General features: G+C 36.0%; 2 protein-coding genes and 1 long non-coding RNA gene across 15 annotated transcripts; 2 read left to right on the plus strand and 1 right to left on the minus strand.

The window, feature by feature from the left end:
* Positions 1-4,644: 4,644 nt before the first annotated feature.
* PSF2 lies at positions 4,645-20,120 on the plus strand. 13 transcript variants are annotated; one of them, XM_090307229.1, is made up of 12 exons: positions 4,680-5,075; positions 6,739-6,807; positions 6,902-7,000; positions 11,286-11,335; positions 11,418-11,492; positions 11,627-11,741; positions 18,922-19,021; positions 19,105-19,135; positions 19,218-19,310; positions 19,488-19,640; positions 19,824-19,865; positions 19,980-20,120. In XM_090307229.1, the coding sequence occupies exons 4-11, from the start codon at positions 11,288-11,290 to the stop codon at positions 19,842-19,844; spliced, it is 636 nt and encodes a 211-aa protein (XP_090163355.1). In that variant the 5' UTR covers positions 4,680-5,075; positions 6,739-6,807; positions 6,902-7,000; positions 11,286-11,287; the 3' UTR covers positions 19,845-19,865; positions 19,980-20,120. The 13 variants fall into 13 exon arrangements, with proteins under 13 accessions (XP_090163354.1, XP_038905117.1, XP_038905119.1 ...); XM_090307228.1 differs by lacking the exon at positions 6,739-6,807 and having other exon boundaries at positions 4,645-5,075; XM_090307226.1 differs by having other exon boundaries at positions 19,824-20,120.
* A 7,190-nt stretch (positions 20,121-27,310) lies between these two features.
* LOC120090403 (transcription factor bHLH143-like) lies at positions 27,311-30,523 on the plus strand. The gene is made up of 3 exons (XM_039048037.2): positions 27,311-28,306; positions 28,450-28,601; positions 28,690-30,523. The coding sequence occupies exon 3, from the start codon at positions 28,706-28,708 to the stop codon at positions 29,786-29,788; it is 1,083 nt and encodes a 360-aa protein (XP_038903965.1). The 5' UTR covers positions 27,311-28,306; positions 28,450-28,601; positions 28,690-28,705; the 3' UTR covers positions 29,789-30,523.
* A 62-nt stretch (positions 30,524-30,585) lies between these two features.
* Positions 30,586-34,682, minus strand: LOC120090404 (uncharacterized). Its single transcript, XR_005485535.2, has 2 exons — positions 34,550-34,682; positions 30,586-30,976 (listed from the first exon to the last, which is right to left on the minus strand). It is a non-coding gene; the product is annotated as an uncharacterized LOC120090404 (long non-coding RNA).
* Positions 34,683-72,089: the final 37,407 nt, after the last annotated feature.

Consider the following 72,089-nt stretch of genomic DNA (forward strand, 5'->3'; position numbering starts at 1 on the left):
ATTGTGTTACAGTGAAAGATTTTGAAATTTAAACAAATTTAGGGAGAATTTGAGATATATTTCAATTTTGATTTTTCAAATTAAATCAAAATGGGGAGATTTAGTTTTTGGAGAAGTAAATAAATTAAAATAAATTTTGTGGATAATTGATTTAAATTTGTTTTAATAAGGTTTGGGAATTTAATTTAAAAAAGATTTGGGATTTTGAATTAGAGAAGGAAAAGGAAATGATTTTGGGATATATATGTGGGGAAAATTAAAAGGATATTGTCCTTTTAGAAACTATTTAGGAAAATATTGTTGTTTTCAAACTATTTGTAAAAAGATCGTTGTTGTTGTTTTTTTTTTTAAAAAAAAATAAGTTGAGGGTTGAAAATTCGACCTACATAGGTCGAATTTTGAACCCTCAACCTTCCCCTTTTGTATTTTTTGTACATCGAACTTTGAACCCTCGACCTTGCCCTAACATTATTATTGAGTCTGTTTAATTATCATTCTGGAGACCTTTCTCATAATTATTTGATGTGGAGAGAACGAAAGACATTCCTCATAACAATCATAATTATTTTATGTGTTAAAAATAATTTTGTATTGGGAGAGAACGAAAGAGGGAAGAGTAAGGGAGAGAGCGAGATATTGAGAGAGAGCGAGATATTGAGAGAGTGTGAGATTTTGAGAGAGAGTGAGAGTTTCCAGTTTTTTTTTTTTTTTAACTTGGGAGTTTCCAGCTTGATATGTTATGAATGGTACATATCTAGCACGAAGCTTCTTAACTTGGGAGTTTCCAGTCTTTTTCTTTTTTGGTCTGTTTTTTTTGAAAACTTTATGAAGGGTAATTTTTTCATCTTAAGTCATTTGATGTGGAGAGAATGAAAGACCTTCCTCATAATACTCATAATTATTTAATATGTTATAAATAATTTTGTATTGGTAGAGAATGAAAAAGGGAAGAGTAAGAGAGAGCGAGATTATGAGAGGGAGCGAGATTTTGAGAGAGAGCGAGAGTTTGAGAGAGCGAGATCCTGAGAACAAGAGTGACATCTTGAGAGCGAGAGAGAGATCCTGAGAACGAGAGCGAGATGTTAGTGAGAGTGAGATATCCGTACAAATTTCCTTTTTTTTTTTTTATTTAATTCCCCATTCCACCTTCTTCTTTCCTTTTTTTTTAAATTTTCCATTTTATAAAAACAAGTTCTAAAAATATTTTATTATTATTTATAATTATATATATATATATATATATAAACTCCATCAAAATCTTGGTACCAAATGTACAAAAGGAATCCAATATCATTATTGTAAAATCTTTTAAACTATTGACCTTACTACTGTGATTAAAATTTATGTTCTTTTATATCAATTAGTCTTATTTATAGACTTGCATGTGAAGGTTTTGAGTGTTGATTTGATTTATTATGTCCCCAAATTATTATCTAAAATATGTAAATTTGAATATTGAAGTTTTTTTTACCAACTTTTTAGATTTAGACTATCTGATGTTATTATTTATATCAGTGACATTTAAAAGCCTCTATACCAAAATAATTACTATTCATAATATATAAAAAGAATAAATTAAAAAAATAATATCTCATAAAAATTAAAAAAAAATGTAAATTAAATATCTCATTTATATAAAAATAATTACAAAAATCAATAGTCCCACAAGGCGGATGTTGTCGATTTCGAGCTGGTTGTCGTCGTCGACTTCGAACTTGAGATTGCTCGGGTTCTTCTTGATGTTGCTCTGGTACCTCTGCAAGCGCTTCATAATATAAATATTCATCATGCTCTCTACGACCCCGACCATGTCCATGCACGTATGAAGACGAAGGACCAGCCTCTGAGTCATGATGTCCTGAACCAAATGTTGGCATCATCATCATCGGACTAACATAATCAGTTTGACTCTGTGTCTGCATCATAGGGGGCAACTCTTCCACATTATGTGCAAGCTCATCAAACTCATCATCTTCCCGAATAGGTCCTCTACATCTAGGAGCTAGTGGAGGAACAATAGGTATATCGTACATATAATGAATTTTCTCCATATAGCTTTGGTTGTCACTACATATAGCAAGAACCTGGTTCGGATCATTCGCAACCTCACGGAGTCTACGGTTGTTCGATCTCTGTGATTTATAAAAAAATTAGACAATATTTAAAATAAATTTAAATTAAAAATAATTAGATAATATTCATTTACTAGATGACCCGCAGCTGCTCCCAGACGAGCGCCTTGTGATATTATTATACCAATGAATATATTCTGGAGTGACATCTGTGTCAAACTGTTCAAGAGAAACCCCCACTACAATAAACCTTGCACGATAGTGCCATCGCACTACCAAATGTGCAACTTTTTCGTAGTATATACAACCATGCCAAGCATGCTCCACCCCACGAATACCGCCCCGCATCATGGAGGTTAGCTAACAGTGGCAGGAACATCAAGTGAACAAAATGACTTGATTTATCTGAAAACAGACTTCCACCTATCATTTGTAGTATATATGCTCACACATATCTTATGACGGTTTCCTCGTCTACATCATCTGTGAGCTGACGAAATTGTGTTCCTAACCATATTAAACTTAACCTCGATCCTTTATCTTGTCGGCGGGTGGGGTCGCACGGAGGTACAGTTGACAAACTTCTAACCAGTCATCGTACATCACTCCAGTGACCGGCTCACTATCAATAGGTAACCTCAACAACACTTCTATGTCTTAGAGTGATAGTGCACTCTCCAACAGACATATGGAATGTATGCGTCTCGGGCCTCCATTTTTCAACCAAGGCTGTGATCAGATACCAGTCCAACTGAATAAATACTAATCTAGTAGCCTCATAGAATCCAGATGTATGCAGTAGCGGTAGTATTCGAGGGTGGAGCGGGATAGTGTGCTGGAGAACTGCCTTTCGATGCTTGCAAGATATTTCTCTAGCAGTACGATCTCGCCATACAACAGATTACCGATGAATGGACTGGTCGTACAAAACATCAGGATCAATAGGTCCTGGGTTTAAAGCCATGATCTGAAAAAAATTATATTTATTTCTCAATTAAAAAAATATTTGTTTCTCAATTAGAAGAATAATGTACAACTTAATTAAAATAATAATGTACAACTTAATTAGAAAAATAATGTACAACTTAATTAAAAGAATAATGTACAACTTAATTAAAAGATTAATGTACAACTTAATTAGAAGAATAATGTACAACTTAATTATAAGAATAATGTATAAGACAGGTTAATTAAAAGTTATGTACAAATTAATTAAAAGAATAATGTACAAGTTAATTAAAAGAATAATGTACAAGTTAATTAAAAGAATAATGTACAAGTTAATAAAAAGAATAATGTATAAGTTAATTAAAAGAATAATGTACAACTTAATTAAAATAATAATTTACAATTTAATTAAAAGAATAATGTACAACTTTATAATATAAAAAAATTGAATATACAATAAGAGAGCGAGATGTTCAGCGAGATTGTAGGAGAGAGTGAGATGTTCAGAGAGAGCGAGATGTTCAGCGAGATACTCTTAGTCTCGCTCTCTTCTTCAATCTCGTTTTCTCAATCTCGCTCTCTTCTACAATCTTGCTCTCTCAATCTCGCTCTCTCCTACAATCTCTGGGAATGAAAGCTCCAATGGAAGAAATATACAAACCCATCTCTGAGAATCAATCTTTCGCCATTTTATTCGATCATTGAATTTATCTCAGCCGTTGCCTACTGAGAGAATTTATCATTATTTTCTCAGAATTTTGGTTATTTTGTTTGTATGTAAATCATGTTAAATGAAAGTCCATTCTCGAGCGTTGTAACTTGCTTAACTAAACCTTTGTTTTTAGTTTAATTATATAAAAGATGGAAGTTTGAACATTTTACCTTACAGATATGTAACATCTTGAGTTAATTCAAAGTGTACTAATTAATGATAACATAGCATCCATTAATGATAGTTCTTATGGTTAAATTAATTAAAACCTTTTAACAATGTATGCATGAGAAATGTTGAGGATATGGGATGATTGCATAGGATTAATTAGACTAAGCTTATCCTGATTGTGTAAAGAGCATTAGTCATGACCGCTCTCTCCTACAATCTCGCTTTCAATCTCGCTCTCTCCTTCAATCTCGCTCTATAAATCTCACTCTCTCCTACAATCTCGCTTTCTCAAACTCGCTCTCTCTTACAATCTGCTTCACTCACTTATCTTCCTTGTCGAGGGTTGAAGTTTCGACTTATGTATGTCAAGAACTATACAAAATTAGCGAGATTCCCTTCTAGAGCAAGATCATCATCACAAAATTAGCGAGATTTCCATGTGTGTCAAAACTTCAACCCTCGAAAACCCTAAAGTGTTTCTTTGTTTGTCGAAACTTCAACCCTCGACAACCCTAATTTACGTATTGTTTCCAAGTTTTTGTTTGTTTATCGAGTTTTCAACGTTCGACCTCTACATTAGTCGAATCCTCAACCTTCGACTTCTAGCCCCGAACTCCCAAAACAATAATATTTCTCTAATAAGTTTTAAAACAACAATATTTCTCTAATAAATTTTGAAAACAATAATATTAATATTAAAGGTCTTATATATGTGTTAGAGTAAAAAGGACAAAAAAAAATAAATAAAAATAAACAAAAATCTCTCCCTCACGCGCAAGCACGCTTGAGTTTTTTTCTTCACGCGTCTGCCCTAACACCGCCGCCCACGTCTGCCAGATCTGAAGCCGCCAGCTTTCGTCTCGCCATCGAATCAGCCGCCGCAGCCGTTCACGTAAGCTCTAGACGACGTCGCGCCGCCACGCCTGAAGGTTTCGGTCGCCGGCCGGTCGTGTCGCACGCCACAGGTCTGCCGAGCCGCGCGCCGATCTCCCTTCTCCGTTCGCCGCGTCGTTGCCGAGCCAGTCGCCTTCTGTCAGTTTCGTCCGCGCCACTCTTCTCCAACAAGCGGACGCCGCCGGATCTCTTCAGCCCAGACCACTCACCGCACTCGGACGTCTTCGGCTCCTTCTCGTCAGATTTTGTTTTGATTTCGCCGGAATCCTTGATTTTGGGTAAGGTTTCGGTGATTTCTTGAATTTACTTTGGTTACCCATTGGGTATGAGTTCAAATTATTTGTTTTATGATAATTTTGGAGGTTGGTTTTGGTGTATTTTACGGAGATTTTGGAGTCAAAGTTTGGAAGTGACCGATGATCAAGTTTACTTTGGGTAACTTATTTGAAGATTAATTGCATAAAATTGGTGGATGGAATTCGGTTCTAAAGGATAAATTAAATTTAGGTTTTTGTGTTGTAGGTTCTAGTTCACACTCTTTACTTTATCATCAATTGCTTGCTTGGGGAACGATATATTTAGATTTAATTTTGAGGTAAGTAATTTTACTACTAGAATCATCTTTGTGTCGGGCGATAGGATTAGGAATAATTTTATTGGTTCTGGGACATATATGACTTATGAGCATGTGATAAATATGTTTGAAGTATGTTATATGTATGAGCATAACTTAGAATTTTATGAGATACATTAAGAGGATGATTGAGCATGGGCCTAAATTCGGAGGCTACTGGAATGCCTTAGCGTCAGACAAAAATTGGATATATGTTGATGTACATGACTTCTTGTGATTAATAAAACTATGAATGTATGCCATGTGATTTACCGTGAAATTATGAATGATCCATTATGTAAATGTTTTCAAGGAGTCTAATGTCTGAAAGAGATGCACTATGGTCGATTCATTATTACAAGATTACGCGTGCTTGTCTAGACTGATTTGCATGACATTATTTATAAGATTTTATGGGACTCATGAATAGGTGAATGTTACATGTAATATGAATTTGGATGTGATCTCTTTTCCTTTCCACTCTATTTGACTGTGTGAAAGTGGTGCTTGTTCAAGGACACTAGTGCATGAAAGAGATGTATTAGAGCTAGTATGTGTGAAAATGATACATACCTAGAGGGAACTGGGGGGTGTATGAAAGAGGTGTATACATAACCACGTGTGCAAAAGAGGTACATATCCCAACATAACTAAAGAGGCCTGAGGTGTACGAAAGAGGTGCATGCTTAGTGGGTTATGTATATACGAAAGTACATAACCATGGGTACGAAAGAGGTGCACATCCCGACATAGCTAAAGAGGCCTAAGGTGTACGAAAGAGGTATGCACTCAGTAGGTTATGTGTATACGAAAGAGGTGTATACATAAATATGTGTACGAAAGAGGTGTACATCCCCACATTCATATAGAAGATCTGGGGTGTTTGAAAGTGATGCATTCTCAGAGTGTTTAATGTTTTACCCGAGTCAAGTAAGAGAAATCTTTAGGTCCCACTAGTTTAGAGTTTCAATTCAAATTGCATTTATTGGACATAAATGCTTAGCCTGACTTCAGTAGTGGGGTTACATACTAAGCATTTTATACTCATTCTTTCTCATGTTTCTTTTTTCGGGTAAAGGTAAGAGTACATTGATGAATGACAGGTGAGATCCGTGATTGAGACACTGGGACCAGTCATATGCTTCCGCTCATGTTTTCAGGAATTTATGTTTTAAAATTTTGAGTCTTGACGTTTGAATTTGAAGTTTTGATATTTGTGCTTTTAAACTTTTTAACAGAATTTTTTAATTTTGTTTTAGGGGTTTAAGGGTAGCTTGTTAAACGAATTTCAATTATTTATTTTTAATAAAGATAATTATTTTCTATAGAATACTTAAAGGGTGAAGGAACTCAACTGGTTGGATTTTTATAACTATTAGATTGTCCGAGCCGATCAGGTTGGTATCAGTTATCGGTTTAAGTAGACCGACCAAATGGAGTTTCCAATTTACGAATGAGCTTTGAGTCTCAACATCATTCTCTCTCTTCTAGGTTCACACTGTCTCGCATTTGGCGTCCCACTCAGCCATCGTCGACTACTCAGCCATTGTCGCCATCAATTCCTTAAACTATAGTTGAAGCTTTTGTTGGGTAATTTTTCATATTTGTATTGTTTACTTTTTCCCTTTTGGAAATCCACAAGGCCTCATAATTGTAACAATTATGAATTTATACGCTTATCGCCGCATTCTACTTCCTCTCCACCTTTTTCCTTTTGTATACTTGTGATTTTCTCATGTATCCATCCATTTCTCTATAAGAAATTTGCCATTCGCTCTAGCTTCTTCAAGTAGACAATTTAGTATTAGAATGTAGTTATTTGATTTCTAATAATATCACTTCCTAGCTAAGAAATGATAAATCGGATAATTTTTCTTCTAGCTGGGAAATGCTCTATTAGATAATTTAATGGCTAGGTAGGGTATCTGATGAATTGGATGATTTTTCATTGCATGGTTGGTAATTTTTGAAGGAGGTAAGATTTAGGAATTTAATTATATAGGGGTACTAGAGTGTTGGTGCGATATTTATGTACAAATATGTTAAGCATATAGGTTTAAGTGGAGAGTTCGAAAACATGAGTTCAAGAACCTGTGTTTGGGTGCAGAATTTGGAAGCTTAGGTTTAGAAAAATGAAGAACGTTGGGAAGAGGTTTTTTTTTTTTTAATTTTTTTTTTTTTTTTACCAACAACTTTCATTGAGAAAAAATGAAAGAATACAAGGGCATACAAAAAACAAGCCCACAAAAGAGAAAACCCTCTACAGGAAGGTTTCTAGCCAAGAGAGATGTTACTTATAGAATAGTTACAAAAAAGCTTCAAAATCGAACCCAATGCGAGACATAAAACTTCACTAAGGACCAAAACACTCTCGAGTTCCTCTCACCCCAAATATCCCACAATAAAGCACACACTCTAACAAACCACAAAAAAACGACATTTCTTTCTAAAAGGTGGATTGAGGAGGAACTGGATCATCGCTCGCATGCTCCTTTGACCTGCCATCTGCATATCAAACTCCTTTAAAAAAAAAAAGTCCACACAGACCTCGTGAACTGGTGACCCCAAACAGGTGATTCAAGTCTTCCTCCACCTTTTGATAGAGAATACAACATAAAGGACCCATTAACATGGGTAACTTCCTAGCAAGCTTATCCAAAGTATTCACACGACCTAACAAAACCTGCCAGGTAAAAAACTTAATTTTCTTTGGAATCTTTATCCTCCGAACCACATCGAAGACAGACTCACTACCAGGAGAGGGGTTCAGAAGCAACTTGTAAAAAGACTTACAAGAGAAGCCCTTAGGAGGATTGGGGCCCCAAACATGAACATCCCTCCTCCCTTCCTAAAAACACACTCATCCAACAAGGAAAGAAGGGAAGTAACCTTCATCGTCTCCCTATTGGTTAAGCGACGACGAAAGCCAAAAGAAAAGGACATAGAGCTTCTTGACCAAACAACGAAATCATATATCGGACAATTTTTATGGGAAGACAAAAGATAGAGAAGAGGAAAAGCGGATCAGAGGGGGCTATCCCCCACCCATATATCTTCCTAGAAGAACGTATCTTTATCATCCCCCACAAAGCACCTGAAACAAGGAGAAAAAAAGGGAAGCTCAAGCAAGATATTTTTCCACAGATTTGGGAATGTGCCTTTAACACCCTTAGCCACCCACTTAAAGGGGGAGGAGCCATGTTTACTCACAACAATCACGTGCCCCAAGGATTTGGGCTCAAGGGCAAAACGTCAAGGCCACTTAACCAATAGGGCTTTGTTACGCAACCTTAAGCTACCAATCTCCAACCCTCCTTGATTCACAAGGTGCCCCACAACCTCTCAACTGACCAAATGAGACCCCTTACCTTCATCCATTCCTTCCCAAAGAAGATCTCTCATGAACTTCTCGAAGTTTTTGCAAATAGCATCGGGAGCTTTGAATAAGAAGTAATAAACAAGAATGCCACTAAGCACAATGTCTAATTAGATCGGAGAATCATTCAAATTAAGAACATAAGGATTTTAACAGAGTTAACCTACCAGCCTTGGAGAAAAAACTTTTCTTCCAAGAGGCTCACTTTTTACGAATCTTCTCAAAAATGGGATCCCAAAAAGACATAGCCCTTGGGAAGATTTAGGAATTTAATTCCAAAGGGACCACTTTCTTTAGGTGATTAGCATGAACCTTAGCCAAAATCTTATAGGTACTCGTTATACGACTAATGGGTCTGAACTCCTTAACCCCTATGGCATTCTCCTTTTTGGGGATAAGGCACACAAAAAGTTCCACCATCAAAAGGTTCAAAATGCCTCTCTCGAAGAACTCTCTAAAGACACTGACTAACTCACCTTTGAGTAGATCCCAATTATCTTGGAAGAAAGCCATTGAGAAGCCATCTGGACCAGGGGATTTATTCCTGTCGCAACCAAAAACCACCCTCCCAATTTCCTCCAATGTGAATGGGGCCACAAGATCGTCGTCTTCCCTAGACAAAATGGGACACCAATCAATGCCACTCACAAACGGTTTAGCCTTGATAACTGGTTTGTAAAGAGTGGAAAAAGTTGAAATGACCTCTTCCTCAACCTCTTTATCATCCTTAGTACAATCCTTGTTCTCCAAAATCAAAAGGCCTATAGTATTCTTATTCCTTCTCCCACTCGCCACTCTATGGAGATAAGCAGTGTTACAATTCTCTTCCTTAGCCCATTTGAGTTTAGCCTTTTGGCCCCAATTGATGGTCTCTTTTTGGAGCAAGTCCACGAGCTCCCCTTTTAAGGCATCCCTCTCCCCTTTCAAGGAACTAACCAACTGACCCTCCAATTTGTCCAACAAACCCACAAACCCTAGGCTTGAAAAATTCTCATGTCTCTAGCGTCTTCCATTAAACACACCCAAAACCAAACCCTCAAAATTTTGCCATTGTATGGGAATCAAGCTCAAAATTTTGGCTCTCTATTCTCTTGTGTGGTGGGGGGCGCTTTTAAGTTTTCGGTGATTGGAAATGAGAATCAGATTGCAAAGTTTTTACCTCCAATTCATTTTCCATGAATTTGGTCCAATATACCAATCCAAAAGGCCGTTCGGGATGGTAGCATTGGAGTGGGCAATTTAAAAGACAGAAATACAATGCTTCTTTTCAAATGGAATTGGAGATTCATCAAAGAGCAAGATTTGCTTTGGTGTAGGGTGGTTAAAAGCATTCATGGTTCAGATTCTCACAATTGGCATATGATCGATAAGCATGGTTGAGTTTGAGAAGTCCTTGGATTGGCGTCTCGAAGCTTTGGGACAAGTTTGGCTTCTTAGCACATTTTAAACTTGGAGAAGGCAGGAAGATTTATTTCTGGACTGACGCTTGGTGGTCAGATACCTCTTTTCAAGAGAGTTTTCCAAGAAATTTTCGTGTGGCCAAGCTTCCTAAAGGTAGTATATATGATCACTGGGATTTCAATACAAATTCTTGGAGTTTATTACTCAGAAGGCAGCTCAAAGATGATGAGTTCAATGAATTCCAGCTTCTGTCTCAAATTGACAGCAGAAGGGTCAACCAAAATAATAGATTCTCGGTCTGGGCTTTAGAGTCATCTGGTAGGTATTCGATTAAATTGACAGCAGAAGGGTCAACCAAAATAATAGATTCTTGGGTTTGGGCATCTTCCCCTTTTGACAAGGAAATTTACAAAGGCAGAACCCCAAAAGAATTAGTGTTGATATGGATTTTATTTTTTGGGACACTAAACTGCTCAAACACTTTGTAGTACAAGCTTCGGAACCAATGTTTATCTCCTTCCATATCTCCCTTGTGTCTAGTAGATGGAGAAGACCTTCAACATCTTTTGTTTGAGTGTTCTTACTCGAGCAAATGTTGGTGGAAGTTTTTTTCTTTCTTCAATTTATCTTGGGTTTTTGGGAAATCAACTAGAGAAAACATGTAGCAAGTCTTGGTTGCCCTAGCCTCTCACCTAAAGCTCAGATTGTTTGCTTGAATGCGGTTAAAGCGTTAATTTTAGAAATTTGGTTTGAACGTAATTAGAGAGTTTTTCATGATAAGCCTTTGGATTGGATGAAACGTATTGAATATGATGAGGGTGCTATGATTGTGTCAACCTAATTGAGATAATTGGGTGCATCGACTGATCCTAGGATTTTGTGATTTAATATTCGTCATATCATTGTTCTTTATTACTTAATGTCTCTATGTATTTTGAGCATTAAACTCTTTTCATTACATCAATCAAAAGTGTCGTTTCCATTTAAAAGACAAAAATCCAAAATTTGTAAGAAGCAAAATTTGATCTTTATGTCTATAGTTATATATCAAGACTGAAACTGGTCTCTTATATATGAATAGTTATTTCCTTTTAACAGAAATGGCTGGTCAATCAGATCCTCACCTGAACCTATTTTCTGCCGAAGAGGTATCTCCTTCTTACTCTGTCTAAATGATTAAAGCATCGCTAAATGACATTGATCAAAATTGTTTTGGAAATTCTTGTCCAGGTTGAGTTTGTAGCTGAAGATGAAATGGTGGAGATTGTTCCTAATATGAGAATGGATTCTCTGCATTTGATCTGTGTATGTCTTCTGTTCATGTTGAACATATGGTATCTGCTCTATTGCAACCGGTTTAGTTTTTCATTGTTGTGTGTTTTATCTTTTGTTCCTGCTAACATGCTGAGTGTTCTTAATTTCCTTGTTATTTCCAATAGGGGGATTATGGTCCATTCTATCCCCAAATAGCAACTGAAGTTCCATTGTGGCTAGCGATTGCTCTGAAAAAAAGAGGGAAATGTGCAATTAGGCCTCCAGAGTGGATGTCAGTGGGTGAGTTTTATTATTATTATTTTTTTTGTTATTTGTTTTTTCCCCGGGAAAAAAGAATAATAATAATGATAATGATAACAAGTAAATAAATAAAAAAAACCTTAATCTAATGCCATTACTAGTCTGCATACCCACTTGAAGGATGTAAGATCTCTAGATGTAGAATTTGTGTTGGTTTTGCTGATTAATATCTGAGAGATCTTAATGTTTTAACTCCAAGCATGTAGGAATTTGTGGTGTTGAGCAATCCTCCTATCAAGGACCATGGTTTCAAATTTGAACATAGGCTCCCTCTTCGATGTGAATGGAAATAAAATCCTTGCTTTACACAATAGATATCTTTCTATCGACCTTGCAAACCGTAATATTGATTCAGTGAACGAAAGCAGAAATGTTTTAGGGGTTGGGTTGGGGTTTTACCTTTGATTTTAGGTTTTTTGGATATATGGGAAGGAGTCTGTTAGGATACCACCTAACAGAAAAACACTCTTGGACTCTCAAAAAATTCAAGAACACTCAAATAAGGAATTATATGGAAGTATAGAGGAATTTTGGTTACCTATGATTAAGATTTTTCAAGATTTTGCAAGAATGGACTATTACCAATCAAAGATGTCCAAAAAAAAACTCAGTAGTTAGTATAGGCAAAAAAATCAAATTTACTTCAAAAAACAATGCTGGAATTCTAACTCAAGTGATTCAGAAGAAAAATTCTAACCTATTAATTTGGGCTATGCTCGATTATCTCAAAAAACTTATCATTGTCCACATTGGAAATTTGATTCTAGTGAATTTACCTTCCAAACCTTCTCTGTGTGCTTGCCTAGCGTCAATGGTTGGCAGCAAGTGCTTCGACAATTTTCGAAGCTTCACTTAGCAATTGTGCGAGACTTGTTCCCACTCACGAACAAGTCAGCCAATTTGAATACAAAACGTCGATGGCACACCGGGTGCCTTTCACAACCTCCACCCCTGCTTTAGAGAAAACGGTTTTAGAAAACAGTTTGATTGTAAGAATAGAGAAGAGAGATTGTAGTAGGCTAGAAAGTAATAAGCAACAACAATAACTTTATAACATACTACTCCGGGTATGGTAAAGTGATGGTTAGTCTTATCCCCATATAGTGCATTTTGAACAAAGACACATACGCTACCCTTGCATATGGAAATGGGCGAGCGGTCATTCACTAAGAAAAGTACATATAAGCCTAACTACCTAGCAAAAGGAAATACATAGGATGAAAGCATAGTAAAAAGAGGTGGGGGCGGTCATGTGGCCATGGGCAACACGCTCTGGACAAGCACGACCATGACATTCTCCCCCACTCAATTGGTTGACGTCCTCGTCAACTGACTCTGCTCGAACTCGGTATATTATTGAGCAGCCGCCCTTGAGGCCTTCCATGCGCTCCCAATGAACTTCTCTATCTTGGAGGCTTCTCCACTTCTCCAGGAACTCTTCCCAGCTTGGTTCTGGTCTTTCCACTCTGTCGCTCCTTCCCGTAAGTCTCTCGTTGGCTTCTTCTCCTACCATTCTCTTCGTTGTGGTCTGCGGATGGGTCACCACCCTACATCTCTCCTCGACATAGTTGGGATGGTAGGGTTTCAGTCTACTTATGTGGATGACAAGATGAATTTCCATCCATGATGGTAACTGCACCCGATAAGAGGTTTTCCCAACCCTTTTGATGACTTCCACTGGTCCTCTAAAGTTGCTCACGAGGTGATGTTCTCTTTGCCCTCGACTTCGAAACCGTCCCAGGCACAAATTTACTCGAACCCAGTCTCCTGGTAGGAACTCCCGGTGTCTAGGCTTCCTTCCTCTCCTTCCCCTCCTCTTTGGAGTCAGGGACTTGTGTAAACTGTCCGGCTCAACAATACGACACTGTTCCAAGTCATGCAGAATGTCTTGGGGGGCCTTCTCTTTCGTGGTTTCGAATGACTCGTGGGTAAAGTCCTTCTCCAACTGAAGGGCCGAGATCATCCTTCTCCCCTTCGGTCGTCTGATCTCAGCATGCACAACAGTGGGCGTAGACTCGGTGATCACTAAACACTTGGTGAGGGGTATTGGTATTACCTTGTGCTCAAGCGAGAACTCCATTCCCAACACCACATCAAAGCCATCCATCTTGACAATCACAAAATCGGCAAGGCCACTCCAGTCCTCCAATTTTACGACTGTCCTTTTTACCATTCCTGTAATCGGCAAGGCCTCAGAGTTCACTGCTTTCATTTTACTTGCGCCTCCTTCCCAACGGAGATTCAGCCGTCTGGCTTCTGTTTTGGACATAAAATTATGGGCCTCCGAATCGACCATGGTACTTTTGGCCGATCTATGGTTGACCCAAGCATTCACATACATTAGTCCGCCTCCGTGGGATTCGTTTTCTTCTTCTACATCCTTTTGGAGGGCAACTAAATATCTCAGGGCCCCAACTCGTAGGGTTATCTTCCTCTGCTTGCACATTCTCGTCTTCTACCTGAACAGCTTTGCCTTTCCAGTCCGAAGCTAATGAGGCTTGGAAAACATTAAAGGCTGCTCGTTCCGGACATTCACTCGCCTTGTGGTCCCTTGAATGTATAACAGGATAAGGGCCGATAAAAATGCTTCTGATTCTTCCCCTACCACGTATTTTCAGTCATCTGCTGAGGGGGTCTACTATCCCCATTGTTGTCTTTATCTCCCCCACTGTTTCTCGATGGGCTTGAACCGTTGCTCTTTCTCCCCCTATTTAGGGGATCTCGAGTGTTGCCTCATCTCTTGCGATTCATCAATCAAGTCAAATAACCGTTCGGCCGCTGCGTATGTGGCTGAGAGATCCTGTATTCTTTACTCATACAATTTTGTTTTTGCCCACGGTTTCAGGCTTTCGATAAAACAGAAAACTGTCTTTTTCAGACATATCTCTTATGTCCAATGTCAATCTGGCAAATTGTTTCACGTAGTCCCTAATAGTATCAGTATGTTTCAATTCTCGTAGCTTGCGTCTTGCCAAAATCTCAACATTTTCGGGGAAGAACTGAGAACGCAACTCTTGTTTCAGTCTCTCCCACGTGTCGATGGTACACCATCCCTCTTGGACATCCATGAAATGGGACCTCCACCATAACTTGGCATCTTTTGCTAGGTGCATCGTCGCTAGGGTGATCTTCGACTCTTTAGTCGCCGTGTTCGTAGCTCTGAAGTACCGTTCCATGTCAAAGATAAAATTTTCTAGCGCCTTTGCGTTGCGAGCCCCATAAAAGGGCTTAGGCTCGGGTACTTTTACCTTGTTGAATTGGGTTGCACCCCCGACTGGGGCTTGATATCCCACCGCTCTCATGGTGAGGTTAATTCTTGCACTAATGTTTGCAATCTCTGCCCGGATGACATCGATGGTGGCTTAAAAGTCCTCAGACATTTCAGTCACCATCTGAATGATCGCTCTCTGTGAGCTGTCTAGTTCTTTAACACGCTCTTCTATCGGGGCAACAAAGGCCGACGAACCATCCCCATGCTCAAGAGGCCCACCCATCGTAGTTTTTGCCTCTAGGGTCTCAACCTTTGTCAAAAATTCCTTGACAGGCATTCCGTCTAAGCGGCCAGCCACTGCATCAATTTCATCGACCTTGTCAACGAATTCCTGTAACTGAGTCTCTAGGAACCGAACCTGATCAGGGACTAATATTAAATAGAGTATTTTCTCCTCAATCTCGACCAACCGATCAACATGGGACTTGCCCAACTACTTCGTAGCAGACATGATCGCAGCTTCTCAACTCTACAAGCCGACTTGGCTCTGATACCAACTGTCACAATCACACTTTCCGAAGCTTCACTTAGCGATTGTGCAACACTTATTCCCGCTCACGAACAAGTCAGCCAATTCGAATATGGAACGTCGATGACACACCAGGTGCCTCTTGCAACCTCCACCCCCGCTTTAGAGAAAACGGTTTTAGAAAACGGATTTGGAGAAAAGATTTTCACAAATAGTTTGATTGTAAGAATAGAGAAGAGAAAGATTGTAGTAGGCTAGAAAGCAATAAGCAGCAACAACAACTTTATAACATACTACTCCGGGTATGGGGAAGTGATGATTAGTCTTATCCCCATATAGTGCATTCTGAACAAAAAAACATACGCTACCCTTGCATATGGAAATGGACGAGCGGTCATTCAATAAGAAAAGTACATATAAGCCTAACTACCTAGCAAAAGGAAATACATAGGATGAAAGCATAGTAAAAAGAGGTGGAGGCGGTCATGCGGCCATGGGTAACATGCACTGGACAAGCATGACTGTGACACCTAGTGTCAATGGTTGGCAGCGAGTGCTTCAACATTGATGACGATCGGCAACATGTGTGTAGAGCACAATGTATTACGGCTAGGGCTAGTTCCTCCATGTGGGCATGATGTTGCCATGGTGGGTCAGGTTCTAGGTTTAAAACCAACTAACACCCAGTTGGAAATCCATCTTCAAATATTACCACATTTTCTGACTTAGCAATGGTCTCGGCACATCCAATTAGTTTACAAACAGGCCATTAGCATTCTGACTTAACAAGACCCTATCCAACAAGTCCATAGCCCTACCCAACCGGTATTATCCTTCTTCATCTTCTTGCATCTTGCTTTTCTTGTCAGATGCTGGAGAATCTCTTGTGACGCTCTCATGGCCCCTTAATTTTCCCTATTTCCCATTGGCATTTTCTTTGTTAACGTCATCCTTGTCTTCCCTTTGACTATGGAACAGTCTACATATTTTGTCCTCCAATTCGAGCTTTGAAATCTTCAAGACCTAGTTGCTTCTCCTAATTGGCCCAATTCGTTCCCTCTTGCTATTTCTTTCTACTAATAAGTTCATGTTTTCTTTGATTCCCTTACTGTCATCTCCCGTATCTTCCTTTTTCTGTGGCAACTTATCTTCATCGGAGCCTTTTGAAAAACTTCCTTCCCCTTCTTCGTCAATGTCTTTCAATGTCTGTGAAGATCCTTCCACAAATGATGATTTGCTTTTGATCTCGTCATGGGAAGTTCTTCCAGTCCGTCAGTACTCACTAGTTTTAGCTGTCATATCTTTGATCTCAAGCTTGATTATGTTGATAACATCCAATTGGGATTTTACAGATTCAGAATGAGAAACTGTCATCCCATTCAATCGAAGGTGAATATTTTATTGATCCAGGTCATGCATTACAGTTAGCAAAAATCCTGTGTCTTGAACCATTTTCTTCAACCGTCCCAGGGAAAGAACGAACTCTAATGCCAATTTGTTAGGATATCACCTAACAAGGAAACACTCAAGAACACATAGAAAACTCAAGAACACTCAAATATGGAAATATGCTGTAATTTCATAAGAAAAGTAACAAGATAACCTAGTCTTTTGAGAGGGCTAGTCTCTCCCAAATTTCTCAAAGAAAATCCCACAAAATTCTCCACACCTCAAGCCTCATTCTCACCTACTATTTATAACTCAAAAGACCTAACAAACTCAAAAGACCTAACAAACTTATAACTAAGTACTAATATATCCCTTTTAATAACCATACTAATAATTCTAAGATAATCATAACTAGGAGTATTATAGGGTCATGGTCAAAGGAAAAACCTAAACAATTTACAGGTGCAGCTGATGTCAGCTCATTGATTTTCTTTGCAGCTCATAATCTAAAAAATATTTGAATGATTTTGAGATATGGGCGACAAGTTTAGAGTAAGAATCTTATCTAGTTTCATTATCTTTGATGTACTCAAGAGGTATAGTATCTTTTTGTTAGATGATATAATATTAAATTTGTCTCCGCTCATTAGCTTAAACTTTTAGGTCAATTGGTGATTTAAGATGGTATCAGAGCAGGTGGTATAGGGGTTTTATATTCAAATTCCTGTAATGTTATTTCCTCCCCAATTCATATTGATTCCACTTGTTGGGTATTCTACAATCTATAAGTAGGGGGAGTGTTAGATGATAAATTTGGCCTTCACCCATTAGCTTAAGTTCTTGGGTCAATTGACTGTTTGAGGCTTTTTTTTAAACAAAAGGTCATAATATTATGGTGTCTCATAAGGGAAAAAGTGTTCAAGTTTGGTCGGACATGACAAAGCCGAATGGTCATGGTGACTTGGATGGAAAAGTGAGCACAAAACTACTTTCTTGCATCATTCATGCGTATTCAGTTGCATCAAGGTCACGTTTATCCCAATGAAAAGGGTAATAAATCAATGGTAATGTGAAAAGTGGGCCCCATTGGATTACCTTTGGTGTTGTTTACCTGTGTTATGCATCCATACTGGCGCATGGAGCCCATTTCCAAATTTGTAATAAGAAAACGCAAATTGATTGACGAGCGACGTATGCCCAATCTAATTGCGTCTGAAATTACATCGTATTGTTACCGTTAAGATTACGGTTACCATTATTGTTACTGTTTCAGAGAAAAATTATAAATTTTGACACTTCTACTATTATTGTTTACCATTTGACTCTCAGAGGTAGTGGTAACGGTAATAGTAAATGTGACAAAATTCAAAGTCTACATAAATGCGATCAGAAGCAATCCAATTACATTTGCGATTTAAGCTCATTACAAATTTATAATTGATCCATCAATGAAATTCCATTACGATTACATTAATTTTCATTATGGTTTGGTAAACCTAGTCCAAATTTAAAGATATTGCTACTAGATTTATTGAGAACTTGCTTACGTATTTGAGTAGGATAGATTGTTCAATAGTACATTAGAATAACTTGAATATTCCTTATTTTATCCGATTACATTAATTTTCATTATGGTTTGGTAAACCTAGTCCAAATTTAAAGATATTGCTACTAGATTTATTGAGAACTTGCTTACGTATTTGAGTAGGATAGATTGTTCAATAGTACATTAGAATAACTTGATATTTATTCTTATTTTATAATATTTTTCACAATTTATTGTTTGTAATCCAAATATTTTAGATTCCTTCCTTCCGATGAGTGCATTTTAGGCATTTTTCCTCTCTAGGTTCTTTTTTTTTTTTTTTTTTGTTTATATATATATATATATATATATATATTTATAATGATGATAAGGACTAGAAGAAACCTGGGGTAATAAAAAGATTGAAAGAGAAGAAAGATATTATGAGCCATTACAGTCAAGGTAGATAGTTTGCAATCTCATTGTTTTTGGCTTTCTGGACTAGAAAAGTTGACACAAATTTTGGAGGCAGAACGAGAGTCTCAAGGATCTTTCCAGATACTACCCTTCCATTACGTGGAAATATCAAAGCTTCTTTTTGACCAGTAAGTGCTGAAAGCTTGAACATTATAAATTCTCTGTTTGGTCATTAAAAGAGTTGATGTTAACTTAATGTTGTGGATGATAGTGCACGAGATGACGTTCCTGACATGTATTTGGTGAGTTAGGAGCTTTGATGTTGAGTTTTGGCACATAGTTACATTCTTTTCTTGAGTAATATGATTGAGTTACTTTTCACAGGTGAGGTCTCTTATTGAAGATATCAGGGATGTTAGGTTTCACAAAGTTGAAACCAGTTTGGAGTCAATTGATACACGCACATCTGCAGTGAAGGTAGAACTCCTCTCCCCCCTCTCTCTGGTTTTTTAATGTTCGATTAAAGATCTATCTGCCATGGAAGTAAATATAGTTCGTTTATGATTTTAACTTTTATTACTTCCTCCTCCCCAATGGTTTGTCTTTTTGCTTATACGCTGATGTGTTCAGGTTCTTCTGTTTTTTTAATCCTAGATTAAAGATCTATCTGCCATGGAAGTGAATATAGTTCGACCATTCGTTGTTAGAGCACTGCAAGCAATTTACAAGCATGGAAATCCAGAGTTGGTTCCAGATCAAGATAGGATGACCAATGTGCAGCCACAAGGACACGATCACGGACAAAGAGTGTGTGCCTCTTTTGTAATTCTTTGTATTAACCATTCCTTTTTAAGTAAAGTGATACGAAAATAATGATCAACTGGTTAACTACTTTTTTCCTACTTACTGGTAACACACTTCTTTTTATCAACGTCCAAGTATTTGCTCAATATGATGTTTCTAATGTTCTATCTATTTCCTTTTCTCCAGCGACCTCTTCGAAGACGGTAGAGTTTGCGTCGATCTCGGTAGGTACGTTCTGATTTTGCTCAGCAGTGCTAAATGAAAGCCAGGATGGATTCTTCTTCAAAATCATTTAAAGGGTTTGCTTTTTTATTTTCTTATTCCAGCTAAGCTCTCTTGTAGGTCGTTCATTTATTACTAGAAAGTGCAGACATATCATGCTCGTGGTAGATTTGTTAGCATAATAGGCTAACTGTGGATGTACATGGAACCATGCAATGATATTTATTTACGATAGATGAAAGGTCAAAGATTCTTGTTTAATCCTCTAATTATTTCTCTATCATTAACTCTTCTTTCTTGAGAAATTATTTGGAGAGGCTGTCAGATGTGACTTACAAACTTTCATTGTTGGATTATGAGAGTACGTTAAATTTAGATCCAACGGTTATTAGAGGGCATACAAATTTTAAAATCCACGTCAGTTGGTTATTGAGAAGCAGTTAGATTGGGACGGCCTCATTAGAAAATCCATCCATCTCCATTTTTCTCTCCCTACCTATTCACATTTTGCTTTTCGTATAGAATGTAGTATAAAAACAAAAAGGTAAGAGGTGAAAATGAAATCACAATAGTTGCTCAAGCGTCAAAATGGAGAAGAGATGGTAAAGATGAGGTACAAGATACAAGACGAACGCAAGATGTTAACGAAGATACAAGCAAACATTGCAGATGATAAGGAAGAAGATGTGAAGGAGGAAGGAAACATTTGAAAGCAAGGAAGAAGAAAGGAGTGCAAAAGGAAACGAATTGGAGGATTTTAGATCTAGAAGATGTCACTTTAAATTCATTTGAATAAACTCAATTTTGATTATATTGTTTTGATTTGAGTGAAGAAGATTACTATATGAATACAAGTGAGTTTAAAATATTCCATAATCTAATAATTGCATAAGGTTAAAGGCAAAAACACATGGGTCACACATTTCACTTTAGCTTTTACCATAAAACTTGTAGGGTCTAAGCCTTTGATTAAGACTTATTGATGAAAGCACCGTCTCAAAATTGCCTTTTGATTCTATGAAATTCCATTATTGCTTCCAAGATTTTTGAGCATCTATTTTTCTTTAGTTTCTAAACCTCCATCAATTATCACTCAGACACATTATCTTTAGCAATAATTAGTTTCTTTTTTCTCCCCTCTTAAATATGATATAGATTCTAAGGATTCAAAGCATTGCTTCATAGTAAAAGGTTTTTAAAAAAAATATATTTATGAATATATATGTGAAACCAAAATTAAATCCTATATTGTCAAAGTTCGATGGTTTGTTATGTTTGTATCCTCGGTTTGATTCCAAATTGATCAAACTGAAAGATTTCAATTTTTTATTATACATACATATAAACGGTTTGGTTTTAAAATTTAAAATCAAATTGATAAAAAATTTTGATACCCAATCGAATTGACGTTTCAATAAAAATTAACTTTTTGGTTTGGTTTGGTTTTATTTTGGGATTGGTTGGTTTTGGTGTTCACCTATAATTTGATCTCGTAATGGTTGAACAAGAAAAAATTAATTATAATCATGTATTAATGACATTTTAGCTACGGTAAAATAAATACAAATAGCCTTGCCTAATTTAAATAATATATTTTACATTCATTATAAATCTATTTTTTTAAAAATAGTAAATTAACTAGTGGGGAGAGTATCAATTATATTATTTATTCATGTTCAATATTTGATTTGATGAGGTATGAAATTCAAAGCAAAATTTAAACTAAGTTCTAATAACTTTTTTCAAAAAATTACTTTGAGTTAAATTGTATGACAATAATTTCTTCAAATTGTGTTTTTACACATTTAAAACTTATGGATCCCTTGGCAATCATATGGCTGAAGGTTTTGTTGAATGCAATATTCTTACAACTAGACACTTGAACCTCAAGAAAACATTGTGAAAAGAGTGCTCATTAATATCTTTTTATCATTGGCTCTCTCTTTTTGTCTTCAAGTAATTCTATTATATTTTAAAGTTTTACTTTAATTTTAAGGGTTTTTTTCGAAAATAGAAAAATAAGAAATTATTTACACAAAATAGCAAAAATTTCAATATTCTTTATTAAAGGTTGATATAAATTTATCAGTGTCTATCATTGATAGAAACTAATAGAAGTCTATCATTAATATTATATGATAGATGCGATAGAAGTTTATCAATATCTATGAGTGTTTTTTTTTTTGCTATTTCTATTAATGGTTTACATTTTTTCTGTTCGTGAAAATTTCTCCTTTATATGATATTCAAATAAAAATTCCTTAGCCTTATGGTTTCTCTCTCCCCCAACTTAACATTAATTTTTTTTTCCTTCACAAATTAACTTTCTACTCGCTTTTTCAAATTGATTTATACTTTATAATACGTACTTATATCGAGCCTCACCTATGCGTATACACAAAATTATTGTCTATATTTATGTACTTAAAAATGTTCTCAACTTTTAATTGATACAAAACTACATTCATATCTCAACATGATTCTCTTGCAAAATTTTATATTATAGAAAGACGAGCATAAGAAAAAGAACACCAAACTTTTTATTTATTTATTTGATGAAGAATTATAATGATTGAACAAATGAAAATATTAAATTTACATTACTCAAATTAGAAAAATCTAACTATCAATAATAGAACTTCGTATTTTTTCAAACATTGTATTTTATAAATATAATTAATATCTTTTATAGTTCAAACAAATTTTAACGAGATCGAACCATCGACTTTTGAAATAATAATTAGTATCTTATCCACTAAACTATGCTCAAGTTGACAATTACAATTAATCTACCACGTTTTCAATCATCCATAAAATAAAAACGGTAGAGTCTAGAGAGGGACATAAGCAAAATGTTATAAGACCGCGTGTCTAATTATGATTGAAGTGTTCAAATAATACTTGCATTATCAAAATATGCCTTTAGACCTTCTCTTATATTTTTTTCAAATATACAATAAAGTTGTGTTGCTTTTATTTATTTAATTTTTACAGCTTTTTTTAATCATACATTATAATCATGATCTTTACCACGAGGACTATATATTATAAAAATTATGATTGTTTTAGATGTGCAAGAAATTTGTCTAATTTAACTTTAAAAATCACATGGAGATTAAATTTTGTTTAATCCCACTATATGTTCTTTTTTCTTTTTGTGTAGTACAAGAGGACCCTTCAAAGCTTTCCCTTTTAGTAACTAATAACAAAAGTGTAGATTACAAATGAGTAAGATAGATTCTTAATGAGTGGAATTTCACATGTTTTTGTCTTCTTCTTTCAAATTTGCTAACACCTTTCTTCACTTCATTTCAATTTTCATCCAATTTTGGTTTGAGCTTATTCAAATGACTTGAAAACAAAAATTGATAACTAGATACGGTTATTTTACGTTAGCTAGTGTTGCTAGAGAAATTTAACTTGTGTTATTAATTTATGGAGTTTAATTGTATATAAGAAAAATTCGATCAAACCTTAAAAACAGAGTCAGCGGGGTGTTCAAAGAATCCGATGACTCGAAAAACTTGATCTACCCAACCGAATCCGTATGGTTTGGGTTGAGATGGGTTCGTTGGTTTACTTCAAAAACCCAAACCAACTGACATTATTATTAATTTTGAAAAGTATGTTTTTTTTTACTTATAATACAATTATATATATCATGTATTTTATTTTATTTCATTATTTTTTTAATAATTTATTCTCTAATAACTTCTAAAAATAATTTCTTAATGCATTAGGAAGAAAATTTTTATAATATAAATGGAAATTGAATTGTCATTTTTAATTCAATGTATGAAAATAATTAAATAAAATTTTTACAAATTAATATTTTACTTATAATTAGAACAACAATTTAAATGAATGACTCAAATAACTTGAGCCAATCCAACCCAAATGTTGGATGGTTGAGTTGGGTTTGATTCATATTTGGGTTGAAAAAACTTATAATTCGAATAATTGGGTTGGATTTAAAAGTGCTTCAATCTAACCCAACCTAGTTCCAACCCATGAACACTTCCAGTTCCAATCGATAGATATTAATGGTACTATAAGACAAAGTTACTTGCATAGTTTACGACTTCAAAAGAAAAAAAAAAATGAAAATTTACCATATGGAGAATTGGTATGATTCCAAAAAACTCTTTAGATGAAAACAATGTTCTATAAACCAATATTTACAAAGGGAATGTTTTGTTTTTTGTTCTAATTATGAGTATTATTTTACAATTAACTTTATAAGTGTAATGACATGTAAACTTCATTCATCATGATGTTTCCTTTTTTCTTTTTTCCTTGTTTTTATTTTGGCACTTTTCTTAGTAAGTAAGAATCTTAATTGACACTAAAGAAAGATGAAACAAAAATCATGAAGACATGATCTCAATATACTTTCTATCTAAGCAAACTAGAAGCATGGAGAGGATTGGATGTTAAATCAGCCTAAAATTGAAGAGGAATCAACTAAAAAAAAACTTTTCGGAAAAAATACATTTTTGATTCATAGATTTTAGATATGGTTTCCATTTGGTTCCTAGCTTTTAAAATATTACGATTTTGGATATTTAATTTTAGTTTTGAGTCTGATTTCAATTTAGTCCCTAGTTTCAAAAGGTTACGATTTTACCCTTAAAATTTAAAATTTGTTTCAATTTTCTCCATAAGTTACAAGATGAGAAATCTCGCCCAGGAGATCCACATAATTATCCCAATCTTACCTAATCTTTTTATCTTTCCAAAATTTAAAAATTACATGGCGAAAGATTACATAAATTTAATAAATTTGAAAAGATAATCGATAAATTCATTTAAATAATTGGTAAATCAATTTGGAAATTCGTGAAAACATAAATTGGGCCTAAATATTTGTAACATAATATAAGATTTGGGAAAGACTACAAAAGACAATTTGAGAAGAATAAGAGTTGATGTAAGAGTTGATATAAGATTTAGAAAGATAGCTTAATATTTGAAAACGGGAAAAATAACACTCAGATTCTATATATTTGGATTTTCTTGATGAAATTTTGTGAATGATCATCACTAACATTATATATATTTCCCAATCTTACCTTTTTTTTTTTTTTTTTTTTTTTTTTTTTTTTTTTTGCAAAATATGATCGTTCACAAAATTTAAATAGACAGTGCAATCATCTAAAATCTATTTGGAAAATCAGTTTGATAATTGGTAAATTCAATTGAAAATTTAAAAATTCAAATAATTGTGAAAATCAAAGTTGGGTGAAAAAGAAAGATTAGTAAGATTTGATAGAGATAAGAGAATTTGAAAAAAAAAAAAAAACATGATTTGGTATAAGATTTAGAAATATTTAAATATTCTTTGGAAAAATTACTAGAATATCTGTTTAATACTATCGAGAAATCCTAAAATAATTGATAAGATGAAAATGTTATTTTTCAATTATATCTCGGTGGTTGATCTTGGACGAGATGGACTGAGAAAAACTAGTTTAACGAGTTTTAAAAAACATGCTAGTTTTGAAATGTGAAACTTATAAAGTGTTATTTCTAACAATTTTTCGTACAAAATTTACACTTTTAACCTCGAGTTTTCATTAAATAATCACTTACAATCATTTTTTAATGTCTATTAATTATGTTTAAGTAATTATGAAATGAAAACTTAAATTTAATTTTATAGTAGTGATGAAAAAATAGTACAACTTAATTAATTTTAACTCTTTTATTTTTAAAATTAATTAATAGAAATTAACATTAAACACCAAATGTGAGTATTTAATGATTGAAAGAAAATTTAAAATTCAAGGACAAATTGTAACACTTTGAATCTAAATTGAAATTAAACTTAAAATTTAATGACTAGTGTTACATTTTGAAACTTAATGACCAAATAAAAATTAGACTCAAAATCTAGGGACAAAAATGTATTTTTCTCGAAATTTTATTTACTTTAAAAGGATTAGGTTAAATTATAAGTTTAAATCTTGATTTGTTAGGTTACAATTCGAATTATGTTTTATATTTTCATATTCAAGTTCAACAAATATATGTTTGTCATGTTGTAAACTAAATTCGGTTTTTAAAATTAAAATTGTAAAAATATGTAATATGTAATGTATTATAGATTAATAATAATTATACAAAAATTTTAACATATTGTCAACTAATATTAAATGGTATCTACAATTAGTTTTATGATTCAATAAATATTACCAATACAGTGGGGACCACAATGCAGAGAGTCAAATTTGAGCCTATAAATAGTTCCGGCCATTCCAATGAAAAGATTTACTTGAATACAAAGAAAAGTGTATATACTGATCTGAGAGAGAGACTGGTTGAGCAACTAATCAAAGTAGATTCGAGAAGAATTAAGAGACAAGGTCGAGAGGTGAGTCTTAGGGCAAGAATCCTTCTAATCCCCACTGTTGAAGCTTTGTACGAAGGTCACTTCTACTAGACGAGCAAGCCTTTCATACAATTATTTAAATTAAAATCTAATAATATGCTACCAAACACATATATAAAAACATTAAATATAAATTTGCTTTTATTGAATCCATTGTTTTCAAATTTTTATTTTTAGATTTTCTACCGAATAGACTCTAAATTTTTAGGTCTTTTTAATTTTGTGTCAATAAGTCTTTCAATTTTAGCAAATAGTGTCTATTATGAGTTTTTAACTTTTAGTTTTATATCTAATAATTTATTAATTTTTAGTTTGGTTTATAATAGATTCTTGATTAGACACAAAATTGGAATTTGAATGTGTTCAATATACTCAATTAAATTATTAGGGAAATTCTTATAAATAGAAAAATCATAAAATTATTTACACTAATTTTTTTTTTTGTTATGAAGTATAAATATTTTAAAATATTTAAAAAGATCCCAATTATTTATTTATTTTAAAATATATTTGATATGCTAAGGATCTATAAAACACAGAATGGATAGTTTTTAAAAGTGCAAGAACTAATTTTGTATTTTAAGAAAAAAAATATTATAAAAATTTTGGTGCAAGTTGCAAAATGACACAAATAATGGGGTTAGCGAAAAATGATTTTATTAAATACAAAATCGAAAAAATTGAGGGACTCAACTACAATTTTCTAAAATTTGAAAAGATCGTAGAAGGGTAAAAATGTAAATGAAAATGTTTGTGAAGGGTAAAAATGTCATCTGGTGTCTATAAAGTCCTGTCTTTGATGTTCATTCGGATACTTTTAACTTTACTCTGTTCTTCGAGTCATTTAGATCTGACCCTTCTTCGCAAATCTGGCTCTCTCTGGAAATTCTCTTCCGATTTTTCTGTAAGATTCTTTCTCATTTTCTCGCAATTTCAGTTCTTTAATTCCTGCTTCTTTAATTCCTGCTTCTTTCTCTCATATATTTTATTGCGTTCCCGTCTGTTTGATTTCTGTTGCCTGGCAAAGGTTTCTGAGAATCTGAAGAAAATGAATGGACATGGAAATAGTTGTTCAGATCATAGCCTTGGAAAATAGAAAACCCCGAATGATTTTGTCGGTTTTGTTGCTTATTAGAGGGAAATTTTGGTTTGATTGTCTTGGGAACTCAATTTATGTTTTATTTTTTCGTTCAAACGGTGGATGACCTATTTTTCTGAGATATTTTAGGGGTTTGAATTTATATTCGACGTTGATCTATCATTTTGTAGCTTAGAAAAAGCTTCATATTTCCTCCCAAATAGTTGGAATGCTGCCTTTCTTCAGTGTACTGGCTTATGTCTGAGTAAATTGTTGTAGTTCTTTGCTTTATTTAGATTTTCCTTTCCCCTTATTTATAATCCTTACCCATTTATCATCCGGGAAATTTACTTTTTTTTTTACCTTTATATAATTTATTAAATATTTATGTATTTATTATTATTTTTCATGTTTTTGCAGGTTCCTGGATGTGTTACCTTTACGTATTGGGAGAATAATATGCTTTGGTTCATATCAATTGATGTATTTCGTGTTGTGCATTTGAACCTCTATTGCAGGGTTATTTTTAAATCACTTTTTGTATTAACACTGAGTTATTCCTCCCTGAGCTCCTTCTTTCAACCAGCCATGGGTTCCAATCACTTTTTTATCATTTCCTGTGAAATAGCACCATTTTGCTTTTGGTCTTCTGTTTTATTTCTACTTTTTCTGCCCCTTTTCAAGGAATTAGATAGCTCATTAAATTTTTCGTTTATTTTTATCACCATTGTGCTCAGTTTTAAAGTTCTTCTGCAGTGAATATTCTCCTTTTATTTCCCTCTTTCTTTGTTGTTGGTACCTCTCTCGTGCTTCTGTATAGAAGAATAGTCATCCGTTTAAGGTTCAGAAGTAGTTATGGTGTGCCAAGCTGCAACCCAGACAAGATTTCGGGCATTGAAACATGAGAATGGAATTGCAGGAAAACCAACAATTATAGTTAGAGTGATCGCATGCTTTCAACCTTTGCAGAATTGTCAGGTTTGTCAACTCAGTTCTTGCCCTGTGGTTTTGCTTGTTGATTAACAATTAAATTAATTTTACATTTATTTTATTGGAATGCCTATGTATTTTTTTCCCTTGAACTTGCCATGATGAAACTTTTGGTATTTTTTCTGTTCCAGGCTGAGTATTTTCGACATTTGCTTAAGCCTGTCACGTAGATTGAATAGCATTTATTTCTCTTAAGCTGGACTCTGCAAACTTCTTTTTGTCTTTGTTCCCGAAAGCATTCAGCAGATAACTCCCATAGCAGACCAGAGCACATAATTTTGAGGTAGTTCTTGCTACATACTTGCTAAGTTTATTCTTCCTTTCATTATTTTGATTGTAACAAAGTAGTGATATTTCAAAATATTGCTTAGGTGGTTGTTTTTCTGGATGGTTGGGACTGATAACTCACGACTTGATTTTGAGCATTTTGCTTGGCAACTGCACAATCATAATTCCATGAATGCATCAGTAGAGATCAAGCAGCAGGAAAACTTCCAAACGAATATCAACCATGGAAATTGCATATTTTCCACATGTGTGGGTGGAATGCAAGGGTTTGCAATTCCACCATTACCCAGTCTTGAAGTGGAACAGCTAAATGTTGTTCAGGGATCACATCAATGCTTATCCCCTGATTTCCTGAACTCACTTGGTACTTTCATGCCTTGTCAGAAAAAAAAGGAATCTGTGCATTTTGCTCATGCTGGACCTAGTGGGATGCCTGTGTCAAAATCAAATAATGGGTCCTATCCGAAAGGTTTTCTTATCTTTGATCAATCTGGAAACCAGAAGAGATTGATGTATGCTCCTATGTGTCCTCCTGTCTATATTCCCTCAACTGTTGCTGAAACCAAGCGTTGTGGTTGGCTTGAAGAAAAAGAGGCAGCTGGAGACATTCATTCGATCAAGTATTTTCCAAATACTCTGGCCAGTGAGAATTATGTAGCTGATGGAGAGAGTAGTGAAATGCATGAAAACACAGAAGAAATAGATGCATTACTTTACTCAGACTACGATGGCACTGGTTGTAGTAGTGATGATGAAGTGACTAGCACAGGACATTCTCCAGAGATGATCGATGAGCATTGTGAGAAGGAAGAACAATGTCAAGAAACTACTACAGAAGTTGCTAGTTCTGATGGCCCAAGAAAAAGACAGAGAGTTCTTGATGGGGGCTACATAAAATCACTGCCAGTTGCTATGGTTTCTTGTGCAAGAGTTGAATCACAGAACTTTGCCGATGATGCGGAATCAAGCTGTGCCATGGTCCTTAAGGAAGAGTCTGGAACATATGTTGATTTTTGCAATTCTTCTTGCAAAAAAGACAGGATCAAGGAGACGTTGAGAGTACTTGAGAATTTAGTTCCTGGTGCAAAGGGCAAGGACCCATTGTTGGTTATTGATGAAGCTATCGATTACTTGAAGTCCTTAAAACATGAAGCTAACGCTCTAGGTGTGAGCTGCTATTAGATTGCATGCTGGTTAATTGGTTAAAATTAGGTGCATCATGGTGTGATAACTTCAGAATTCATATTTTGAATTTTGATGGATGCGAGATCAGTTTGTCTGCTAAGTGTGAACCGCTTCCTTTCTCTTACAAAGAAAATGCGATGAGTTAGCAAATGGAGGCACTGAACCTAGCCAGAAAATAAGTGAATAATTGCTATTTTTATTCGTTGACTAGACATGATTATGTTTGATGCTTTTAAGGGACTAAAGATCAGGGGAAAGCCACAAAGATTTGAACGCATGGGATGTGATAGTGGTGGGTTATGCTGTAAAATTAAAGACCCCACTTTTTCCAGCAATTTGGAGAATCTCCAAGGATTTAGTGCATGCGCGTTAGGTAACTCAGGTCCCACTTTCAACTTCTTTATTTTTCTCTTTCTGCATTATGTGCTTGCCCATTTGTAGAGGTTATGCTGTAAAAGTGGAGCTTGTCCCTTTTGGCATTAGGTAGATGTTACACGGCGAAACTTTTGTGGGGAGTCTTGTGATTATGAGAACTTTTGACTGAGCTCAGCTTTGGAGATGGATTTCACTTTTTGCTAATAGGTTTTGTGTTGATGTAATAATATTGAGGTGTGTGTTTTTTTTTTTGAGTCTATGTTTGTACTTGACCTAAGCCTTTGAGAATACTGGCTGTCCAATTATGTTGTTGATGAATTATAATCCAAGTTGTTGACAAATTGTGTTCTGTTTGCATATTGTTCTATTTTGTATCAAATTATCTCCATGCTTTTGGTCGATGGTATTGGGTTGTTGAAGAACCAACAAAGTTGAAATGGGGTATTCTAAACTTTTGTTTTCCCCCTTTTTCGATACTGTCGGAATACATGTCAATTACTGATGTCAATTACTAATGAGATATTTACTTTTGACAGGTATTTTGAATTAGACTACTATTGACCTACTGGATAATAGACATTTGTTGTCATTCCAAGATCTTATCTTCCCTTCAAAGCCTACTTATAGAGAATCCTATTAGAATAGGATGAATCCTTGTGCAGCCGTCTTCCTTTAGCAAAATAATTAGATAGTTATTGTCCAGGTATCCTTTTCGCATGGATTGAGATCTCATTGCCAATCTTCCTGGAGGGTGTTGATTCCAAATTTTAGACAGCAAACATAACCATTGTAATTTAAGAACGAGCAAACCTGTAAAACAAAGAAAAAGGGTTTCAATGCCAAAGTTAGAGATGGAGAATTGTAGAAAGGAAGCAAAGTCTGAAGTTTTCAGTTACCTCCTTTCATGCTCTTATGACCTATTTATAGATTTTTTTCATTTGCCTTTACCTTTTTTTGATCCTATTTGGAATCTAAATCTCTAAGGTTCCAAGACTTTTAGGCTCGGCCGAGGCCAAGCGGACACTTTTCCTTCTTGGGCCTCCCCTTCACACTCTTGTCATCTTTCCTTTTGACCTTAAATTTGGTATTTCGTATCTAAATGCCCATTTTGCCCTTTGGTCTATATTTACTTATAAGTTATAACATTAGCCTTTACTTCCAAGCTTCTAGATAAGACTTTTAAGATGTAAACTTTTCCAGTGATCTTTAACTTGAATTCATGACACAACTATTTTATTTTGGCTTGGTTAAATATATCGAACTTAGCCTTCCAAGATTTCCTTGAAACCTTTGACCCTATTTGGAATGTCCAATTGAAACCTTTATTTTTTAAAATAGTACAATTGGGCTCCTGACACGCATCCACTACAATTAAGCAGCGTTAAACGACATATTTACAACACGTCTATTTGTTTGTTTTTTTCTTTTGAAGAGCAGAGGCTTGCGATACTGGCTTTTGATGTCAATCTGGGACCAAAAGTTTGGAGACGACTCTCACTAGAAGTATTGACTAAATTGTCAATTGTGTTTAGTTAGTTCCCTAATTTTCTTCCTACACTTAAGTGGAGTTAATCTATCCACCTTTCTCGGCGGACTTTGGTACATTGTCTTAGCGTTTATTCAATGTTGTTACGTCAACCCAATGTCTGTCATGCAACCCTAAAATACCACCGTCCTTTCTCTTCTAGTTGGCTTCGGTCATGAGGTAATCATAATCCTTTAACTTCCTCTTTTGTCACTTGTCACATCTCAAGTCTCACATCCCATCAACATTGGTCTATTATTTTGGATGACCTTTTGTTGTCAATTTAATCGAATACCTACCAGATGACTCTAAAGTCCAAACCGAGAATCTATTATTTTGGTTGACCCTTCTGCTCTCAATTTGAGACAGAAGTTGTTGGAATTCATTGAACTCTTCATCTTTGAGTTACCTTCTGAGTAATAAACTCCAAGAATTTGTATTGAAATCTTAGTGATCATATATACTACCTTTAGGAAGCTTGGCCACAAAAAATTCTTGGAAAACTCTCTTGAAAAGAGGTATTTGACCACCAAACGTCAGTCCAAAAATAAATCTTCCTGCCTTCTCCAAGTTTAAAATGTGCTAAGAAGCCAAACTTGTCCCAAAGCTATGAGATGCCAATCCAAGGATTTCTCAAACTCAACTATGCTTATTGAACATATGCCAATTGTGAGAATCTGAACCATGAATGCTTTTAACCACCCTACACCAAAGCGATTCTTGCTCTTTGATGAATCTCCAATTACATTTGAAAAGAAGCGTTGTATTTCTGGCTTTTAAATTGCCCACTCCAATGCCACCATCCTGAACACCCTTTTGGATTGTTATATTGGACCAAATTCATGGAAAATGAATTGGAAGTAAAAATTTTGCAATTTGATTCTCATTTCCAATCCCCGAAAACTTAAAAGCGCCCCCACCACACAAGAGAATAGAGAGCCAAAATTTTGAACTTGATTCCTATACAATAGCAAAATTTTGAGGGTTTGGTTTTGGGTGTGTTTGATGGAAGACGCTAGAGATATGAGAGTTTTTCAAGCCTAGGGTTTGTGGGTTTGTTGGACAAATTGGAGGGTCGGTTGGTTAGTTCCTTGAGAGGGGAGAGGGATGCCTTAAAAGGGGTGCTTGTAGACTTGCTCTAAAAAGAGACCATCAGTTGGCTAAAGTGAACTGGGCTAAGGAAGGGAATTGTAACACTGCTTATCTACATAGAGTGACAAGTGGGAGAAGGAAAAAGAATACTATAGACCTTTTGATTTTGGAGAACAAGGATGATAAAGAGGTTGAAGAAGAGGTCATTTCGGCCTTTTCCACTCTTTACAAACCAGTTATCAAGGCTAAACCGTTTGTGAGTGGCATTGATTGGCGTCCCATTTTGTCTAGGGAAGACGAGGATCTTGTGACTTCGTTCAGTTTAGAGGAAATTGGGAGGGCGATTTTTGGTTGCAACAGAAATAAATCTCCTGGTCCAGATGGCTTCTCAATGGCTTTCTTCCAAGATAATTGGGATCTACTCAAAGGTGAGTTAGTAGTGTCTTTAGAGAGTTCTTCGAGAGAGGCATTTTGAACCGTTCGATGGTGGAAATTTTTGTGTGCCTTATCCCCAGTAAGGAGAATGCCAGAAGGGTTAAGGAGTTCATACCCATTAGTCGCATAACGAGTACCTATAAGATTTTGGCTAAGGTTGTCTTCGATGTAGTTTGGAGGATAAAGATTCCAAAGAAAATTAAGTTCTTTACCTGGCAAGTTTTGTTAGGTCATGTGAATACTCTAGATAGGCTTGCTAGGAAGTTACCCATGTTAATGGTTTGCTAGGAAGTTACCCATGTATTCTCTGTCGAAAGGTGGCGGAAGACTTGGATCACCTGTTTGGGATTGTTAGTTCATGAGATATGTGTGGAATTGTTTTTTGTAGGAGTTTGATATGCAGATCACCGATCAAAAGAGCATGTGAGCGATGATCTAGTTTCTCCTCAATCCACCTTTTAAAGAGAAATATTATTTTTTGTAGTTTGATAGAGTGTGTGCTTTATTGTGGATATTTGGGGTGAGAGGAACTTGAGACTGTTTAGAGGTTTGCAAAAGGACCATACTGGAGTTTCGTCCTTAGTGAAGTTTCATGTCTCGCTTTGGGTTCGGTTTCGAAGCTTTTTTGTAATTATTCTATAGGTAACATCTCTTTTGGCTAGAAATATTCTTGTAGAGGGATTTCTCTTTTGTGGGCTTGTTTTTTTGTATGTTTTTGTATTCTTTCATTCTTTCTCAACGAAAGTTGGTAAAAAAAAAAAAAAAAACACTCTTCACAACGTTCTTCATTTTCTAAACCCAAACTTCCAAATTCTGCACCCAAACACAGGTTCTTGAACTCATGTTTTTGAACTCTCCACTTAAACCTATATGCTTAACATATTTGCACATAATTATCGCACCAGCACTCTAGTACCCCTACAGAATTAAATTCCTAAATCTTCCCTCCTTCAGAGATTACCAACCATGCAATGAAAAATCATCCCGTTCATTTGATACCCTACCTAGCCATTAAATTATCTAATTTATCATTTCCCAGCTAGAAGAAAAATTATCCGATTTATCATTTCTTAGCTAGGAAGTGATATTATTAGAAATCAAATAACTACATTCTAATACTAAATTGTCTACTTGAAGAAGCTAGAGCGAATGGCAAATTTCTTACAGAGAAATGGATGGATACATGAGAAAATCACAAGTATACAAAAGGAAAAAGGTGGAGAGGAAGAAGAGTTCAGCGATAAGCGTATAAATTCATAATTGTTACAATTAGGAGGCCTTGTGGATTTCCAAAAAGAGGAAAAGTAAACAATACAAATCTGAAAAGTTACCCAACAAAAACTGTAGTTCAAGGAGTCGATGGCGACGGTGGCTGAGTAGTCGACGACGGCTGAGTGGGACGCCAAATGCGAGACAGTGAGAACCTAGAAGAGAGAGAATGATGCTGAGACTCGAAGCTCATTCGTAAATTGGAAACTCCATTTGGTCGGTCTACTTAAACCGATAACTGATACTGACCTGATCGGTTCGGTCGGTCTGATAGTTATAAAAAATCAAACCGGTTGGGTTCCTTCACCCTTTAAGTCTTACAGAAAATTTAAACAATCACACAGAGTAAGTGTTATTTAAACAACCTTCACTTTTTAGAAGCAGCTTGGTGCTATTCTCAAATGTGAGAATCACGCAGACTTATGTTACGCCGCCGTAATGTTATTCTCAACCTTCACCCTTTAGAAACGTCGTCTGCTACGCCGCTGCCGGTAGATGATAAACACCTAGCTGGACGTGTGGCGGTTGGACGGTAGAGCTCGACTGTCCTGGGGTGCACGAGCAGATCTGGAGTATAAGCGGCAGCGACCCACGACAATTGAGCGTGCGACGGCGGCTGGTGCGACAAGCAAATCTAGACGGTAATGGCGTTGCGTGACCGGTCACTAGCGAGGCTGAGACGGCAGCGCTGGAACTCGGGCGGTGGCGAGGCTCAGACTTTCGGTGGGAGAGAGAGATCTGGGGGGTGGGGGTTCTGCACACAAGAAAGAAGGAATTAATTTTCCTTTTTCTTTTGCTTTTTTTAAAAAAACAACTTATATAAATAATAACTTTCAAAACCCTAACTTAACTTAATATATACACATATATTTCCTTTTCCTCCTCCGTTTCCATTTTTTTTTTCCAAATAACCCAATTACCTTTTCTAAACTAAATAAATTTTGGCTCCAACTTTAAAATAATTTATCCAACATCTCAAATCTTTTATCATTTAAAATTCAAATTGAATCGTCTTTAACACAATAATTCAAATTTAGCCTAAAAAATTCAAAATATAACCCAAATAATTCAAGATAATTAAATTCAAATTATTTGAAATTTGAGATGTTGCATTTTTCTTTTGAAAATCTTTTACAAATCATTTTAAATGTAAATTAGAACCAAAATATCGAATATTCAATTAAATTCCAAACACGAGCATCAATTGATAAATCATAATAAACCGATAGACTGACATGATCATAATTCTTCCTAAGCAGACCAGAGATAAAATCCATATAATTCAAATCTAACTCTAGAAACCACACCAAACTCTATACCCATTATCCTGCTGGTACTGAGATACACAACGTCAAGATGTCCTGTCTTATGTGCACATGTCGATACTACCCGCCAGTCATACACGAGGTACGCTGATATTACCAGGATACATAATCCAGTGGATTGAAATCAGGTTTTCATTTCACAGTTTATTGGCAAGGATTCCTCTTTCTCTAAGCTTTCCTAGCTTCTTAGTTTCCTTTTTGGATCCCTGGTTTCCCCCAAATTCCAACTTGTCCCAAATTATTCGAATTTAGCTTATAATCCTATAATTAGGGCTAAAATGTTCTCAAAATACCACACACACATTTGAAAATAAATCATTCACAGTTTATTGGCAAGGATTCCCTTTTCTCCAAGCCTTCCTAGCTTTTTAGTTTCCTTTTTGGATCCCTGGTTTTCCCCAAATTCTAACTTGTCCCAAATTATTCGAATTTAGCTTATAATCCTATAATTAGGGCTAAAATGATCTCAAAATACCTTCTTGGCCCTAAATTTAACATACTAAGTCCAATGGATGTAAAACTAGACTTTGGTCAACTAAGGCAGTAGTAGGCGCAGAGATGAACTTTCTCAGATCTATTGGACGCATAGTCAACCTTCCCCAGCTAGGTTGGACACATCCTCCTCTAGTTGGATGCATAGATGACCACCTTAACATCTACTTAGCTTGTTGGACGCCTCCCGAAGTAGTTGAACTCATAGTTTTGTCGATTGTCTCGTTTTCACCTCAACAACCTAAGTTCATCTTCTCACACTCCCGTCTCAAATTTCCTTTGAGAGATTCACAAAATGAATACATTTAATGGGCTTCCTTCTTAGTATTTATAGACTTTCCAAACCATCATTGCCATCCTCACCTCTTTGTGTGACACCTCCTACTTCAATTTTGTCTAATTGTCAACTCCTAATGTATTCTCATCTCAGAATTTGTCATCTCAGTTGCATGCACCAACTCATGCTTCTATGTGCCAATCTCTAATGTTTCTTCATCTCAAAGTTCGTCACCTCCTCTTATACTTAGCCAACTTTTCTTCTCATTTTGTCACCTCCTACTTTCAACTCCAACGTGGCTTCAACTCCCAACTTGTTTCAATGGGACGTTTAACCTCATCCATGCATCCAACCTCTCCATTTATTTTTTCTCCTTTTCTTGGGTTTTGCCTCGTTCACAATGTGTGGTTTCTCCCTTGTTTATTTTTCCCAAGTGTCCAAGCACACCCATCCTCCTTATTCTTCAAGCATACGCCCAAGGTGACCCTCCATGCATCTAAGTGTTCTTCCTAGGATTACCTTGGTACAACTCACCTCAAGGTAGATGCTTCATACTCGTTTATCCTTCTCGTGTGCCCAAGCTAGTGTCCAAAAGTAGCCTTCTATGCGTTTACATTACCTTCATGTTCCCAATCACAACCTTCAAAGTATTTCCCAAGTTTGATGAGTTGAACCTACTCATGTGTTGTCCAACATTTAGCCAAATTTTAATCCTTGATCAACTATATGTCCAAAATGTTGGTTTACAGAAACATATAGCAGAAGAAAATAGAATCATTAAGAATTCTAATTCCTCAATTTTGACATCAGAATAAGCATGTTCATGGGGTATCAAGAGGGTTTCATTGCATACCTTTGAAGATCTTCTTCTTCAACGAAATACAACTGTAATCTTCTCTAATTCTTGTTGTAGACCACCATTAGAGCTTCTTTACTATTCTCTAGGAGTTTTGGATTGAGTTGTGGGACTCAAAACAAGCTTGAGCTTAGGGAAATTGGAGGAGAGGTTTTCTGGTTTTTTCAGCTTGTTGAAGAACAACTTCTTCAACCTTCAAAACTCAGCAATTCAGCAATTGCATCTCCTTTTCCACTCAATCAAGAGTGGTTTTATTACATGACTCTCATGCAAACCGATCACTTGAAATGATTCTAGCTACTCCTTGAATTTGGTGATGAAATTATGTGTAAGAGGATGATTAACCTTCTTGCTTGAAAGTAGAAAAATCCGACATTGGGATTTTTCTCAAATTTCAATTTCCCTTTTGTTTTAGGAAATTGATTTTCAAAATGAAAACTTTTTCCAATTTTAATTCTTTAATTAAAATTGAAATTTTATTAATTTTACAAAAATTAATTCAATAATTAATTTTTCTAATAAAATTAATAATTAATAATTAATTAAACAATTTAATTAGTTCTATTAATTTAATATCAAATATTAAATTAATTTGTCATCAATTCCATTACCATGAATCTCTATTCATGAAATTAATATTTAAATCATATTTATATATTAATCAATTCTCCAATTACGTTTAATTCCAACATTAAACGTGTAATTATATCACATATAATTACTAATTCCCTTATTTCGAATTTGAACGTTTCAAATCAACTTATCAAGCTATTCTAAAGGCTAATTCTGTTTGTGAGCTAGCAGGGGACCAAATGGACCTATAAATCATGAGCTCCAACGATCCGAGATTAATTGGCTAAACTCTTTACACTGATTTAACCCCCATTCATTAACTACCGGGTCACTCCACTAAAGCCCAGTAGTTGCACTCCCTATAGATATATTATGTCCACTCGATGTAATCATAATTAGTAAGTTAACCCTTTATAAGTTGTTTGTAATAACGGCTGGGTTAAAAGATTGTTTTACCCCCGAGATTACCTCTTGTTCCTTAAGTTCCACTGATTCTCTGATGAACAATTTTTTTGTGATCCAATCAACAAAAAGAATCCCTCTCAAGCCAATGAGAGAGTGGGACCCCTTGTTCAAAACCCAGAACCCAAAATCAACATTTAAGTGAACAACCTCTCTACTATCCCTAAAAGCAGGTAGGAATGAATTTCGTCTTGCACTCTATGTCCCTAGCTATCTACCGGTCTTACCTCTGAAATGGGAGGTTTATTGAGTGGGAGCTGTTGAGCCAACCCTCACCAATGCAAATCTAAGAATAATTCCGAATAAACAGGAGTTCATAGTTAGCTCAGGATTAAGGTTAAGTTACTAGGTCATCGCTATGAAATAGTCAGTCTTAAACAGTAAACAGTGTTATAAAGTAAGAGTGATTTATTTCTTGGTCCAATCTTATGCAAACTCATTGCATAGGACGCCCCCATTCCTTATGTCACCACATGAACAAATCAGGATCACTTCGTTTGTAGCACTCTACAACTCTTTGTAACAACCGTAGAGTGGGCCGCATCTGAAAGTGTTACTAGAATAAGGCACCCAACCTTATTCATATACTATAGATCATTTTGACTTTTTACTCGAATCTGATCTACTTTTATGTCTCCAAATAAAGTTCAAGTACTCATATAATACTCATGGATCTTTTAGTTTATTGGATTTATTTCTAAAATAAAATAAGCAATTCATATATTTAATAACAACTTTATCGATTTACAGAATGAGTTTATTGTTTACAAACCATGAGTTTTAGGATATAAAATCCGACAAACTCTCACTTGGACTAAAACTCCAGTGGTAGCATACATATGAATACATTGAGTTTTTGAGTTTTACAGAGAAATACAATAAACTAGGGTATCACATACCCATGGTTTGCCTTTAGGTATCACATATCCATGGGTTTTTCTCCGACTTGCCCTAGGTTTGACAACCCGTAGTCCTAGTCTCACTAGGTGATCCTCAAACACAGGATCGCTGTAAACATATTAGTATACAACGGACTTCTATTCAAAATAATATAGGGAATGCATCTTATTTTCATAAATTTTTGTTTTTCGATACCATAATCAAAACCTGATGACCTGAGTTTCCACTAGGCCCAAATTATGGCTAGGCTGTTATATATTCCTCCCACTACATCGAGGTACCCTAAACTCTTTAAGTGAGATGCATCTGACCTGTCGAAACAACTTTTGTTACAGTGTTAGCTTTAATCAATAACTCTTTATTGATATACACTTTACTTTTTATAGAAACTAAATAATACATGGTGATCCCGTATACTTTTCTAGAAAAATTTAGCATTTGTTAATGCAAACACTTGATTTTCTCTTACTTAAAAAATATACTACTTTTGGGTTGCCTACAGATAGGCATGTCATCTGAACACATGTGTTGATCTATTTCAGATTTCTGAACTATGTAAACATCTTTTACATATCATAAACAACTTTTATGAGTTCTCCATATCTCATATGAAATTTCAGCAGCACCTTAAAATTGGAATGTTGTTCAAAACAATTAATACAGCTAGGTATAGAGAGTTGCCACTTGATTTCATGTTCGATCAAAATAGCCTAGAAATCTCAGACTCTCTGTATTCTTTACCTAACAAGTTTTATACACCTTAAACCTTTCAAGTGTTCTAAACTTATTACTTAGGTAAACATAACCATTTACCTTATTGTTTTTCAGCAATTAAATATCTAGATATTTGAAATGGCCTTGAACTTTGGTTGGTTTTAACAGAAGTTACTTTATAGTAGAACAAATATAAAATGTAACTTTTACTAATGGACATTTCATTTATAACAGTAGATTATATACAACATGTCCTTTACAAAAGATAAAACAACTTTTATTACATTAATAAAAGTAACCGGATTCATCTTTTGTCAGCAACTCCAAAATCTCCCGCTGATCTTTCTGAGATATTCTCCCATGTTCACAACCTGGAGCATGATCTCATCGCAAGCAATCCTTAGGAACTAGTTTCCTTGTTTTAGCTTTTTTCTCTACAATATTGTGGGCAGTTTCTCTTCTTCATCTTTGCTGCAGTAGAAACATTTTCCTTTGTCTACAACTTTGGCCTTGCCTTTGTAGAATTTTTCTTTTTCTTTTTCCCATTGTTCTTCTTCATGGGAATACTCTTATTCTTAGAAGAAGAAGCAACATCAAGCTTTTTAGAGGACGATCCTCTTTTCTCAATAGCGGCAACATTTAACTCCGCTTCTTGTCCTTTTGTTCTCAAAATGGATTACTTTCTCCGCTTTTTTCTCTACAATATTGTGGGCAGTTTCTCTTCTAGGGCTCATCTTTGCTGCAGTAGAAACATTTTCCTTTGTCTACAACTTTGGCCTTGCCTTTGCAGCCAGTAGAATTTTTCTTTTTCTTTTTCCCATTGTTCTTCTTCATGGGAATACTCTTATTCTTAGAAGAAGAAGCAACATCAAGCTTTTTAGAGGACGATCCTCTTTTCTCAATAGCGGCAACATTTAACTCCGCTTCTTGTCCTTTTGTTCTCAAAATGGATTGAAAAGCCTGTAGCTCATTAAGAAGTGTAGTCAGGTTGTATTCTATCTTGTTCATTAATGCGTGCGAAATTGCAAAAAGATCTTCGGAAGAGACTCTAGAATAAAACCGACTTGGCTTCTCTCATCTACGACAACTTCCTTTACCTCTGCCACATTGAAATGGACCATCATGTCCAAGGCATGTTCTCTAACAGAGATCCCTTCTTTCATTCGACAATTGTAAACATATTTGATATCATGTCTCAGGGAGAAGGATGATTGTCCAACCATCCCACATAGAGATTCCAAAATCTCTTTGGCAGTATACATGCTTTCGTGTTTCTTAGCTAGAACATTAGATATACTGGCAAGAATGTAGGCACGGGCTTTCTCATTTGCCTTCATCCATCTGTCATATGCTTCCCAAACCGTTCAGTTTGCATTTGAGCTAGAGATGGGAGTGTTGGGATTGGTGTCCTAATTCTCCCGGAGTCTCGTTGTTTTGTAAAGATACGCATTGTTCAATGAATAAAATAAATGTTATTTAATTCTGCTATTTACTCATATCCAATAAACAAAGCTCCTTGGTTATCTTATGTGAACTTAAGCATGTGTATGTGATATACAAGTGGATCATGCCTTAAGTGATAACCTAAATTGGTCTGTAGTATAAGGATTAAGGTGGGATACCTGATCTTGGTGATGCTACGGATACAGTCCGCTTTGTAGAGGTTTGCAAGTGTTGTAAACTACTACAGATGGTTGATCCTGACTATTCATGTGGAGACATGGAGCGGGGGTGTTCTATACAAAGAGTTTGTATAAGACCTGGACCACGAGATGACTAGACTCTGTATATAACGCCGTTGATACTAGAGACTTACATCTCACCTAAACGACCATAGGTGACACAATCTCAATCTTGAGTGTTTTGAGAACTCCTGCATTTGAGGGCGGTCCTTTGATTAGTATGGGTGAGAGTGGCCAGATTGCGAACTCAACATGCCTACCTTTTTGGGGACTTGTCTGATCTGGGAGCTGGGAACTCAATCCACAAAATGGAATTCACTCCTTTCCCGAATCAGGGATAAGTAGAGAGATTGCTTCCTTAAGGGCTGATTCTGGGACTTGAACATAGTGGCCACAACTTCTCTTTGGAAGAGAAGACTCAGTCATAGTAGGACTATGACTTATGTTTATTAGAGGGATTAGTGGTACTTAAGGAGACAGATGTAACTACAGGGGCATAACAGTTATTGGCCTAGCTGTATTTATGAGCGATCTGTGAAGGGTTGTCGCACTGCTGATTGGTTAAGATAGACACATAATATATTTGTGGTAAGGAGAGTTCAGTTGTCGGTCTTTAGTGGAGTGCCTGGAAGTTAACGGATGGTGGATCCCATGACTAAAGAGTTTAGTCAGTTATTCACGTACTGTTGGAGCTTCAGAGCTACAGGTCCACGAGGTCCCATTGGTAGCTTGTATTATGTTGAGGATCAGTTCTTAGTGTTGATTTGAAATGTTCAAATTGACAATAGGTATTTTGATTATATATGATATAATCGGTATGATGTATAAGATACATCTAGTGGAGGATTGATGTAAATGAGATTTACGTTAAGTACCATGGAAAAAGAACTATAGTTTATATGTTTTATGAGATGAAATATTAAAACTATAGGTTATAAATATAGTATGATAAATTGGTTATCATTTATGTTTATAATAATATTAACTATTGGATAATTAATTCTTTTTTTGTTTTTAAATAACCAAAGTAGTGGGTGGTTATTGGATCATGGTAACCGTGAGTTTTAAAGGAAAATTGGTTTTCCTATTTTAAAGAAGAAGTTTTTACAAAAGATTGAAAAGGATTTTTGAGTTTTCTCTCGGCGTATAGAAACTCACGATGGTCGTCAAGTAAATACAGATTTACTAAACAATGGCTGGACGAGCTTAACGATCGTGCAGAGTAGAGCTAAACGATCGTGCAATATTTACTAAATGATCGCATAGCTTTGCTAGATGATCTCTGGCCCAAGGTAAACGATCGTGTAGAGTCTATAGGCGACAGATGGAGCTAAACGATAGAGCTAAACGATTGCATAGCTTTTGCTAGACGATCACATAGCTTTATCTAAACGATTGGGCATAAACCTATATGATAGGTCTCAGCTATCTCCCATTTGCCTAGTCATGTACGCGATCGTTGTTTCCTCCATTCGTCTGACTCATACCAAGTCCGAACAGAGCCCACCCTCTGGATTCTCACACCGAGAATACCAAGGTCGCCTTGTTGGTGGTGTCAGACTCGACTCAATACTGTCGAGGTTTTCTAGAGGTCGTTCGTGGTGTTGTGGAGGCCGTTTTCTGTTGCTGAGGAGTTCGTGGCCGAGGTGATCGTTGAGGACGATTGCGAAGAGTTCGTGCCAAGGAGATCGTTGAGGACGAGTGCGAAGTGTTCGTGCGGTGTTGCGGTCGAGCGCTCATGGTTGCTGTTGTTCGATCAGAGTCGCGCAACAGAGCATGGAGACGCATCCTCATATGTGCGTAGAGTTTGATCTCTATTCATTTGAGTTTATTAATACTGTAATTTCTCTATATGAATTGTATAACCGTTTGTATTGAAGTCGACTATAAATATATGTTCATTCATGATTGTAATTTGGAATAGTCTTGTTCTGCTGCTGATGAAAATCCCATTTCTGATTTCCTTCAGGACACTCCTCTATAAAAACGAACCTCAAATCGTCTATCACCAGTATTGCGTTCAAATTTGTTTTCCATATAGCATCATTGTCCCTAGTTAATTTATCCGAAGCCAACAATTATACTAATGAACTAGTCATTCTGAAAATATAAACAATTTATTTGTTAGTGAATTTCTTTTAAACCCAATCATGTTTTAACAAAGTAATCATGTACCCAAATTTCATTACTTTTGCAACATATTATAGTGAATCAGAATAAGTGCTACCGAGGGGCAGTCAAATTCTTCTTCACTAAAGCAAGACATACTCGATTAAATACTATCTCTAGAATAACTCATATTCCAATAGTCATTTAGCTACTATTTTCGGTCAGGAACTTACTAACATTTAGTAATTCTATAAGTGTAACCCTCCATTTTTAGACCTCAGAGGTCGACTCCAATGATGTTATCGAATTGGAAAGTTAAGGTTGGAAAACGACTTAAGAAATCCTATCCATTTATGAAATTTGAGTTGTTTTGAATCCTATGTTACAACTTTCTGAGGGGATAGACGTTGTTAAATGACTAGTGAGGGCTGCCTAAAGCTAACCAATAGGCACAACATAGGAATCTCACGATCCAAACCAACGGAAGAGACCGCAGGATACGTTGACACATATCCTTCACCCACTTACCATGAACTACTTCCCCCATTCACCTTGATCTTGACCTCATGCAAACATTTTTCGAATGGAGCAGTTGAGGTATAATTGACACGAAGCGTTGCACGGATCTCACGGTGGGAATGTTCTTGGGACGTGAGAGTTGAAATCAATATATCGTATATTTGATTTTACATTGAACAACTTCCCTTCATTCAACTTGATCTTGATCCAATGCAAACACTTTCCGAATGGAGCAGTCAAGGTATAATTGACACGAAGTGTTGCACGGATCTCACGGTGTGAACATCTTAGGACGTGTGATTTAAAATCAAAACATCACTTTTGATTTTATTGTGAACAACTTCCCTTATTCACCTAGATCTTGATTCATGCAAACACTTTCTAAATGGATCAGTCGAGGTATAATCGACACGAAGCGAAGCATGAATCTCGATGTGAACTCTTAGGGATGCGAGAGCTAAAAATAACATATCACATATGTTATTAATCTCCCACTGAAGCGTTATAAAATTTCCATTGAAGTGTTCTAATAGCATATCATATATACTATTAAACTCCCACTGAAGTGTCCTAACATTTATTTGGGTGTATCTTTACTTAGGAATGTTCCGGCTAATTAAACAACCTAAGTCTAGGTGTTTATCCAAGTATAACATTTATATTTGATTTAACCTACGATATCTAAGTGATAAACTAGTTTTAAAACCTCACACCGCTCACATATTGCTCATAAACTGGTTAACAACGCTCAATTATTCGACCATAATCCTCAGGTAGGAGGTGTTCCTTAGACCGTCAACTTAAATACCTCCAGCCTTAGACAGGATTATATACCAGTTGAGTTTGTAACTAGAGTCTTGTAAGATAACGACCTATTTTAACTATTAAAACAAGTAGTTAGCCTACGTGAGCATGCAACTTATCTTTGTTATGGATTTTAATGTCTAATCCAATTTTATAACAATTTATAAAATATCTCATGATTTAATATAACACTTATATTAAAATATATGAAAATCCTAAACATGCATACTATATATTATAACACCTTATAACACACTTTTAATGCATGTAACATGCTTCCTATGGTGAGATTTTAAATCTACATGGCATACAATATGCACATACAAGATTTATTTAATTATAACATACATCACATGTATAAATAATTAAACACAAATTGATATGATTTTTTTTTGGCATTCTCAAGCAAACAATGGTCTAATTATTACAATAATAACCAAAATTGGCTCTAAAACACTTCTAGACCGAGTTGGACCCAAACCTCTTGAACCGAACCTCCAATGCTCAAAATTGGGCTGAATCGGGCTTAATGCCATCAAGTATCATTGAGTAAGTGCCATCGAGTACCATCGAGCATTGAGTAATTGAGTAAGCCATCGAGCACGAGCATCAAGTATGCCATCGAGCATTGAGTATGCCATTGAGCATTGAGCATGCCATCGAGCATTAAGTATGCCATCGAGCATGAGCATCAATTATGCCATCGAGCATCGAGTATGCATCGTGCATCGAGTATAGGGCAGTGGCTGAAAAAACCAGTTTCTGCTACTCGACCTTCTTCACTTATTTCTTCAATTACAACTTAATTTCAACTCTAATGACTCCAATTGAATTATGGACACTTAATCACACATTAAGGCCCATCAATCAAGAGCCAATTACAAGAATTACAACATAATTGAAGAGAACTCAATGCCAAAACTCAGAAAAAACATATCGGTTCACTATTTTCATACAACTTATGAAAAACACCCACAAAGCTAAAATTAACTCGAATTGAATGTTTAAATGATGCGTTGATACCAATTGTTGCTTTACAGAAACATATAGCGGAAAAAAATAGGATCATTAAGCATTCTAATTCCTCAATTTTGACATCAAAATAAGCATGTTCATGGGGTATCAAGAGGGTTTCATTACATACCTTTGAAGATCCTTTTCTTCAACAAAATACAACTACAATCTTCTTCAATTCTTATTGTGGACCACCACTAGAGCTTCCCTACTATTATTTAGGAGCTTTAGATTAAGTTATAGAACTCAAACAAGCTTGAACTTAAGGAAATTGGAGGAGAGGTTTTCTTGTTTTTCAGCTTGTTGAAGAACAACTTCTTCAACCTTCAAAACTCAACAATTTAGCAATTTCATCTCCTTTTCCACTCAATCAAGAGTGGTTTTATTACATGACACTCTTGCAAACTGATTACTTGAAGTGATTTCAGCTACTCCTTGAATTTGATGGTGGAGTTATGTTAAGAAGGTGACTAACCTTCTTGCTTGAAAGTGGAAAAATTCCACATTGGAATTTTTTTCTCAATTTTCAATTTCCCTTTTGATTTTAAAAATTGATTTTCAAAATGAAAACTTTTTCCAATTTTAATTCTTGAATTAAAATTGAAATTTTATTAATTTTACAAAAATTAATTCAATAATCATTTTTCTAATAAAATTAATAATTAATAATTAATTAAACAATTTAATTAGTTCTGTTAATTTAATATAAAAAATTAAATTAATTTGTCACCAATTCCATTATTATGAATCCCTATTCATGAAATTCATATTTAAATCATATTTATATATTAATTGATTCTCTAATTACGTTTAATTCCAACATTAAATGTGTAATTATATCAAATATAATTACTAATTCCTTTAATTCAAATTTGAATGTTTCAAATCAACTTATCATGCTATTCTAAGGCTAATTTTGAGGCTAATTCTGTTTGTGAGCTAGTAGGGGACCTAATGGACCTACAGAATTCTTTGGTGGTGTCCAAGAAATTATGTATTGTGGTGTTCGGGATCGAGACCACCGGAGAGGAAATGTGAAGACTAGATCTTCAAGCGTTAGTCTAATTTCTTCCTTTTTCCTCTCTATACTTGTAGAAGCATACTAAGGGTGTTTTTTTTATCCTGTATAGTTTTCGTTATTGCTTTGTTTTATTAAGTTTCCTAAAATGATGTTAAAGACATGAACGATAGCTCGCTTCTGTTGCGGGAAATTGATTCCCTTCAGTTTATTTGATGGAAATTTAGTCATTTATTCTTATTGGTTGTTTGTGCATAAGTTGGGTTAACACGTTGTCTAGCAGGATTGGAGAACAATTTATGAGTTTTGATGGGTTCTTCTTTAATTGTAAATTACCCATTAAGTTTTATGATGGTTTAGGTCTGTTACTTTAATGTTTGTGTTAGGGTGGAGTTTGGAGGACTTAAGGCACTATCCAACAGTTGTGGAATTCGACGGTGAGTTTGAAGTCATGGATTATTTTAAAAAACGTATTGATTATGGGAGTTAGAGTCCTAACTTTTAAGATTTTGTTTATGCTTAGAGATGGATAATTTGTTGGAGTTGGACGGTGATTTTTGGTGCGATTCAAGTTGGGTTTTGTGCAAGAAATGAGTAGTCAACTTAGTAGTCAACTTGTTGGACCTAAATTTGAGATAAGTAATCTTACTACTAGAATCGTCCTTGAGCCAAACAACATGAACAAACATGACAATATCTAATTTTGTTTGAATAATATTGATAAGCATGATTGTTATGTGATACGAAAAATTTATTACTTGATGCTATTTGCATGTGACTGATATGTTTATGTGTGGAACTTTGAGACATAAACAATAATGCATGTTGAGAATATAATTGATGCTATGATAAATGTCATGTTAAGAAAGTATCGATTTTCCCTCTTAACACCATTATATTACAACTCTTTGAACCAAAGGGTTCACAACTATTTTACAACTCTGTGGATGGGTGAAACGCACATAAAATGTGCGTTATTTGCCTTAAATTTAAGATGTCGTTGATAAGATTTTATATGATTTGATGTGTTTGCTAGTAATTTTTAGGTCTTATGGTCGAGAATGGAATTATACTCAAAGTGAGCTAAAAAGGACCAAATTATGCCTAATGAAGTCAAAACCAAGCAATGGATCAAAGGGAGAGAAGAGAAGAAGGAAGAAAACATAAGATGTGCATATTTCTACCATCTGTCATCTGTTGTGCGTCACTAAAAAGGCATAATGTAGAGCGTAACTATGTTACCCCTTTACGCTTAAAGGTAGAAGATTTGTTGATGCAGTGTCGCTACGCTACAAAAAGGGTAGCCTTATACTATGACAACAAAAAGCCAGAGTTCCTATGCTACAACTGAGCGCTATGAAGCTGCTTTTCCTTAAGTAAAATTTCTGCAGTTTTGGAAAATTTCTCCTATTTAACCTTGGTTTTTGGCCGACCACCACATTGAATTTTGGAGTGTTTGAGACCTAAAGAGAGGGTTTAGAGCAGAATATGGAGTTTTCTTGATGCCAGAGAGATCGAAGATTGTTCGAAGGCCAAATTCATCACGGAGACATGCTGAGAAGCCGGATAACTTCTTCTTTCCCTCTTGTTTATTGGATTCTTTTCTATATTTTTGCATTCTTGATTTGGTTATGTCTATGAAAATTGTGTTAGGCTAAATTTCTCATAGTTCTTGAGGTAGATGAATTCTTAGGTTTAAATTGTTGGACACTTTGCTTCTTGAATGCTAATAAATATTTATGCTTTCTAGCATGACCGTTCTGAATGCTTTTGAATGTTTGATCAGCATTTGAATGAATTTATGATTTAAATATTTCTTGAGAGAGTTTGTTTTAAATTAGATCATGCATGCAAGACTATTGTTTGAACACACTATTGTAGTTAGATAACGGTAGAGATTGTTGATGAAGGAATGTAATGCCATGCTTCTTAATTTGGTTTCACGATGTTAGTTATCATTTAATTGACATGAGAAAAGATTGTTTGCAAAAGATTCAATTCGGATAAAAGACTTCTAGATCTAGATGTTGTGTTAATTACTTCAAGAGCCAAACATGTGTGTTTAATAATACCTTTGATGAAATCTATTCCTTAAAACGTTTCTTAGTTGATAATTCTTCATATTCGATCACTTTTATTAGTTTCTTAGTTAGTTTCATTATCTTATATCACGAGTCGGTCCCTAAATAAAATCGGAATGATCTCTGAATAGTTAAAAGAATATTAATCTGATTCCCAGAGGACGATACTCGGCCTTTCATGTCATTTTAATTACTCTAACTTGACCGCGTGTACTTGCGTGCACCACCAAGTTTTTAACACCGTTGTTGGGGAATTGACTTTTGATTTTCTTTTAATATTTAAGAGATTTGACTAATCTTAATTTAGGGTGTACATTAGTTTATTTTTTCTTTTATTTTTATTTCCTTGTTTTTGTTTTTTTTTTTCGAGTTTTTTCTTGGTTGATTGATTGTGGTATTTTTCATGTTATGGATTTCAATAATTATATGTTGCATTATGGAGGGTGTCAACCTAACTTAAGTCCAACACCACCATTACTCTTGAATCCTAACCCTTACCCATTGAGTTATCCTTCCTATGAGTACAAGAGTTACGATCTAACCCCAATAGAAGAGAAACCTTCCATAAAAGACATGATAAAAGAATATCTCTTAGAATGTAAAGTGAACAGTTTCATTAGAGAGGAAAATGCGAGGTTGGATAAATTAGAAGATCATACGAAGCAGATAGGAGCCCTTGGTAAAGAATGAGGCTGCCCTAAACTGTATTGCAAAATCAACTTAATCTGATAGTTGATACACTTAGAGCCTTGAGTGAAGAGAATACTTCCGATGCCACCAAGGTAGAGGGACCTAGGGTTACTCACTTTGATGGCGAGGATGAATTGGAGGGAGGTGAGTCATTTCAAGATGAGGTGTGTGAGGCTGAGAGAGAATTTGTGCTTAATTCATGTGAGGAAGTCCAAAAGATTAAGGTTGAGGTTAAAATGCCTAATATGCTATCCCTATAGAGTCGTATCATCATTGAACCCCCTCTTCCTTATAATCCTTGTCAAGTAGAGTCAACCAAGGAGTTAGTTTGTGAGAATGAGCAAGAATTTACCCCTAATTTTGAGAAGGATGTTCAAGAGATAAAGTTTGAGGCTAAAATGCCAAATTCTTTATCCCTAGAAAATCCTCCCTAAAATGCCAAAGTTTGAGATAAAGTTTGGGTTTTGAAAAGCTTTTAAGAGTTCTTTGTTATGTGTTGTCGATGTTGATTGTCCATGAGGAGATTTGAATATGCATGATTAGATGACTTATTGTGGAAATAGAAGAGTAATATCTTGAGTTATGATCTATTTATGTCTCTCTTTGAGTCTCCCATATCATGAGCATGTAGTCACTTTGATTTAGAAACTTTAACTAAAAGAAAGATTGTGTTAAGTGTATTTGGTTATCACCTTGGAAGGCTCCACTGATTAGAGAGTTAATGTGCATGATGGTTTGTAATGTTAGACTGAGAGGGAAGCAAAGAATATTATGTTTGCCTTTGAAAAAATAGTGCATTCTCATGTGCTTAAAAGAAAAATCTTTTTATTGTTTAAACTTGTAATGTGTATGCAAGGATAGGGGAAAAAAGAGCTACCTTTACTATGATTAGTTAGGATACCTGAGAACTGACTAGGTATGGTTCCCTACGGTGAATGTGTGAAAGCTAATACTCCTAGATAAAATAATGAAAGTTTAGGGCCCTTTGTTGTTATTATTAAGGCACCTTAATTGACATATAACTTTCTTGAAATGTGTGGATGCTTGATAATCAGTCCATAAGCCAGAGTAGGGGGAAAATTGGAGAACCTTTCTTGAACCTAACTATTAGTTCCTGTGTTTTGAATTGAATGTGGCTTGCACACACACATGGGAGATAAATTGATTTGGCCATGAATGATGATAACAATGGACTTTCTTGACTATTTCCATGTAGGTCTCTATTTGGCTATTCTTTGAGGCATGAGTCATTAGCACACTTAAAGAACTTCTCTACAATTTTGTCTTATCTTTACTCGGGACTAGCAAAGGGTTAAGTTTGAGATTGTGAAATGCACACAAAATGTGCATTATTTATCCTAGATTTAGGATGATTTTTTATATGATTTTATAAGATTTGATGTGTTTCTAGTGCTTTTTAGGTTTTATGTTTGAAAATGAAATTATGTTCAAAGTGAGCTAAAAAGGACCAAATTATGCCTAAAGAAGTCAAAACCTAGCAATGGACAAAGGGATAGAAGAGAAGAAGAAAGAAAACACGAAGATGTGCAGATTTATGTTGTCTGTCATCTATTGTGCATCATTAAAAAGGTAGTGTAATGTAGAACATAGAATTGCATTAAGGATGTAGCATCGTTACATTAAAAGTAGCGTAGCCCTACGCTACAACAACAAAAGCCAGTGTCGCTACGATGTAGCCGCGCGTTGTGACGTTGCATTTCCTTAAATAAAATTTTTGCATTTTTTAAAAATTTTCCTATTTAACCTAAGATTTTTGTTTGGCCACCACATCGAATTTTGGAGTGTTTGAGGCGTAGAGAGAGGGTTTATAGTAGAATATGGAGTTTTCTTGATGTTGGAGAGATTGAAGATTATTTGAAGGCCAAATTCATCATGAAAACATACTTGGAAGTTGGATAACTTCTTATTTCCCTCTTGTTTAGTTCTTTTCTGTATTCTTGCATTCTTGATTTGGTTCTGTCTATGGAAGTCATGTTAGGCTAAATTTCTCATAGTTTTAGGGGTAGATGAATTCTTAGGATTAAATTGCCGAGCAATTTACTTCTTGAATGCTAATTTATATTTACACTTTCTAGCATGATCGTTCTTAATTTTTTTTTAATGTTTGATCAACATTTGCATGAATTTATTATTTAAATCTTTCATGATAAAGTTTATTTTAAATTTGATCATGCATGCGAGACTATCATTTGAACACATTTTTGTAGTCGGATAACGGTAGGGATTGTTGTTGAAGGAACTGAAAGAACTGGTGAAGGTCCTTGAGCGGAAGCAGGGATCGGTCCCAAATCCCAATTTTACAGAAACAAAACAGAAATATTATGCATTTAAATTAAAATTTTACAGCATGCTATTTATGAAAAAGAGAAAAGAGATCGAAGAAGAATTACTAACCCTTGAAGATATGATCTTCATGTATAATTCCTTCTCCAAAATGGCCACGAACTCAAAACCCTAATTTGAACACCACTAATCAGAACCTCTTGGATTCTTTAGGATGAGAATCCAAGGAGTTGTGGGCTCTTGGAATTTTGTGAAGGAAAGGAGAATTGAGAGAGGAGAAGAAAGATTGAGAGTTTTTCTTAGGACAAATTTTTACTGTATTCTGTGTATCCTCTTCGTTGTCAAACGAATAAAGAGAAGAAAAACAATCCCAATCACAACCACCCCCGCACTCACCCATCATGAGTTGAGAGAGATTAGGGGAGGGAAGTTATTTCCTTCTCTTAATTTCAAAATATTAAAATAAATAAATAATTAATTTTAATATAAAACATATATACATATATAAAAACAAAATTAATTACTATATGTTATATCATATATAACATATAATCTATGGTTTAATATTGTATCATATACAATATAATTTATAGTCTTAAATCTCTATCAATGGAATTTAATATAAATCCCATTTATATTAAATTTAATTATATGAATCCAATTCATATAATTAATATTTGAATCATATTCAAATATTTATTTCCTTTCAAATAAACTTTATATTATAATATATCAAATACATTATAGTAATTATGTCATATATAATTAAATTAAATTAATTATATCACGTATAATTGATTCCCTCAATTAATTTGAATAATTCAAATTAATCGAAAATTGATTCTCATTTAGTCTTATCGAAAGAGGAGACCTCATAGACCTGTAGATTGAGGCTCTAATGATACTTAAACTCTTTCATTAAATTATTCAACATCTATTAACTGTCAAGCACTTCACTAAAGGCAAACAGTTGCACTCTTTGCACTATATATATATTTCTATGTCCATTGGATATAACCAATCAACAGTGCAATGACCCTTCACAAATTGCTCGTAAGTATAGTTAGGCCAAAAATACCATTTTGCCCCTATAGTTACATCTAACTCCTTAAGTACCACTAATCTCTTTAATGAACAATAAGTCATAGTCCAACTATGACCAAACCCCTCTTGGGCCAGGAGAGGGTGTGCCGCTACATTGTTCAAGTCCTAGAATCAGCCTTTAAGGGAGAAATTTATCTACTTACCCTGACGTTGGGGAAGGAGTGAATTTCGTCTTGTGTACCTGTATTCCCAGCTCTTCAACCCAAAATGGTAGGCTGATTGAGTCGGCGATCTAGACACCCTCACCCATACAAATCAAAGGACTGCCTTCATAGGTAGGAGTTCACAACTTACTCAGGATTCAGGTCATGTCACTTATGGTCATCCTGGTGAAATGTAAGTCTCAATTATGAACGACATTATATAATGAGACTAGTCATTTCATGGTCCGGTCTTATACAAACTTCTTTGTATAGAATACACTGGCTCACATGTCTCCACATGAATGACTAGGATCAGTTCATTTGTAGCACTATACAACAATTGTAACATCTATAAAGCGGGCCATATTCACAGTGCCACCAGGATAAAGTATGCAGCTTTATCCATCTACTGCAGACCATTTAGGTTATTACTTAAACACAATCCATTTGTATGTCTCTACATACATGTTTAAGCTACATATGCTAAGATGAAATTCACTCCTTCCCCGAAGCAGGGGTAAGTAGATAGATTGCTCCCTTAAGGGTTGATCCCGGGGCTTGAACGATATGGCGTCACACACCTTTTCAGGCCCGAGAGGTGTCCACACATAGTAGGACTATGTTGTATTGTTCATTAGAGGGATCAGTGGTACTTAAGGAGTTATATGTAATTACAGGGGCAAAACAGTAAATTGACTTAGCATCTGTGAAAGGTTATCGTACTATTGATTGGTTATATGCCATGGACATAGAGATATATCTGTGGTAAGGAGAGTTCAGCTATTAGTCTTTCGTGGAATGCCTGGCAGTTAACGAATGTGGATCTCGTGGCTAAAGAGTTTAGTCAACTATTCACGTACCGTTGAAGCTTTGAGCCATAGGTCCATAAGGTCCCCTTGGTAGCTCAATGGATTTAAATTGAGAATAAGTTTTTCGGTTAGTTTAAAATGTTTAAATTGACAATAGGGAGTTTGATTATATATGATATAATTGAATTGATTAATTATATATGATATGATTGACTTTATGTATGAGATACATTAATTGAAGGAATGGATATAAATATGATTTACATCTAGTGCAGGAGAAAACACTATGGTTTATATGTGATATTAAGCTATAGGTTAATGAATATAATATGATTATATTTATTATTATTAATTAGACAATTATGGGATAATTGACCGCCATTTTCTCCGTAACCATGCATTAGTAGGAAGTTCCAATCAGTTTCGTAACTGAAGAATAAAATAAAAATCGTTTTCATTTTGCAAGAGAATCACAGAATTCGCTCAATAGTAGTGTGCTGCCTATCGCTTAGTAAACTTAGAGACTATACGATAGCTTGAATTTACTACACGATCGCATACACACGTGCGCCATCTTCTAAGCGATCGCCTACGTTTTACTAAACGATCGTATAGGGCCCTGAGCTTTACTAAACGATCGTATAGACGATTGCTTTCTTTTTACTTCACGATCGTGTACTTCACCTAAACGATCAAGCATTTTGTCTATACGATAGACTAAGCATTCTCCCATTTGCTTGATTGTTGTATACGATCTTCATTCCTCATCCCCCCTACCAAATCCCAACAGGGCCCACTCTTTGGATTCTCACACCGAGAATATCGAGGGTTCCAAGTGGTGGGGTCATTCTCATCCTTCTGTTTGTGTGGAGGCCGTTTGTGGTATACGACCGATCGGGTGTTGGTGAACGATTGGCTTGACGTTCCAGCGAGAGTGAGAGGAGCCTGTTTGCTTGGAGAGAACGAGCTTTACTGTGAAGAAAGTGTCTTCAACTAGTATGTTTACTTGTTCTCTTGTTTGTTATTCTTAAAGCATGCTGGTAATTTTGTAGTAGGATGCATATCTGTTTGTTTGAATGTAAATTTGATAATTCTGTCACAATGTCTTTGGAAAGACCCGCTTCCATTCAGAGGTACTCTTGTATAAGAGTTCCTTCAATTGTTATTACAGCCGGATTTCTGATATTCCAAATTCATTGATGCAAAGAATTGCATTTACATTCTCGGTGGGTGAAGCATGTCTATTCTCTGTTTAATTGTTAAATCGTTTGTGGATGTGTGGGATTAATGGAGTTTCTGAGATGAAGCCTCAGATTGTTTAAATTTGTTAACATTTGAAGTTAATTGTAAAGGCCCCTGCGTTTTTGGGAATATTAACTGCTATTGAGTCTGTAATTTCAAAGAGTTTGAGTCTATGAGTCGTTCATGAAGAATCTTCGTAGCAAGAGTTGCTGTTCTTCGAGGATGAAGACGACCAAACGTTGGTCAGGTCGTGTAAAAGATGGGGTGGACGATCGCTGAGTATCAGATACTCGGAAGCTGTTTTACGCGCGCGTACTAGACGATTGTATAGCTCAGCAAGCTTCATTGGTTAGTTACTGACTACACAATCGCGGAGTAATTCATTTACCTATCGCGTGTTAAGTGATCGTCCAGACGATCAGACTTCATAACTTCATTGTTATCTAAACGATCATTTAGCATCCGTGTGTTTTAGTCTTGTGCGTTACACGATCGTTTACCTGGCCGCGTTTACTAATCATTTAGCAGCGGTTTGCTCGATGGAAAAATGTAATAGGCAGAGTTTTTTCATTCCGGTGTTAGAAGTGGTTCATCTTGGTCCATTAATCTGTGTTAATATACATGGGATGTATGTTTTATTTATATGTCATATGGTATGCCATATAGAAAAATCCCACCTTAGATTATGCATTGGTCATGCATCATCTCTTTATTATAAGTGTTATGATTTAGAGAAGCATGATTTAATTACGTAAGAGCATGCTCATGCCTCATATAATATAAGAGTTATATTTATGCATGCATGAAGGATTGACATGCATCATTTTTATATTATAAGTGTTATAGTATAAGGGTGTATGAAAAACATGTGTGCTTGGTTGTTACTTGTATGTAAAAGTTATGAATAGTAATGATCAGACATTGCATAAAGCATGACACATAGGTTAAATTTATAAGCGTTATAAATACCTCGTTGTGTGGCAATGTATGGTTTTAGTTGTTTCTTTTATAAAAGTTAACGAAATTAGAACTAAAATCAATAAGAAAGATATGCATGCCAACTTAGGTTTAAATCATGGTTTTAAAATTGTTTAAAACTTGGTTGAGATAGACTTAAGATCATGGTTCTAATATGATTAGCAATCTTAGGCTTTAATCTTTTAATCAGTTGAATAGGATTAAATTGGCTAATAAAAGATTAAAGTGTAGCAAATCTATCTATAAGGGACATTTTGTCTAAGGCGGGTTCTATCTAGGCTGGGGTATTTAAAGTGACGGACACAGAACACCCTTACCTGAGAACCTACCTGAAAAGGTGAATTAGATAGAGTTGATACATGCATGCAAGGTAAAGGATAGTCCATTAAAGAGTTTAATATGACTACTTGAACTTGTTTTATTTCAAAGAAAAAAGTTGTTTTGAGCGAATAAAAATGACTTAGATTAAAATCAGTAGCCGGATTGTCTAGGTTAATGAACCCCTAGGTAGAACATTCAGTGGGAGGTACTTGGGGCATTTGATGCTTCATTTAAACTTCTCGCGTTTCTCCCTTTAATTGTTCACACTGTGAGATCTATCCTCGGCATCGTGGCACCCTGGGAGTGTCCCCCTAAAGGATGGTGTTTGGATAGGTCAATATAAAGGTGGATGGAGAGAATGTTCATAGTAAGTGGGAGCGGGAAGTGCCATAGCATATCCCACGGTCTCTCTTGTTAGGTTGGATAAAGTTTCTGCGTATCGCCTTGAGGCACCTTAGGAGTGTCCCCCTATAGGATGATAGTTTTGTGTGTTTCTTTATTTGATCTCCTGTATAGGATAAGGTTACTTAGTCTTTTGTCCTAATTTTCTTTTTCCCTACGGTGGGCGCATTAGGGCGGGACTCTAGGGGCGAAAACGAGGGGTTACACTTACGTGGAATTATTAAGGGTTAACAGTTCTGGACTAAATAAATGGTGGCTGTTAGGTTCAGTTCCAAGAGTTGGTTCTGCCTAATGGTTGAGAGTGTCTCATCCTAGTGAAGGGGCATCTGATCACCCCACTGGTGATGTTTGTCCTGACTCGTTGGGGCATCATTGCAAAATAGAAGTCTTATCATTTAGGGTACTCAGTAACTATTTTGTTAAAACTAATTGGTTAAAGTGTGGTTTAGCAAATCCTTATAAAAGTTTGTTCATTTTTCAGCAACGGTTTTAAATGGCTACAACCACTATTGCATTACCAAGTGTCGAAAAACTAACTAGCGACAACTATGCTAGTTGGAAACATATGATCATGATGATACTCATCATCGAGGATCTTATGTTTGCCCTTATAGAGGTTTGTCCTCCTATTCCAGCTCTAAACGCCACTCGAAATGTTCGGGAAGAATATGAGCGATGGACACGAGCGAACAAGAAGGCCCGAGCCTATATCTTGGCTAGTCTTAGTGATGTGTTGGCCAAGAAGCATGAGCCCATGGTCTCAGTAAGTGAGATTATGGAGTCCCTGCGGGGGATGTTCGGATAACCTTCTAGACAGTTCAAGCACAAGGCTCTAAAATACATTTTTAACTCCAAAATGGAGGAAGACACCTCTGTTCGTGAACATGTGCTTAACATAATGGTCCATTTTAATGTGGCGGAGATGAATGGGTCTAGAATCGATGAGGGCAGCCAGGTTAGCATTATCCTGCATTCATTGCCGGAGAGCTTCCTCCACTTTGTTAGCAATGCTATTCTTAACAAAGTGAAATATACCCTTACAACTCTCTTGCAGACATACCAATCTTTACTGAAAAGTAAGGAGAAGAAAAGGAGTGAGGCAAATGTTGCTTCATCTTTAAAAACGTTCCATCGAGGTTCGACCTCAGGGATGAAGTTTGCACCTTCTTCTTCTAACTCTGGAAAGGAGAAGAAGAAGAAGGGTGGTAAGGGAAAAGGGAAAGTGCCTGCTAACTCGCCACCTGTCGCCTAGAGGAGGCATCCGTGCTAGTTGACAAGGGAAAATGTTTCCACTACAACCAGGATGGACACTAGAAGAGGAATTTTCCTCGCTATCTGAAGGAAAGGAAGGCCACCAAGGTTAAGGCCAAGGTGAACAAAGGTAGATGTGATTTACTTATCCTAGAAACTTGTTTAGTGGAGAATGATGATTCTACCTGGATAATTGATTCGGGTGCCACTAATCATGTTTATTCTTCTTTTTAGGGGATTAGATCCTGGCGGTAGCTAGAGGCTAGTGAGATGACGATGCGAGTAGGCACCGGGCACATGGTCTTAGCTGTGGCAGTGGGAAGAATCCAGTTATCTTTACAAAATAGATTTCTTGTTTTAAAAGATGTATTTGTAGTTCCTGAATTAAAAAGGAACTTAATTTCTGTAAAGTGCCTGTTGCAATGTAAATATACTCTTAATTTCAATGTGGATAAAGTGTTTATTCATAAATATGAAGTTGAGATTTGTACAACAAAATTGGAAAATAATTTGTATGTGCTAAGACCATTAGCCTTAAGTTCCCTCCATAGCATAGAGATGTTTAAAATTGCCGTAACTCAATCTAAACGTCAACGCATTTCTCCAAAAGAAAATGCACAACTTTGGTACCTTCGATTAGGGCACATCAATCTTAATAAGATTAAGAGGTTGGTGAAGAATGGCCTTTTAAGTCAGTTAGAAGAAAATTCTTTACCGGTGTGCGAATCTTGCCTTAAGGGTAAGATGACTAAAAGACCTTTAATTGGAAAAGGTAATTGAGCCAAAGAGCATCTAGAGTTAGTACATTCTGACTTTTGTGGTCTTATGAATGTGCGAGCCAGGGGAGGCTATGAGTATTTTATCAATTTTACTGATGATTACTCTAGGTATGGGTATATTTATCTGATGCAACGGAAGTTTGAATCCTTTGAAAAATTCGGGGTTCTAGGACTATTTGATAGAACATGGAATTGTTTCCTAAATTCTAACGGAGAGGAGAAACAGAACCTTGTTGGACATGGTTCGTTCGATGATGAGTTACGTTTTCTTACCGGACTCATTTTGGGGTTTTGTAGTGGAGAATGTAGTATACATACTCAACTGTATTCCTTCCAAGAGTGTTGTGAGAACACCACTGGAGTTGTGGAACGGGCGTAAAGATAGTTTACGTCACTTCCGCATATGAGGTTTCCCAGCACATATGCTTGAGGCTAATCCCAAGAAGTTGGAACCACGGTCGAGGTTGTGCTTCTTTGTAGGCTACCTAAAAGGTACACGAGGGGGTTACTTTTGTGATTCGTCAGAAAATAGGGTGCTTATTTCCACAAACTCTACTTTTCTGGAGGAGGATCATTTTAGGGAGCATAGTCTACGTAGTAAAGTCGTGTTACGTGAGCTTTCCAACGAAACTACTGAAACTTCAACAAGAGTTGTTGAAGGGTCTGCTTCATCAGCAAGAGTTGTTGATGATAGTTCATCTGGTAGGTCGGTTCTACCTCAAGAGTTGAGGGAACCTCGATGCAGTGAGAGAGTTGTGAACTCGCCCATTCGCTATCTGGGTTTCACAGAAATCTGGCTATGGTAGCCAATAGCGACGTTGAGGATCCATTGTCTTATCAGAAGGCAATGGAGGATGTTGACAAATGGGTCAAAGCCATAGATCTCGAGATGGAGTTGATGTATTTCAACTCAGTATGGGATCTTGTAGATCAGCTTGATGGGGTAAGACCTGTATGTTGTAAATGGATCTACAAGCGCAAACGAGGTGCTGTCGACTTGTGGTAAAGGGTTATACCCAGGTAGAGGGAGTCGACTATGAGAAGACTTTCTCGACTGTTGCCATGTTGAAGTAGATCCGCATCCTCCTATCCATTTTTGCTTATTATGATTATGAGATTTGGCAAATGGACGTCAAGACGGCCTTTCTGAATGGAAATCTTGAGGAGACCATTTATATGGTGCACCTCGAGGGATTCATTACCCAAGGTCAAGAGCAAAAAATTTGCAAACTAAAATAGTCAATTTATGGGACGAAACAAGCATCTCGATCTTAGAATATTTGGTTTGATACTGAGATCAAATCGTACGACTTTGACCAAAACGTTGATGAGACTTGTGTCTACAAGAAGATAGACGATATCCTACTCATTGGGAATGATGTAGGTTAAGAACTGGTTAGCGACCCAATTCCAAATAAAATATTTGGGAGAGGCTCAGTTTGTTCTGGGTATACCGATCTTTCAGGATCGTAAGAACAAAGTGTTAGTGCTGTCTCAAGCATCGTACATTGACAAGATGTTGCTCAAGTACTCGATGCAGGACTCCAAAAGGGGCCTACTGCCGTTCAGGCATGGAGTCACTCTTTCTAATGACATGTGTCCTAAGACGTCTCAAGTGGTTGAGGAGATGAGACGTATCCCATATGCATCTGCCGTTGCCAGTTTGATCTATGCGATACTCTATACTAGGCCAGACATCTGCTATGCTGTAGGAATAGTCAGTAGGTATCAGTCTAACCCAGGCCGGGGTCACTGGACTGCAGTTCAGAACATCTTCAAGTATCTTCGGAGAATGAGGGACTACATATTCTTGTATGGGTCTAGGGATTTGATCCTTACTAGATACACAGATTCTGACTTTCAGACTGATAAGGACTCTCGGATTTTGACTTCGCCACACTACAACTCAGTTTTTACTCTTAACGGAGGAGCTGTAGTGTGGTGAAACACTAAGCAGGGGTGCATCGCCAACTTCACGATGGAGGCTGAGTACATAGCGGCTTGTGAAGCTGCTAAGGAGGCTGTTTGGCTTAGGAAGTTCCTGACAGAGCTGGAAGTTGTTCCAGACATGTCTAGGCCCATCACCCTCTATTGTGACAATAGTGGTGCTGTGGAAAAAGGAGCCCAAGAGTCATAGTCACGACAAACACATAGAGCAGAAGTATCATCTAATCCACGAGATAGTGCATCGAGGGGACGTTATCATCACAAAGATCGCTTCGGAGCACAACGTTGTTGACCCGTTTACAAAGGCTCTCACGGCTACAGTGTTTGAGGGTCACCTTTAGAGCATGGGTCTGTAGAATTGTATCAGCAAAAATGGAAGCACAAGAATCATCTAAGTACTCAAATTCACTAATTTTGACAAAATATAAAGCATTCTCTTGTAGAAAATAAGTGAGTTTCAAGACATACTTCTTGTAGAACTTCTTCAAAGCTCCTTCTCCAACTGCTATCATCTTCGAAACTTGTTGCAGACCACCTCAAGATATTCCCCACTATTCTCTTGGTGATCTAGATTGAGTTGTGGGACTCAAAACAAGCTTGAATCAAGGGATGAAGGAGAAATGCTCACTACTGCAATCTTGTTGAAGAACCCTTTCTTCAACCCGAATTTTCTCTAAAATTCTCTATAAATTGCATGCCCAAATTTCACTTCAATCTCTTTACTATATTGCAGATCAATATGCAAAGGAAAGAGTTGCATGAGTTGTAGCTCATGCTTGGAGAAGACAAGGCAAAGTGAATGCTATTTGAGTGAGCAAGTTAAAAGATAGATAATGGAAAAACAACTTTTTCCATTTTGTGTTTTGTTTTTCATTTTTCCAATTTTATCTTAAACATAAAAATTTGATTTTAAAATTGAAAAATAAAATTAATTTTAAATAAAACTTAATTAATTTAATATCAAATATTAAATTAATTTTAACACATATCCATCTTTATATATTAAAGTCATATTTAAATATATAAATTCTCCTATTCCGTTTAATTCTTAAATTAAACATGTAATTATATCTCGTATAATTACTAAGTCCCTTAATTCTAATTTGAATATTTCAAATTAACTTATCATGCTATTCTAAAGCTAGTCCGTTACGAGCTAGTAGGGGGACCTCGCGGATCTAGAGATCATAGGCTCCAACGATCCGAGATTAATTGGCTAAACTCATTAGACTAGATTAATCCCCATTCCTTAACTAATGGGTCACTCCACTAAATCCCATAGTTGCACTCCGCTTACTGTAGATATATTATGTCCACATGATTTAACTATAATCAACAAGTCGACCCTTCACAGGTTGTTCGTAATAACAGCTGGGTTAAATATCTGTTTTACCCCCGAGATTACGTCTTATTCCTCAAGTCCCTATTGATCCTTTAATGAACAACTGGTTTTTGATCCAATCACTAAACCAAACTTTCTCAGCCCAGTGAAAGGGTGGGGCCCCTTGTTCAAGACCTGGATTCAGTACCTGAGAGAACAACCTTTCTCTTATACCTAAATTAGGTAGGCGTGAACTCTGTCTTGCACCCTATGTCCCCAACTATCTATCCGATCTTACCCCTGAAATGGGAGTCTTATTGAGCTAGCGCTGTTGAGCCAACCCTCACCTATGCAAATCTAAGGGCAATCCCGAATAAACAGGAGTTCATAGTTAGCTCAAGATTAAGATCGAGTTACCTAGGTCATCTAGGTGAAATAGTCAGTCTTAAACAGTAAACAACGTTATAAAGTAAGAGTGACTTATTTCTTGGTGTTTATCTTATGCAAACTCATTGCATAGGACGCCTCCACTTCTCATGTCATAACATGTACGAATTAGGATCACATCGTATGTAGCAGTTTACAACTCTTTCTAACAACTACAGAGTAGGCCGCATCCAATGCCGTTACTAGAATAAGGTACCCATCCTTATTCATGTACCATAGATCATTTTGACTATTTACTCGAACCTGATCCACTCTTATGTCTCTACATAAAGTTTAAGTACTCATACAATAGTCATGGGTCTTAGTTTATTGGATTTAGACTTTCATACAATTTATGAAATCAATAACAAGTATATTGATTATAGAAAATGTTTATCACTCTACAAACTGTGAGTTTTAGGACATAAAACCTAACAATACTCCCACTTGGACTAAAACTCCAGTGGATCAATATATACAAATATATACAATGTTGAGTTTACATGGAGAGAATAAAATGTACAAATACAATAAACTAGGGCATTACAATACTTATAAATTCTCCCACTTGCCTTAATGATACAAAACTCGTAGACCTAGTCCTACTAGGTGACCCTCGAACACTTTAGCCGAGAGGATCTTCATAAATGGATCAGCTAAGTTGTCTTGGAAAGCAATCTGGGTGACGATGACGTCTCCTTGGTGTACAATCTCCTTGATGAGATGGTACTTTTGCTCAATATGCTTTCCCTTTTTATGACTTCGTGGTTCCTTTGAATTTATAATTGTTCCACTATTGTCATAATAGAGAGTGACAGGCAGGTACAAATTATAAACTACTTCCAGATCTGTCAGAAACTGTCTGAGCCATACTGCTTCTTTTGCTGCTTCACTTGCAGCAACATACTCAGCTTCCATTGTAGAGTCTGCAATACAACTCTGCTTGATGCTCCTCCACACAATTGCTCCTCCATTAAAAGTGAATATAGACCCCGAAGTTGATTTCCTCGAATCAATATAGGTCTGAAAATCAGAATTAGTGTATCCAGTAAGGATCAAATCCTTAGCACCATACACGAGCATATAATCTCTCGTTCTTCGCATATACTTGAGAATGTTTTTAATAGGAGTCCAATGGTTATGACCAGGATTGGACTGAAATCTGCTGATAATTTCAACGACATAACATATATCGGGACTACTACACAACATTGCATACATCAAACTCCCAACTGCAAATTCATATGGAATTCGATTCATCTCCTCAACCTCTAGAGTTTACTTAGGACTCTGTTCCTTAGACAGGTGAATTCCATGCCTGAAAGGTAAAAATCCTTTCTTGGAATTTTACATTTTATGCCTAGACAACATCTTGTCTATATAAGATACTTGAGATAATGTTAATGCTCTGTTCATGCATTCCGAACTATTTGGATTCCAATGACATACTGTGCTTCTCCCAAATCTTTCATTTGGAATTGTGAAGCCAACCATTTCTTAACGTTAGCTAGATATTCTACCTCAATCCCAATGAGTAGAATATCATCAACATACAACACCAGAAAAGCGACAGTTTTGTTGACGATTTTCTTGTATACACAGGTTCGTCGAAATTTTGTTTAAAGCCATAAAATTTGATCGCAACGTCAAATCTCATATTTCGGGATCTAGAAGCTTGCTTTAATCTGCAAACCTTTTGCTCTTGACCCTACTGTATAAACCCTTCTAGTTGAGACATATAAATACTCTCTTCAAGATAGCCATTCAAAAAAGCTGTCTTGACATCCATTTGCCAGATTTCATAATCATAGAAAGTGGCTATGGACAAGAGTATTCTAATAGACTTTATCATGGCAACTGGAGAGAAGGTTTCTCCAAAATCTAACCCCTCTCTTTAGGTAAACCCTTTTGTCACAAGTCTAGCTTTGTAGGTATGTACCTTACTAGCTTGGTCTCGTTTTCTCTTGTAGATCCACTTGCAACTGTGAGACCCCTTCTGGTTGATCTACAAGATCTTAGACAGAATTGAAATACATAGATTCCATTTCAAGGTCCATGGCTTTAATCCATTGGTCTTTGTCCACATTGTTCATTGCTTGGTTAAAAAAAAAATGGATCCTCTAAACTATCATCTGGTATGATGAGTTGAATTTCAGTTAAACCCATGTACCGGTCAGGTTGTTGCACAACCCTCCCACTACGACGAGGTATTCTCAACTATTGAGAAGGATGTAAAGTATCAGTTTCATCAACAACTCTTATTGATGAACCTGCTCTATCAACAACTCTTGTTGAAGGACCTGCTCTATCAACAACTCTTGTTGATACGTTTGTTTCTTTGGAAATTTCTTCTATTACTAGCTTACTGCGAGGTTGATGGTTCTTTAGATAGTCTTCCTGCAAGAAGGTTGCATTTGTCGATACAAATACCTTATCTTCTTGAGGATCATAAAAGAGACCACCTCTTGTCTCTTTTGGATGGCCTACAAATAGGCACACTTTTGAACGGTGTTCCAACTTTTTAGGATTTTGCACCAACACATGTGCTGAACAACCCAAATCCTGAAGTAATATAGATTTCCTCTACGTTCTCTCCAGAGCTCGTAAGATGTTTCAGAAATACTTTTCGAGGGAACCATGTTCAAAATATACACCGCAGTCTCAACTGCGTGTCCCCAAAAAGAATTTGATAACTGAGTGTAACTTATCATGGAACGAACCGTGTCCAACAAGGTTCTGTTTCTCCTCTCTGCCACACCGTTTTGCTAAGGTGTGCCAGGGGCTATGAGTTGGGACTGAATTCCATGTTGTATCAAATAGTTCTAGAATTATGTATCCATATACTCACTACCTCGATCCGATCGAAGTGTTTTAATATTTTTACCTAATTGGTTCTCAACCTTAGCCTTATACTCTTTGAACTTTTCAAAAGTTTCAAAATTTTGGTGCATTAGGTAAACATACCCATACTTGGAATAATCATCTATAAAACTGATGAAATATTCACACCCTCCTCTTGCTCTAACATGTAGAGGCCCATAAAGGTCTGAATGTATCAGTTCTAGGGGTTCTTTGGCTCTAAGACCTTTTCCAAAAAAAGATCTTTTTGTCATTTTACCCTCGAGATAAGACTCACATGGTGGTAATGAACTATCTTCCAACTTATTTAGAAGACCGTTCTTAACCAGCCTCTCAATCCTGTTGAGATTTATGTGACCCAATCTCAAGTGCCAAAGATAGGCATTTGGAGAAATCTTCCTCTTCTTATGAGTCCCAGCAGCTTTAAACATCTCTATGTTTAAAACAGCTTTGACCTTAGTTGGTTTTAACATATACAAGTTATTTTCTAATTTTGCAAAGTAAATCTGTTTATTTTCCATTTTGATGAACACTTCACCATTTTCGAAATAAACTTTATAATTTTGTTCTAGCAAACAAGAGACAAATATTAGATTCCTTTTCATAGAAGGAATATAATATACATTTTTCAAATAAATGTACTCATCTCCTATAAATAACTTTATATCTCCCACTATTTTGGCTGAAACAATCTCCTCGGACCCTACCTTAAAGATTGTTTCACCTTCTATCAACTGTCTCCAGGAACTTATTTCCTGTGAGATAGTACATACATGATTAGTGGCACCTGAATCAATTATCTAGATTTTATCGTTTTCCACTAAACATGCTTTGATAACAAGTAAATCATATTTATCTTGTCGTTCAAATCCTGCACTCTCATCTGCATAATTTATAAATTAAGATGAGTTGGGAGATAGAGGACAATCCTCTGTTAAAACTTTTTTGGTGTAATCAACCACTAGTAATTTGTTTGTTGATTTAATTTTACTGTTATATACATCAGAAGCGAGTATTATAGAAGAATTCGACATGCTGATAAAAGTCAAACAAATTCTAATTAGCAAATTGTAATTAAATCCAAGATCAAGTTTTAGCAAAATTAATAATATACTTTAAGTGAGTCAGAATACGTGCTATCGTGGGGCAGTCAGATACTCCTTCACTGAAGCAAACAATTTTGACCAAACACTATCCCCGAAATAACTCTTACGGTATGAATTTGCCTCCGAAATTGAAGACAATATCCAAGACGGAACTATAAAACCCTATTCATTTTACTAAAGCCTGGGTTGTTCCAAATCCTATATTACAACCCTCCATGGGGATAGCCATCGCTAAACGACTAGCAAAGGGCCACTTAAATCTAACCAGCAGGCACAACATAGGAATCTCACGGTTTAGACTAATGGAGAAGATCGTAGGATATATTGACACATATCCTTCACCCACTTACTATGAACTACTTCCTTCGTTTACCTTGATATTGACTGATACAAAATACTCTTCAAAGGGAGGTCACTCCCTGGGTGACACGAAGCATCATATGAATCTCATGGTGTAAACTATGTGGAGACGTGGCAGTTGAAATCTTTTTATCAAATAATTGATTTATGTTTGAACAACTTCCTCTTATTCACCGAAATCTAGATTTGACACTCTTGGATGGAACACAGTTCAAAATATATGTTGCAGTCTGTACTGCATAACCCTAAAACGAGTCAGGCAAGGAAGCATAACTCATCATAGACCGAACCATATCCAACAAGGTTCGATTTCTCCTTTCTAATACATGATTCTGCTGAAGTGTACCATGTATTGAGAGTTGGGATGCAATTCCATGTTCTATCAAATTGTTATGGAATGTAAGATCCAAAAACTCTCCACCTTGATCAGATCAAAATGTTTTTAATGTTTTATTTAATGCATTTTCAACATCAACCTTAAACTCTTTGAACTTTTCAAAAGCTTCAGACTTCTCTTGCATTAAATAAACATACCCATATCTTGAATAATCATCAGTAAAAGTGATGAAATATTCAAACCCTCATCTTGCTTTAGCATTCATCGGGCCATAGAGGTCTAATTATACAAGCTCTAAGAGTTCTTTTCCCCAATGACCTTTTCCAATAAAAGATCTTTTAGTCATTTTGCCTTCAAGACATAACTCACACATAGGTAAAGAATTTTCTTCTAACTCGCTTAGAATATAATTCTTAACCAATATTTCAATCCTATTGAGATTGATATATCCTAATCTTAGGTGCCAAAGACGACCATTTTCTTTTGCAGAAATTTTAAGACTTTTATTTTGATTTACCGTAGTTTTAAACATTTCAGTGTTAAGGAGAGCTTTAGTTGCTAACGGTCTTAGTACATACAAAATCTTCAAGATTAGCCAACAAATTAATACTCCATTCTTGAAACAAACACTTTATTTACTTGAAAATTAAGAGAATAATGTTGTTCAAGAAGACATTTTACAGAAATCAGGTTCCTTTTCAAGCCCTCCCACTATAAGCAAAGTCGCAGCTCTCCCACTACCATATCTAAGACAACGTGCCTAGTTCCAACACGAATCTTCATCTCCCCAACATCCAGTTGCTGCTAGGAACTAATTCCCTAAAATGAAGAACAAACATGGTTAATAGCGCCTGAATCAATTATTCAGCAAAATCACCATTATCCATTAGACAAGTCTCCAATATAAGTAAATCATATTTACGTTGTTTGGCCTTCTTCTTTTTTTCCATGTATTTGGGACAGTTCCTTTTCCAATGTCCCTCGTGATTGCAATGGAAACAGATTCCCTTTGCAGCCTTGGCCTTCTTGCCTTTATGGGCAGCCACTGGTGGGTTAACTTTCCCATTTCCACCTTTCTTCTTCTTTCACTTTTTAGTGCCAGAAGAAGAAGGCACAAACTTAGTTCTAGAGGTCAAACCTCTATAGAACTTCTTGGAGGATGAAGCTGTTGGAGTTGATGCTCTAAAGTCTCGTGTCTTGTAGTTTGTAAAGTCTCGTGCCCTAAAGTCTATCAATAAACTAAAATCCCTGGTTGTCTTTATGTAACTTAAGCATGTATATGGTGACATACAAGTGGATCATGTCTTAACTGATAACCAAAATGGTCTGTAGTATATGGATATAGGAGAGAAACCTTATCCTGGTAACGCTACGGATGCGACCGCCTTTGTGGAATAGTTACAAGTGTTGTAACTTACCATAGATGGTATGTCCTAATCATTCGTGTAGGGGACATGTGAGCAGGGGCGTCCTATACAAAGAGTTTATATAAGACTTGAACATGAAGTGTTAACATCTCGTTATATAATACTATTCATGACAGAGACTTCACTTCACTAGGATGACCATAGGTAACATGACCCAAATCCTGAGTGAGTTGGGAACTTCTGCCATTGAGGGCAGTTCTTTGATTTGCATGGGTGCAAGTGGCCATGTGAACAACTCAAACCTACCACTTTGGGGAGTCGTCTGATTTGGGAGCTGGAAACTCAGCTACACAAGATGGAATTCACTCCTTCCCCGAAGCTGGGGTAAGTAGATAGATAGTTCCTTTAAGGGCTGATTCTAGGGCTTGAACGATGTAGCGCCACTCACCTTATCATGGCCTGAGAGGTGTTTGCACATAGTTGGACTATGTTGTATTGTTCATTAGAGGAATCAGCGGTACTTAAGAAGTGAGATGTAACTACGGGGGAAAACGGTAAATTGGCCCAATTGTACTTATGAGCATTTGTGAAGGGTTATCGTACTCATGATTGGTTATATCTGATGGACACAGAATATATCTGTGGTAAGAAGAGTTCAGCTTTCGGTTTTTAGTGGAATGTCTGGTAGTTAACGGATGGTGAATCTCGTGGCTATAGAGTTTAGTCAACTATTCACGTACCGTTAGAGCTTCGAGCCATAGGTTCATAAAGTCCCTTTGGTAGCTTGGATACAAGTTGAGAATCAGTTTTTGGGTCAATTTGAAATGTTCAAATTGACAAGAGGGAGTTCGATTATATATGATTGACTAAATATATGAGATAAATTATTTTGGAGTAAATTGGATATAAATATGATTTATATTAAGTAGAGAAGAAAACACTATAGTTGATATATGATATCAAACTATAGATTAAGAATATAATATGGTTATATTCATTATTTTAATAACTAGGCGATTATGAGATATTGGCCGAAGTTTTCTCCGAATTCATGTGAAAGTGGGAAGTTGAATTCAATTATTGTAACTGAAGAATAAAATGAAAATTGTTCTCATTTTGCAAGAGATCCAAAAATTCGCTCAAGGTGTGAAAGTTTTTTATCAGTTAGTGTTGAGAGCCTATACGATAGTACCCGCCTTCCTAAACGATCGCACACCCGCATAACTAAATGATCGCCTGCGATTTCTTAAACAATCGCTTACCTTTGCTAGACAATCGCTTAGCGTGCCGAGCGTAACTAGACGATCACTTACCTTTTGATAGACGATTGCTTAGCTATATCTACACGATCGTGTACCCTGCTCTAAACGATTAAGCACACCTGACTATACGATAGTCTTCCCTTTTCTCCTACTTGCTTGTTCGTAGTATACGATCACTTTTCCTCCCCCTCCCCCCCCCCCTCCCTACCAAATCCATCAAAGTCCACCCTTTGGATTCTCATTCCGAGAATACTGAGGGCTTCAAGTGGTGGTGTCGTCCCTGGTTGTTTATTGTTCGTGCATGCTGATCGTGTAAACAACTGTGGTGGTGCTAGGCGATTACTTGTTGAAGAGAAAGAGTGAGAGGAGTTCGCTCACGTTGGACCGAGTTCTTGTGAAGAATGTCTTCAATTGGTAAGTCTCTCGGTCTTTTGTATTTATCTTTTAAAGCATGCCAGTAATTAGAGTTTACAATGCATATCTATATGTTAGAATGTCTGTGTGTGGAAATTCTGTCACAATGAAATCGAAAAGATCCGCTTTCGCTCATAAGTACTCTTGTATAAGAGTTCCTTTAGATGAAACATTTGCCTTATCCTTTTGTTCCTTACTTTTCATCAAGGACTGAAAAGTTTGAAGCTCATTAAGCAAGGTGGCCAGGTTGTAGTCAATCCTATTTGTAACAACATTACTAAGGAACTGTAGAAACTTTCAGGTAAAGATTCCAAGGTGAAGCTAACCTGGCTGGCTTCATCAATCATAGACCCATTCATTTCTGCTATGTTAAAGTGGACCATCATGTTGAGAACGTGTTCTTTAACATATGTCTCTTCTTGTATACGGGCATTGAAGATGTGTTTAAGAGCATCATGCTTGAGTTGTGCGGACTCCATGACCTCATGGGTTGTGATCATGAGCTCATGCTTCTTGGTTAGAACTTCAGAAAGTCTAGCCAAGATATATGTTCGAGCCTTTCATTTGACTTTATCCAACGCTCGTATGCCTCTCGAGCATTTCAAGTGGCATTTTAAGCAAAAATAGGAGGAGAATCCTCCATAAGGACAAAACCCAAGTCATCGATGATTAGTATCGTGTTGATTGTGTTTTTCCACGTTGTATAATTTTCGCCGGTATGTTTTTCGGCAATGAGTAAGTTAAGTGTTGCGGAAGTCATGATTTTAATTTGTTAAAACTATACAATTTATTTATGTTAGTAATCTATGTATTAACCCATTTGCAAAAACCAATCAAATTGAGCCAAATAATCTAATGCACCCTAAGTGACATCTATTTTGCAATGATGTTTCAGTGAGTCAGGATAGAAGCCACCGTAGGGTGATCAGGTTCCTCTTCACTGAAATGAGACTATCTCAACCAATAGACAAAACAACTCCTTGTTACTATAACTATCAGACACCATTGTTCGGTCCAGAAATTGTTAAACTTGCTTAACATTTCTTGTAAGTGTAACCTCTAATTTTAGATTCTAGAGTTCTACCTCAATGAGCCAATCGTAAGGAAAAATCGAATGGGGCAAAAACTAAAGTAATCCTATCCGTTTCTGGAGTTTGAGGTAAGGAATCATGCAAATTCCATCCGTAGGGGGACACAATCAAACGTGCCTCGAGGCCGAGCATGAAAATTTATTATAAACTAATGAGAGAGACCGTGGGATATGTTGACACACGTCCCACTCCCACTTACTATAAACACTCTCTCCATTCACCTTGTTATTGACCTATACAAACACCGTCCATAGAGGGACATA

Source organism: Benincasa hispida, chromosome 11, assembly GCF_027475165.1.
Source record: "Benincasa hispida cultivar pf3 chromosome 11, pf3_genome.v1.1, whole genome shotgun sequence".
Classification (NCBI taxonomy): Eukaryota; Viridiplantae; Streptophyta; class Magnoliopsida; order Cucurbitales; family Cucurbitaceae; genus Benincasa; species Benincasa hispida.

What these genes read in the sequence shown, in the direction of transcription:
- PSF2 (XM_039049189.2), top strand. Translation starts at nt 11,288, where the DNA reads ATGGCTGGTCAATCAGATCCTCACCTGAACCTATTTTCTGCCGAAGAG. An exon ending in TCCAGAGTGGATGTCAGTGG is followed by an intron (nt 11,742 to 18,921) that starts GTGAGTTTTATT and finishes TTTCTGGACTAG; the next exon opens with AAAAGTTGACACAAATTTTG. An exon ending in GACACGATCACGGACAAAGA is followed by an intron (nt 19,641 to 19,823) that starts GTGTGTGCCTCT and finishes CCTTTTCTCCAG; the next exon opens with CGACCTCTTCGAAGACGGTA.
- LOC120090403 (XM_039048037.2), top strand. Translation starts at nt 28,706, where the DNA reads ATGGTTGGGACTGATAACTCACGACTTGATTTTGAGCATTTTGCTTGG.